This window comes from Lissotriton helveticus, chromosome 1_1 (assembly GCF_964261635.1).
Source record: "Lissotriton helveticus chromosome 1_1, aLisHel1.1, whole genome shotgun sequence".
NCBI classification, from domain to species: domain Eukaryota; kingdom Metazoa; phylum Chordata; class Amphibia; order Caudata; family Salamandridae; genus Lissotriton; species Lissotriton helveticus.
In genome coordinates, this window is record NC_136057.1 from 1,909,853,648 (window position 1) to 1,909,925,736 (window position 72,089).

At 41.6% G+C, this 72,089-nt stretch overlaps 1 protein-coding gene across 1 annotated transcript; it reads left to right on the forward strand.

Annotated features, from left to right (window-relative positions):
* Positions 1-11,772: 11,772 nt before the first annotated feature.
* Positions 11,773-41,176, forward strand: ARPC5 (actin related protein 2/3 complex subunit 5). Its single transcript, XM_078643031.1, has 4 exons — positions 11,773-12,123; positions 38,950-39,022; positions 39,831-40,007; positions 40,125-41,176. Exons 1-4 carry the CDS (start codon positions 11,981-11,983, stop codon positions 40,185-40,187), a joined length of 456 nt encoding a protein of 151 aa, XP_078499157.1. The 5' UTR covers positions 11,773-11,980; the 3' UTR covers positions 40,188-41,176.
* The last annotated feature ends 30,913 nt before the right edge of the window (positions 41,177-72,089 follow it).

Consider the following 72,089-nt stretch of genomic DNA (forward strand, 5'->3'; position numbering starts at 1 on the left):
CTCATTCTCTACCTCAAGAATCCTCCAATTCTTGTTAATCACATTTTTTATTTTGTAATTAAGTGTAGAATGATTTATTACGCATGTGATCTTATTCTGAGACTGAGGTCTTTTTCGATTGAGCAGGGCATCTCTGTCGTAATACTTCGCTATTTTCTGGGCTTGACGTACCAAACGATGTGGGTAACCTCTCTCGACTAATCTTTTTTTCAGAGCTATACTGTGGGTGTTATAATCGGTCAGGGAGGTACAATTTCGGCGAATGCGCAAAAATTCCCCAAAGGGTATAGAGTCTTTTTGACAATGGGGGTGAAAACTCCCAAATTGCAGGATGGTATTTTTAGCAGTTGGTTTACGGAAAAGGCTTACCTGTAAAATGCCATCCTTACCCTCAATCACAATATCAAGATATTCAACTTGGATACGACTGAAATTTGAAGTGAATTTTAGATTATTATCGCTTGCATTCAACCATAAAATAAATTCCTCCAGTTGTATTGTATCTCCATGCCAAATGAAAAAAATGTCATCGATAAAGCGACGCCATACCGAAACATTCTCAAAAAAGGGGGCAGCTGTGTTAAAAATATTTTTCCTTTCCCATTCCCCCATGTATGTGTTAGCCACACTTGGGGCACAAGATGCTCCCATACTTGTGCCCTTTATCTGCTTATAGAGATTACCTTCGAACTCAAAAAAATTATTAAGGAGAACCACCTCCAAACATTGAATAATAAAAGCTCCTCCTCCGACTCCTCCATCTGCTGGAGGGTGGCCACGGCATGCCTCCTGCCTGACTGTGGTGGTGGAGGTGTTGGTGATCTTCGCAGTGGGGACTGTGTGAGAGGGGATTGCGGACTTCCCTGGTGCTGTGGTGATGGCTGTGGTGGAGGAATAGATGGCTGTGATGTCGCAGAGCTTGTGGTCCCTGCAGGCATGCTGACATCTTAATTTTGCCTCCCCTCTGGCCTGGCTGACTTAGCTCGGCTGCTCTCTGCTGCACTGCCAGATGACTCGCCTGTAATGACACAAATGTAGATATACTCAATGCTCTGTCTGCAATGGAATTACATTAAACAACATGCCTACAGAGCACAGTGGTTGTCCTGACGTAGCCAATTACTTTACCATGCTATTGTGTTTGCTAGCCTGACTGTCCTATTCATGAGTTCCCTCTGACTACATCACCCATAATGCATTGCAGGTAACCAGTAAGACATGGGGTGGAGTGGGAGCCCCTTTGCCACTATGGGGATTGGGGTTGGGGAGGGGGTAGCACAGCATGCTGGGCATGCTTCTTACCTTGTTTTCTTGCTGCTCTGGCGGAGCTGTCTGCGTCTCCCACGCCACTCACACTCTCCGGCTGGATGGTGGACTCCACCATCAGTTCCAGTGGTGTTGGTGCTGGGGCTCGGTTTTTCCCTCCACCAGTTTTGCCAGCCTGCCTCTGTCTCTCTGCCATTCTCAGTTTTGCAGTCTTCCTGAGGTTGTACCACCTCTTCCTGATGTCCTCTATGGTGCACTGGGTCACACCTATGGCATTGATTTTGTCCCGAATGCCACTCCAGATTTGCCTCTTCTGTGACTCTGGCACTTGGTGGGACTGGGCTCCAAATAGCTTGTGGTGCTCTTGGCTGACATCCTGGATCAGGACCTCCAGCTCCTTGTCACTGAACTTGAGTTTTCTTTTTCTGTCGCCTCCCTCCTTCTCCCTGTCCTGGCTTGCCATTTCAATGCTTGTTATAGTTTTTCAGTCCTGCTTGTGGCTGGGTTACTGCTGGCTCCTCAACTCACCTGCCTGCCTGCCTGCCTCACTGTGAGCTCCAGGTCCTGTGCACCTGGCTGGGTGTGGCCACTTCCTGTTTGGGAGGTAATTGGGTGATTCAGGATTGGCTGATTCAACAAATTACGATTTTTTGAATTACCGAATCGGTATTTACCGATTCGGTAATGGATTCTGTAACACCGATTCGGTATTTGCATTTATTTAAAAAAAAAAGTTACCGATTCGTTCAGATTCGGTATTTAATACCGAATTTTAACGAATCGGTAAACTTTAACGAAATTTTATGTACATCGCATTTACCGATTCCTTAATATCGATTCGGTAAACTTCGGTATTAAGGATTCGGTATTCTCCATTTACCTACATATGGCCCACAGTGGTTATGAAAAATTGAGTGAAAAGGATATGAGCCATTTCATATACAGATTTGTTTATGGCTTAAGACCTGAAATTGGTGAAATGATAAGATCTGGAATAGTTGGCTGGCAATCGCTCTCAGTAGATGACATTTTGAGAAAAGCAAAATACTGTAGTGATGAATTAGATGCTAAACAAAAGAAGCTAAAAGAAAAAGCTATGTGGGCACAGGTGAAAGTGGCTGAACAACAAATAGCAACTCTAGAAAACAAAAATGTTAATCAGAATCAAGGGAAATTTAAAGGTAATTATAATAGGCCAAGATTGATGGGAAATATTGAAGAATTAAAGCAAAAACTCCCATGTTTTAATTGCGGCGAAATTGGACACTGGAAGCGCGAATGTAAGAATCCGCCCAGAAATTTTAAAAATGCATCATTAAATCCACAGATGCAGATAAATCTGCAGCAACAGCTACAGCGACAGGTAGTGAATCAGCAAAGTCAGATACCACAACCGCCACTTCCAAACTGTGTAAATGTGCAAAGATACAATACAGAAACAGGATTCTGCGGAGGTGAACAGGTAAACAGATCGCTAAGAGTGAATGTGTCAAACGTTTCTCAACAGTCTTGGTTGAAAGAAAATGGAGGGAGTGATTCTGAGGATTACTTATGACGGTGCCTGAGAGAGGAGGAAGAGTGTGTGCTTGGAGCCACTCTTGAGGTAGATCAGGCTGGTCCATTTGTAAATGGTAAAGTGAATGATGTAGAAATCACTTTTCTAGTGGACACTGGCGCTACCCGTTCTACTGTTAGATCAGTGGAAATAGAAAACCTGCCTCTCTCTGGTGAGAAGATCCAAGTAGTTGGTGTAGCTAATCAACAAATTAAAACAGATTTAACAGAACCAGTTTAAGTTGAAATTGGTCAATTTAAGGATATGCATAAATTTGTAGTTTGTAACAGCAGTCCTGTAAACTTGTTAGGAAGGGACATCCTGTGTAAGATGAACTGTAAAATATATTGCTCACTGGATGGTATTGAGCTCCAAACTCAAGAAGAAGATGGGCTTTATAAGTTAACAATGTTAATGGTTGAAGCAGAAGAAAGTAAATTATTTCCTGTATTTGATAAAAAATAATCTACCTGAAGAATTAAAAGAGACAGTCAATGCTAACATTTGGGATTTCCCTGGAGATGAAATGGGTTTGATGAAAAATGTAGACCCAGTAAAAATATCAGTAAAACAAGGAGTAGATTATCCAAACATTCCTCAGTATAAAATGAAAGCAGAAGTTATTGAAGGTGTCATTCCTGTAATTGATAAATTCATAAAACAAGGTGTTCTAAAAGAAATTGAGAGCAGTCCATGTAATTCACCGATTATGGGAATTAAAAAGCCAAATGGAACTTTCAGAATTGTTCAAGACCTGAGAAAGGTTAACAAAATAGTTTTTCCATGTTGCCCTGTTGTGCCAAACCCAGCGGTAATTCTTTATCAGATTCCGCATGATGCAGAATGGTATACAGTTATAGATCTTTGTAATGCATTCTTTACTGTTCCATTGCATCCAGAAAGCCAACAAATGTTTGCGTTCAGGTTCCAAGAGCGTATCCTAGCATGGTGTCGTATCCCTCAAGGGTATACTGAAAGTCCATCCATTTTTAATCAGTTGCTAAAGAAATCCTTGGAAAATCTAGATTTACCTGGAAAATCAACGTTAGTGCAGTATATTGATGATCTCCTTGTAGCTGCAAAAACTTGAGATAACTGTGTGACAGATACCATTACTCTTTTAAATCATCTGGCAGATGAGGGACATAAAGTGTCTCCTGCAAAATTACAGTTTTGCATACAAGAAGTAAAATATCTTGGTCACAGAATTGCAAAGGGAATTAGACAAGTGACAACTGAGAGAATGAAAATGATTCAGGCAATGCAACCTCCAAAAACATAGAGACAGGTCAGAATGTTTCTAGGAATGGTTGGTGATTGTCGCCAATGGATTAGTGGATTTTCAGTAATTGCAAAACCATTGCAGAGACTCACAAAAGCAGACATAAAAGATCCGATTAACCTAACAGAACTGAGTTAGAAGCTTTTGAGCAGTTAAAGAAAATTTTGTGTGAAGCTCCAGCATTGGGAATGCCAGACTATGAGAAGGAATTTGAGCTGTATTGCAGTGAAAGAGAAGGATGTGCTTTATCAGTTTTGATTCAAAGACATGGAAGATTGAGAAAGCCAATAGCATATTTCCCAGCTGTTCTTGATCCTGTTGCAAAAGCATTACCAGGCTGCTTAAAAGCAGTGGCTGCAACAAGTGTAAGCTTAGAACAAAGTGAAGGGATAATAATGGGATTCCCTGTAAAAGTATATGTACCCCATTCAGTTGAAATTCTTCTCACTAGAAGCAAAACAATGCATTTGACAAGTAACAGGCTAACAAAATATGAAAAGGTTATCCTTGGATCAGTTAACGTATCAATTGCAAGATGTGTGAATTTAAATCCTTCCACATTATTGCCTGATGGAACTGTAACAGAAATCAGAAATGAAAATGATATTGATCATGAATGCTTGGATGTTTTAGAATATTGCACTAAACCCAGGCAAGACATTAAAGATGTCCCATTAACTGAATCAGATTATGTTCTATTTGTTGGTGGTTCATGCTTAAGAACAGATGAAGGTGTTCTGAGTGCAGCATACTCTGTTTGCACAGTTGCAGATGTAATTGAAGCCTCCTGTCTCAAAGGAATTCGTTCAGCTCAAGTAGCAGAATTGATTGCTTTGATTTGTGCATGTGAAAAAGGAAAAGAGTTAAAAGTTACCATAGTGACTGATAGTCAGTATGGATATGGCGTAGTCCATGACTATGGCCAGCTCTGGTCTCAAAGAGGTTATTTAACTTCTGCGGGAACTCCTATCAGGAATGCAAAATTGATTAAAAGGTTAATTGATGGTATTCAGCTACCAGAGAAAATTGCAGTTGTAAAGTGCACAGCACACAAGAAAGGAGATGATTAGATGACAAAAGGAAATGCATATGCTGATGAAATTGCAACATTTTGTGCAAAGAATAATATGTCCATTAATCGGGAAAAAGACAATGAACATGTTTTGAACTCACTTATGCTAACATCTGTAGTTGAGACATGGCAAGGAGTAAAAGATTTACAAGATGAGGCAGATGATGAGGAGAAAGACACATGGTTAAAAGCAGGTTGCAGACAGAGAGAGGAAGATGAGATTTTGGTTTACAAAGATGACAGACCAGTAATGCCAGATAGCATGATTGCTGACATGGCTCGAATGTATCATGGTCCAGGACATATTGGAAGAGATTCAATGATCAGATTGTTTAGGCAGACATGGTACAATCCAAAGTTCAGATTAATTGCAGAATCTTTTTGTCAGAGATGCTTAATCTGTCAGCAGATTAATCCAAACAGAAAAACAGTTGTGAGCATGGGAATCATAGGACGGGAGGGTGGTCCTTTTACCAGATTACAGCTTGATTTCATTGACATGCCACCCCATAACAAGTTGAGATACGTTTTGGTGATAATCTGTCTGTTTTCAAGATGGGTGGAAGCATTCCCAACACGTCACAATGATTCAGTTACTGTGGCAAAATTACTTTTGAGAGAAATCATACCAAGGTATGGATTTCTAGTGACGGTCGAGACTGATCGTGGCACACATTTTGAAAACAGATTGCTAAAATTGATTTGTGAAGCACTAGACATAAAGCAAAAGCTTCACTGTGCATACAGACCAGAAGCATCAGGTGTTGTTGAGCAAGTGAATGGCACAATCAAAAACAGAATAGCAAAAATGTGTTTAGCTACAGGAATGAAGTGGACTGATGCACTTCCACTTGTTTTGATGTCATTGAGAAGTACTCCAGATAGAAAAACAGGTTTGAGCCCCCACGAAATTGTCATGGGCAGAGTTATGAGACAAGCATTTGTTCCAGTTGGTAAACTATTGAGCATTAATGATAGCGTCATATTGGAGTACTGCAAAAACCTATCTGACGTGGTGACTTCTGTGTTCCATCAGGTGGGAACTGGAGTGATAACAAAAGAGAAGGAACAAGCTCATGATCTGTTACCAGGAGACTGGGTGAGAACAAAAGTTCACCGAAGAAGAAATTGCCTAGTACCAAGGTGGCAGAAGGCAAGACAGGTGATACTTGTCACAACAAATGCAGTAAAGTGTAGAGGATTGAAGAGATGGATTCATGCTAGTCACACCATACGTGTGCCAGCTCCTGAGAATCCTGACAATGGTGACACTACAGCTGATTCAGATTCTGAAGAAGAACCTGAAAGAAATCCAGATTCTGAAGATCGACAAGAAAGTCGACATCTGGGAAATTCAAATGCGAATAAGGCATTTAATGAAGAAATTGAAGAGATTGTGATACAAGACTCTGAAAATGATGAAGATCTGCTAGATCAAGAAGCAGAAAAAGAAGCTGAACAAGAGGTGAGTCAAGATCAGGAGAGTATTGAAAAGCAGATTGGAAGCTCTGGAAGAAGGAACGAAAATTCTGAATCTGAGAAGTTGGAAGTAATTGAAGAAGAAGAAGAAGACGAAATTCCGAGTACCAGCTGTAAGGATGATGTTCCTAACAGAGTGAAACTGCTGAGTAAAGAAGTACCTGGATCTAAAATTGTCATCACAGAAAGTGAATCAGATGAAAGTGACGATGCATCCAAAGTGAAAAGTTCAAGGAAAAGAGCTTGGAGAGCAGAGTGTAATCTTACTGAACCAAAGAAGAAATTATTAAGAAAAGGAGATAATTGGCCAGATGAAAATGAGAGTCTAAAATTCAAATTAGTGAACAGATCAAAAGAGCAAGTTAATGAGGTCTCAAGTCAGAAGGGAGGAGACTCAGATAAGAAAAATCAAGCAGGAAAGAAAATAGAAGTGATAAATAATAGAGCAAAAAGAGTAATAAAGCCTAATCAAAAGTATAAGTCACCTGAATGGACTTATATTATTATCCCACCAGTAGTTGAAGTGAATAGTAGTAGCCAAGAAGATTTAGATGATACAAGTGATAATGATTGATTCTATTCTGACACAAGGTTGAAGAAATTGTGTTAGGTGACACAAGGTCGAATAAATTGTGTTAGCTGGAAAAAACATTAATGTAAGACATACGGTCGAAGAAAAGTGTTAGAAAATAGGGTTTTCTTAAAAAAAGTAAAAAAGAGGGGTGTATATTAATTTTTAAATGTTTGTTTTTGTTTTGAAAGGCTCTTGTTTCAAAGTAAAGATGCCTTCTACTAATAGCAATTCAAGATGTTCTATTTTAAGAAGATGTGTCTTCTATATGTGTAATCCTAATAATATTGGTTTGGTTGATTTTAGCTGTCATTTTTCTTTTTGGAATTGATAAAGAATTGTACAAGACTAATATGACTAGTAAAGTTGTGGTTAAACAAAATAACCATGATATAGTAGGCAAGACTAATAACATCATTGAGCATAAACCAGAGATTCACCAAGATAGATCTGTTGGAGATTTTTCTAGTAATACTTTTTCAAGACTTTTATCTGAATATGTCAAGGTGATGGGTGTGAAAGATTGTTACATTTGTGTGAAATTACCCACTTCTGTCTCTGAAGTGGTGACCTATAATATGCTTCCTCTTACTTATGGTATCACTTGTAGTGTAATAGCTAGTTTGTTTTATCAGACAGGTCGTTTAGAATACTATTACTCAAATTTTGATGAGATTTTTGCAAATTTAAAAGTTGATAAAAGCTTGAATAAACTGAAACATGCTAAACAGATGAGGGAATTTTTCTTAGTAACTAATGAACTTACTTATGAGTATGCTTTTAGAAATAATTTAACATGTAAATTGAGAACGGAAGAAAAATCTTTCTTAAACATGGTTGAAGAGAGAAGGGCAATTTATAAGCGAAATGAGATGCTGAAACAAACCAAATCTAAGTTTTGGCAGATTGAGGATGAAAAGCTCAATGGTAGAACTGAGAATGTTGCACTTCATATAGATAAACCTGTTAGTGGAAAGCTTTGTAATTCAAGAGATAACACATTGTTCAATAATTACTTTGTAGGTGCTAGTCAATGTGAAGATGCTTATCAAATCTTAGGGGGATGGGAATTTAAAGGAGGCAAAGACCCAATTTTTACTGGAATTTATGTTGTGTGTGGGAACAAAGCTTATTACAGTCTCCCAGATCACTGGTATGGGACTTGCTATGTTGGTTTAGTTTTCCCAAAGATGTTTCATGTAGATAGAAATATGAAGGGGTCATTTGAAATTGGCAATCACCTGAATAGATTCAAAAGGGAAAGCTTTTCAGAAATTTTGGGAGATATTTTTGGTGCAGTAATACCTATGGTGGGTATAACCCTGAATGCAGTTAAAATCAGAAAAATGTCTACAATTGTTGATAGATTGTCAACTGATACTGCTAGTGGATTTCAATTAGTAAATACAGAAATTATTGCCATGAGAACAATGGTAATGCAGAACCGTCTTGCATTAGACATTCTGCTAGCTAAGGAGGGAGGAGTTTGTGGAATTTTACATGTCCAGAATTACTGTACATACCTACCTGACAAGAGCCAAAATATAGAGATGTATATCAAGAATATAACCGAATTACATGCAGAGGTAGAACCTTTAGAAGATGAAAAATGTTCAGAACGTTTGAGCAAAAGATTTGCAGCAATCAGAAACTGGTTTTTAGAGATTGGTAGTTCAATTTTAGGTAAAATACTGTGTCCTTTAATAGTCATAGTCATAGTGATATTTTTGTTAAAAATTAGTTGCATGTTACACAAGAGAAAGAAATATCTAAGGGAAAAGAAAAGAATTTACAAACTCAGAAAAGAAAAAGAAAAAGAAATAGAATTAGAAGAGTTTCGTAGATCTCAATATGAGAGTTGCAGACAAACAGCTGAATCAAAAGTTTAGAAATACTAATATTAGGAAAGTTCAAAACATGTTCAAGGGATGAAAAATGTATTAATTTTTGGGTGTTGTTTGGTGATTTTGAAATCACCAGATGAGGGAGTTGATGGAGCGAAGTAATGAAAATTGTTTTGTTTAAACTCGCAAAGTTAAACTTCCATAATATATGTAACAGTATTAACAGACATGTGGTGAAATTATTAATCAACTTAGTTTAAAAATGCATTCATTCAGAAAACACGTGGGATTAACTTATGTGCTCTACGTTGCAGATGCGAGGGTAAATAATAAACTAACTAACCTTGTCTATTGTCTTTGTCAGTATTAAATGCGGCTGTTTAACTAATGGCATGTGCTTATTTTGTGTGCTCATGACAAAAGCTTGTGGAGAACCCTTGTGATCTAAAAGAAGAAGGTAGATATAAATGCTTCTTTGTGTGCTTCAGCTAGTTAACATAAATGAACGGGTTATTAATTAGCAAAGGGGGTGGGTAACAGAATGGGTCTCAATTCTCTAATTAATTGATGTCTTGTGTTTGTTTGAATAATAGTTTCCGAGTGAGGCCTAAGGCATGCTAAGGAATGGCGTTACGAATCTTGTCCAGAGTGGAGTCTTGCACATATTCAGAAGTGAAAACTTTTGCCACGTTGACATTTTTGTCAGAAAATGCAGTTTAATAAGTTGTGCTGAACGTGCTCAGAGAGAATGGCTCAAGGACAGGAAACCAGCAAGATTGCCAAGGCAAGGAAGTTGTGAACTGTAACTCGAGAGAAATGTTTCTCTTTTGAGGAAGCCAAATGACACAAAAGCAAAGGACAATAGGGCTTAAGAAAAGCCTGATCTTGGTGTTGAAACGGAGATGACTTAATGTGGACTGACATAAGACAGCCAATGTAAAGTCTGGATTTGCTTAGAGAAATATAAAATGTAGACAGTTTAGCTAGATAGAAAGGTATAAAACCTGACCCCATGGGCAGGAGGGTGTCTTCTAGCTTTCCGATTCCTGATTGACGTGACATGCTGTCGGACTTCTGGCTCACGTAAGGACATCAGACTTAAATTGATTTTTCCTTTCTAGGTGGAGTGAGAATAGTCAGGGAATTAGTTTGAGGGAATAGAAACTGTTATTTTGCTTTAATTCATGCTTACTGATTTTGATAAATGTTTAAAACCATGGTGAGAAAAGATAAACTTCAGCTGTATATAATTATGTAAATAGTTTGTGAATAGTTCTGATTAATTAGGTCATATGATTCAGTCGCCCAAAATGTGTCTCGTTGGTTTATGAACCTTTGTAAGTGATTTATGATTAATGGTAAGTATTGTGGTGTTGGGTAGCGTTGGTGAGACAGCTTTTCATTAGGGACGCTGGATCACTCTCAAGGAAACAATTCTCTGCTCAACTACCAATGCTCCTTAGTTTATCTGCATGTCACAGTATCTCTGATGTTAGAGTTTTGGATTTAGAAGGTCGGATATTTTTTCCTGAAGGAGTGCCTTTTATGATTACAGCTCGCAATAAAACTTTTTCCAAGTCTATTAATTACAATGACTTTCCATTGAATGACAAACTGTGTGTAGTGAAATGTCTCAAGGTATATATGAAGAATGTACCCGACCTTTTAGACCGGTCGGTTGTTCACGATTGCTGATTGCTTTGCAGAAACCTTTTAAGCCTGTTACCTCTGCTACAAGTGCCAGGTGGCTCAAATATGTAATGTCAGAGGCAGGCATTGACACAGAATGATTTGAAGTACATTCTGTGAGAGGTGTTATGGCCTCAAAATCTTTTATGTTGGGTACCAGTATACATGATATAATGAGAGTAGCTGATTGGTCGTCTAGGTCTACATTCAAGCAATTCTATTATAAATTTGTGCCCGATGTTGCTTCTGTGGTTCTAGACAATCATTAAACAAGCATAATCCGAAGCCTCCGGTCCTGTTATAGAATAAAAAATTTGCTAGCATTCGCACCAAGAATTTTCAATTCTATTAAGGACACAGAGGGAAGGATTATGCCACACAGATTGCATTTATTGATGATATTTGCGAATGCTAGCAAATGTTTTATTTTCTATTTAACCCTCAACCAAGAGCTGCCGACTTTGGAGCTGGGGAATGAGGTTCTATTCTTGGGGTCGGCTCAACATCCTGTGATTCTGTGCAAATCATTTGATGTCCCGTGCATACATACCAAAAATGAATGTGTCCTTGTGTAAGTTAACAGGAGCTAATGTAAAGCGCTCCAATACCTTCGGGTCGAAATGGCACTATATATACCAGCAACAAAAAAAGCCTATTTTCCAAAGTCCTCGATTCTCTACCTCGAAACTCCGTAAAATAGTATTAAAAAGGTGAAACGTGGTATTTCGAAGTAATTCTGAAAGGAAATTACGTTTTATTCCACCGTCTGTACATACCAAAAAGAAAGCTTTCCGTGCACATATGGTTTCTACTTTACACCTCGAACGACTCCTCTGCGCACGCGTTAAACTGCCACAAAGCAGTAGTACACGCACGTGACATGCACAAGCCGGTTCTTGTCAGAGGGCGCCGCCGCGCATGGGCGATGGGCGACTCCGTGCCTTGCTGCCTTGCTACGCCGCTCCAAATAAGGACAGGGAGCCTTGGGGCGGCGCATGCGTGAATGAAACTCTGCCCCGCCCGTGATACTCGCTTGCCGGAATGCGGAAGTGAGTGGCTCCTGTCCGCGCGAGCCAGAGGGACCCACTGTGGCTGCCACGTTCGCCTCGTCGCCTTGCAGTGCCTCTAAGTTCTGATTTCGGTTCGGACCGCACTCACTTTCGGAGCCGGTGCTGCTCGTTTCTGCCGCCGCCCTCTCCCGTGCCACCTATTGCTTCCGGAAATGTCTAAGAATACAGTATCCTCTGCTCGATTCCGGAAGGTGGATGTTGATGAATATGATGAGAATAAGTTCGTGGACGAGGAGGAGGCTGGAGAGGGCCAAGGAGGACCGGACGAGGGCGAGGTGGACACAGCAATCCGGGGATATCCTTCCAACAGTACCTGTGTCTGGGTCGAGGGGGCGTTATAATCATGCCACTGTGATGGATGGGGCCCTAAGTATACCACTGCATGGGGACGGGGTAGCGTTGGGTGCCCATCTTTTACCATTTCTGATAAATATGTCTATGTATATACTTATGCCAGTGGAGTGGATCATGTAGAAAAATCATTAGCGGGCCCTGGAGATAACCAGCTGCTGGGCACATATAAAGTGTTCTAAAGTCTCTTCTTATGTCGCATTGCAAAGATTGTGGATTCTCTCTGTCCCAGGAGTATTATATGGTGGCCAGAGCGTTTGCAGACAGTGGTCACTGTGTCTGCATTTGATTGTAGTCTGCTCTTCTGACTTTTTCAGATATTCTGCAAGTTTGAGGTTTCTTGTAAGTATGTAAGCTCGAGGTGCCCAAGCTCTGTGTGCCGGTACGCTGTGCCTTTCTTTGACATCTTTTTAGCTTCCAGGGGGAATTTTTCCTTCTGTTCTTCCCTTAGTACAGTACGATTCAGCTGTAAAGCTGTTGGAGGATGCCAGCAATGTGATGAAGGTGTCTAGTCTTTAGGTTGTTTTATTGGCCCTGACCTGTACCATATGATATTTGGGGCACTCTCCTTAATGGACATTGAGCAACAGCGGGCGCATGATTTTAGTACCCGACATTGTAGAGTTTTTATGTGTCTTTTTTTCCCCCCTTTTTCAATACTCCGTGTTTAATGCTGGATCTCAGATTCTGCTCTCTTGGAGTAATATTGCAGACCTAAGGTCAACCTGTAGTGATTAGGACGGGGAGAATGGCCACTGTTTAAACGAGCTATACTGAGTTCTCTCACTGTTCAAATAGGAGGGCCTACACAATTAAAACCTTTTCCTAAAAGGGTATCCCTTGGTATCTATATAGTCCAAACAAAAAGAAAGGGAAATGAGAATATAGAAAAAGAATGGAAGGTGGAGATTGGATTCGGCCTTTAACTGAAGCCTGTATGATTGCTGCATATGCAGTGTTATGCCGATCACATTCTGCACTGGCATTGTGAATAACTACGATTTAAATAAGGGCAAGATGGGTGAGGGTGACCGAGATGTGAGTTAGGGGTAAAGGGTGGAAATATTTACAGGGAGGTAGGATGAAAACCGATATATATGATGGAACGTGGTTATGAAGTACCTTCTTGGGTTGCAGTCTGTTTAATTATTCTTCATCATTGGCTCTGATGGTAATAGGGCTCAGTGGCGCGTCAAGATTCCAGCCTGTACTACTTGGCATCATTTCCATTTACTAGGCTGTGACACATGTCATGCTTTCAATTAAGATCTTTTGATGAGGTTGTGCATGCAAAGGCAATACTTTTTGCATATGTTTCTGTTAGACCTTCTTTAATTGAAATAAAGCCATTCATAGACTGCAAGAGATTGCCTCGTCATCTTGGGTCCCTGATTAATTTTGCTGCGTTTATTACGTCTAGCTAGAAATGTCCAGACTTTCCCCCTTAAAACCGCTGTTGTTTTATGATAATGATTGTTTGGGTCTTGTCTCTGTTGTGGTTGTTGGAGCTGCCCAGGACCTCTTTTACCTACACATGTCCCTGCCTCTTCTTTAATTTTTTTAAATGTATTTGGGCCTAGTTCTATGCTATGTCAACAAAATGGTTTGTTGCGCCATACTGCATAGAATAAAGGTGCTATGCTATTTCCTCGAAATGAGAATATTCACAATCAGCCTGTACGGTGCATGTAGCAGTAGATTTTTCTTTCGGAAACAGTTTGAAAGCCTTCCGATTGATATGGTGTCTCCACTTTGATCTTAGTTCTGTAACTATGACATTACCTACTTTGGCTTGGGATATTTGGTTTAAATTGGTGTAGGTTGGATTAGTTAATTAGATGGCATATCGAAGAATGCCTTTGGCCACCCTGTCAGCTTTGCTGGGTAGCTCCTACACATGGAGTTTCCAGCTAAGGGTGTTGGAGATGGTTTTACTCAGATGTTTGAAGGTGCTTGTTTTCGTGATCGGTTATCCTTCTAGAAGCAGAGACTGTTTTCGACTTCCCTCATGCTTTGAGCCTCATACCGCAATTCTTGATTGATTTTCAGCTTGTTCCTTATGCAGTACAGTTCCATGGCTATCATATGAGATTGGAAGGCACTTTGTGTCTAGGTTAGAAAGACCGTTGTTGGCATAAAGGAGTAGTATTTTTACATCTTTCATTTTGAGGCACGTCTGGTGTGGCAGTTTGCATAAACGAAATGTATTCTATTATAATAACAGGCGTCCATGTAACACCCTGCAATTGGTCGGAAATTTGTTTCTTCTTTCATTGCTCGTGCCAATTTTAACTTGAGCATTTGAGTTGGAGTAGAAATTCGTCACAGTTTTAATAACCGTTCAATTATCTGAAAACTGTTTAGTTTTTTAGCGGACCGAAACGGATTATAAATATATTTTACAAAGGAGTTGTATGCAGTTGAGGGGAAAGCAATTTACAAAACATTAGACAAAAGTATAAATTACGCAAATTTGAGTACAGTAATGCGCTTTTTCTTTTCCGAACACATCAGGTGCATTTTCAAGACTATGTGAAATTCAAGTGAGGAAGGAATAAACTCTGATGTCAGTGGGCAGGAAGTTCCAATAACGGAGACCCAAGCGATGGACAGACTGGAACCTGGATGTTGCATGGGACGCTTTGGTTATTGGTAGGAGAGTCAGATTGGCAAAAAAAGAGATTACTGGTTGGAGTGTATTGTGTGGAAGTGTCCGCCAGGTAGCCAGACAAGGTTTAAGTTGATATATATTCTGTAGAGTGCCTAGGTTTGTTGCTACAATCATCTGTACACATGTGGGGGACATTACCTGTTGCCCCCCCCCCCCAGGTGCATCACTCACCGTATCATATATATTTCTCCACACTCTCCTTTATGAAAAGCAAAGGGTCGCACCACAGCAAAATCCTTGTAAATTTCCGAGTTTTATTTCATTTAAACAAACCAACACCAACACGTTTCGTTCTATCTTAGAACTTGATCACGGTGCTGCCCTCACAGTATTTCCTGTATTTAACAGTTCATTACCTCATATGGTCATGTGATTAGTCACTAGGGCATTGTGGTTCATTTAGTTTAACTCATTTTTCCTATAACTCGTGCAAATTAACAGTGCTAATCAAAGAGTGCAAATTAAGCCTATATATATATATATATATATATATATATATATATATATATATATATATATATATATATATATATATATATATATATTACCTACTGGCGATAGCCAGTAGGTATATATAGTTAGGAAAAAAATCCTATGGGATTTTTGAACATTCTATGTCGAATAACTTTGGCGTTTGAGGACAGAATTGGCTGAAATTTTCAGGAAAATGGAACATTTTGTTTCTGAGCAGCCCCTGAAAATTTGGGGGGGTTTCGTCAAGGGGGGGCCGAGAAAAAAGGGGGGTCCCAAAATGTGTTTTTCCCATGCAATTTTCCATAGGGCGGTTGGCCTCACTTTTAGCCTGAACGGCTGAATGGATTTACACCAAACTTGGCAAAATTGTAGGGACTGGTAGCCCGATGTGCCTTTGCTATGTCTCAAGATATAGGCTCCAGTGGTTTTTACGAAAATTAACTTTGAAAAATATATATTGGGCTACATTGGGCTATATATATGTTGGAGCCCAAATGTAGCCCAATGTAGCCCAAAGATGGTCACCAGAGACAAAAAAAAACAAATGTAGCCCAAATATCAGCCAGATGTAGCCCAACTATAGCCCAATGACCGAATGTCCCAGAGTGTTCTAAAGAACAACTAGAGTGCTAACAGTCCTACTTATTACAAAGGTATGGCACACCTGAAGCCATCTTGATTGGAATAAAGTGGTAACTCTTAAAACATTTAATTTAAAAAGGAACAAAATGAGGGGGTTCATTTTGCCATAGAAAGTATGATTAGCGAATATATGACGAAATCCCGCATACCATCAGTCCGCAAAAAAAATCCTGCATGTACTATTAGGCCGCAAATTAAAATAACGAAAACTTTTAGAACGAATATGCCTTTAGCATACACTAAACAACTAAACTACCCTAAACCCTAAAACACTACCCCCAGCATGACCCTACACTACACAAACAGTACAACACTACCCTAAACCCTAAAACACTACCCCCAGCATGACCCTACACTACACAAACACTACAACACTACCCTAAACCACTACCCCCAGCATGACCCTACACTACGCAAACACTACAACACTACCCTAAACCCTAAAACACTACCCCCAGCATGACCCTACACTACGCAAACACTACAACACTACCCAAAACCCTAAAACACTACACCCCAGCATGACCCTACACTACGCAAACACTACAACACTACCCTAAACCCTAATACACTACCCCCAGCATGACCCTACACTACGCAAACACTACAACACTACCCTAAACCCTAAAACACTACACCCCAGCATGACCCTACACTACGCAAACACTACAACACTACCCTAAACCCTAATACACTACCCCCAGCATGACCCTACACTACGCAAACACTACAACACTACCCAAAACCCTAAAACACTACACCCCAGCATGACCCTACACTACGCAAACACTACAACACTACCCTAAACCCTAAAACACTACCCCCAGCATGACCCTACACTACGCAAACACTACAACACTACCCTAAAACACTACCCCCAGCATGACCCTACACTACGCAAACACTACAACACTACCCAAAACCCTAAAACACTACCCCCAGCATGACCCTACACTACGCAAACACTACAACACTACCCAAAACCCTAAAACACTACCCCCCAGCATGACCCTACACTACGCAAACACTACAACACTACCCAAAACCCTAAAACACTACCCCCAGCATGACCCTACACTACGCAAACACTACAACACTACCCAAAACCCTAAAACACTACCCCCAGCATGACCCTACGCAAACACTACAACACTACCCAAAACCCTAAAACACTACACCCCAGCATGACCCTACACTACGCAAACACTACAACACTACCCAAAACCCTAAAACACTACACCCCAGCATGACCCTACACTACGCAAACACTACAACACTACCCAAAACCCTAAAACACTACCCCCAGCATGACCCTACACTATGCAAACACTACAACACTACCCAAAACCCTAAAACACTACCCCCAGCATGACCCTACACTACGCAAACACTACAACACTATCCTAAACCCTAAAACACTACGCCCAGCATGACCCTACACTACGCAAACACTACAACACTACCCTAAACCCTAAAACACTAGCCCCAGCATGACCCTACACTACGCAAACACTACAACACAACCCTAAACCCTAAAACACTACCCCCAGCATGACCCTACAATACGCAAACACTACAACACTACCCTAAACCCTAAAACACTACCCCCAGCATGACCCTACACTACGCAAACACTACAACACAACCCTAAAACACTACCCCCAGCATGACCCTACACTAAACAACCACCACAACTCTACACTAACACAACACTACACTACACAACACTACACTACACTACACAATCACTAACCCACGAAAAAATTAACACAAACCCACTTACCTCTCTCGTCATCGTGGTTTTCACAACGCAAATGCATTTACCATACATGCCTTTAAAACGTAATTCTTTGTAAAGGCATGCGCGATACATGCACATGCGTTTTGAAAAAATGCGGGATAATGGTATGCGAGGTCAATGACCTTGCGGGATAATGGTATGCGGACTGAAAGTCTGCGGGATAAAAAATGCGCGAAAATGGCTGCAAACCATGATTAGCAGCAGACTTCCCTGGTGAGCACTAGCTTTACTACAGTGATCTAATGAGCAACTAGAGTGCTAACATTCAGAATTTATGGCAAATGTGTGACACATCTGAATGCCTTCTTGATAGAACCAAAGTAAACAAGCATTGAAAATGCAATAGATCTCGCCCTCGTTTAAGTTAAAGCCATTCTGTTTGTAATGAGGTGGCTTTTTAGCTTTGCTTTTATTAGTGTTTTTAAAACTTTCATGTAAATAACATGCATATGTATGCATATATGTATATGTATGCATGCATTTATATTTATATAGATATGCAGATTATATATGTTTATATATGTATATTACCTACTGGCGATAGCCAGTGGGTATATATAGTTAGGATTTTTTCTCTATGGGATTTCTGAAAGTTCTATGTCTAATAACTTTGGCGTTTGTGGACGGAATTGGCTGAAATTTTCAGGACAATGGCACATTTTGTTTCTGAGCAGCCCCTGAAAATTTGGGGGGGTTTCGTCAAGGGGGGGGCCCAGAAAAAAGGGGGGTCCCAAAACGCGTTTTTCACATTCATTTTTCCATAGGGCGGTTGGACTCACTTTTAGCTCGAACGGCTGAATAGATTTACATGAAACTTGGCAAAATTGTAGATATGGTTTGCCCGACGTGCCTTTGCTATGTCTCAATATATGTGCTCCAGTGGATTTTGAGAAATTAACGTTTAAAAAAATATATATATCTGTGACAGCGCTCCGGTTAGCGCCCCGGTTCGCGTACCTGACGCGTAACGGAACTTCGCGAAGCGAAGCTGATTGGCTCTCCGGTGTCTGTCAACATTCTAAACAGTCCGGAGCGGCCGCCATCTTGTCTCTCGGTAGGATCGAGAGACAAGATGTGGTGAAAAACGAAGGGGGAAATGAAGGGAAGGGGGCAAGGTAGACCCCTCCTGACCCCCTAGGATTGATGAGGGGGATATTAAAGTGCCCCGCGGGGCAAAAAATAAAAACAACATTTTTTTTTGCAATTTTACGCCGTAGAGGCGTGTCCCGGTACGCGAACCGGGCAGCTCACCGGGCAGCTCACCGGGCAGCTAACCGGCAGCGTAGCTGTCAACATTGTAAACAGTCCGGAGCGGCCGCCATCTTGTCTCTCGGTAGGTTCGAGAGACAAGATGTGGTGAAAAAAGAAGGGGGAAATGAAGGAAAGGGGGCAAGCTAAACCCCTCCTGACCCCCTAGTATTGATGAGGGGGATATTAAAGTCCCCCGCGATTTTTCGCGGTAGAGGCGCTTCCCGGTACGGCAGCGTAACGGGAGTCCGCCATCTTGTGTTTTTGGAGCGTCCGGTTCGCGTACCGGGTAGCGTCCCGGTAAGCGTAACAAGGGGAAAACCAAGAGAAACAGTAAGAAAAAAATGAAGGGAATAGATTTCCAGCAAACTTGGCAAAATTGTAGGGACTGTTTGTTTGATGTGCCTTTGCAAGGCCTCAAGATATGTGCACGTGTGGATTTTGTCTAAATAAGGTTAAAAAAAAAATATATATCTGTAAGCGTGCTCCGGCACGCTTACGTTACGGGTTTTGTTTGCGCTGCAGAGCCGATACGTCACGGTTATGCGACGCGTCATGAGGCGTCTCATGTAGCTACGTGATACGTCACGTAATAAAGAATATATTTTACAGCTATTGATATTAGCTTTTAAAAAACCAATGAAATTCACTGAAAAAACCATAGGTTATAGATAGGGCTCCCGGTTTTATGGTATTTATTTTTTTGCCATTTCCGTCTGTATTTATCCATATTTATTTTTTGGCCATTTTTTCTGTATTTATCCACATTTATTTTTGCCACAATAAAAGACGATGCTACAGCTAGTATTTTTCCACATTTATTTAAATTGACAATGCACACATGCGCTCACTTAAACTGGCGATTTGTCGTGGCTTTAGCAGTGCTTTGAATGGTCCGGTACTGAGTAATTTGAATAGGAGAGTAACTGTGCTTCTCAGTTCTGCTATAAAACACTTTAGGTTAGAGTACAAGCACTTATCAGGAGCAAACATGTGCCAGTGCTTCTGTATTTCCATCTAAAGCCAGCTAGAAATCTGCCTTCAAATGTCTATGGTTTTCACACAGAAAGTAAGTACATATATTGGTGGTGGTGTGTTTGTGTGTAGATAGACAGACAGATATATCCCAAGCTACACACCACGTCCTTTTGATACATCGGCTCCTTCTCTGCTCATAGCTGCCAAGGTTTCACATTGCTATATGTGACATTTTCATAATTTCAGTGTAATTATGAGTGACATTTCAACGACTATGAGTGACAAATTCTCACAAGAAAAATCAAGCAATGAAGATTTGAGGAACATATAAATATCAGAAATTACACCCATTTGAGCAACGAGAAACTCTAAGAAGAGCTTAAAACTGCTACAAAGCACCTGAAATGGAAGGGCATCAACCAGAGATACACTGCTGACTCGATTTTTCAGTAACTGAGGGCAGGCAGACACTGCTGCTGCTCAGAAGATGACCTGATCATTCATGACCACGCGCTAGCCTAAAAAGCACATTTTATAGCATGGGCCAGCTTGGTATTGAAACTACCAGAACCCCATCACTTCTGCATCTCTCCCACCCCGAGAAAAATACCAGCCTTCTGTTCTCATTCTAACATTTTACAAAGGCCCAGATATGATTCTCACAGCCATCCACGTCACCAGTGGAAAGCAAAGTAATTTTTTGTGCCAGAACAACTAAGCATGTGGGAATAACACGAGGTGAAATTAGTGGCAGCTGCAGCCACATTCAGCGCCCCCTTCAGGCGACATCGCAGACTGGCCCTTTTCAGGGTACCACACTGTGCACCTCTGAGCGGGGGCTGGTTTATTCTACAGCTTATGGTTGTGCAATGTATTGCAGAATGTATATAGCGCTTCATACCACTGATGAGGCCTGAAAGCGCTCCGATTCACATCTGCTTCATTGGCGTGCAGGGTTGGTAGGCTGCTGCTGGGTATAGTTTGGCCAGTAAGGGGGTCTCTGGTGCAGGGTATGACGTTCAGCCTTGTTGGTGAGGTGAATGTCCTCTGTACTGTTCTATGTTTCTAAATCAACACAAGCCGACATTTCTATTTCCAGTGCTGCCACAGATGCCCGGCTCCGTACAAATGCACCCCGCGTGACCTTGGAGCTGTTGGCTAGAAATGAAGGCCGATGCAGTCTGTGATTGTTCGGTTTCCCTTAGGTCCAAAGTTCTGTCCTTGGTAGGTGCGTAAATTAATATTATTTACAGGGCACCGCCCTGGAAACAAGAATCCCCACTTGGCAGTAAAAGGCAGAAGATCTCTGGTGGATGCATGCCCGCCTCTGCCAACGTGTGCCAGGTCTGCGTGTGCACTCACTCGCCGAGCAGGGCACCGAGGAAGTCGTTTTCTCTGAACAATTAAATCAAAAATCTAATTTGGACCTCCACACAGTCAAAACGAGCTGCTTCCTTCCATGACATCTTTACTCACATTTAGGAGATTAATTAGCCCTGGAGCCAAGTGAAATATTCAGGTTCGAATACTGTCTGCAAACACCAAACCAGTTCAGAGACTGCTGCCAATTTTTTATTCGTGAAAACCTTCCTTCCCAGACTGTGTGAGAGCGGGGGATGTTGTAACATTCAGGTGACAAATAGCTCAGTGGGTTCAGCCATGACTACTGTCGAAATCTCACCCTAATCCGCACCTCGGGCGTTTTGATCCCTGCAGTTCATGCTGCTCAGGCCGATAAAATTATGGATCAGAGCATAAGGCTCTTCGAATAGCACAATACATAACTTTAGACGTGCAGGCTACAAGAGGCCACCTCTTGCTAGCCAGAGGGGGCGAATGGCATGCGTTTGAAACAATCTTGTTTTCACACTGCCAGGACCGACAGACAATATAAAGTAGTGACAGATGAGAACACGCATCTTTTTTTCTCTGGCTGCAGCACTGTGAATTGAAGGGCTTAAAATGTGCACTGTATGGAGCCTGGCACAGGAGGAGTCAGGGGCGTTGGGGGAGGCCACGGCATGGGGTGAAACAACAATAAAGCCTAATTAACAAGTAAATGGTCTTTCAAAAGACCTGTGAAGTACTAGGGTGCGGCTGTGTGCGCGCCCGGGAAGGAATTTCCAGAAGCAGGAAGGGGGCTTAGCTGGATTCGAGCACGGCAGTGTGGCAACATTTTTTAGTATTTTTCCGTTTCTACATATAAATACAGACAAAGGAAATATAGATTTCCGTCTGTATTTATATGTAAATATCCGTAAAAACGGAAAACCGGGAGCCCTAGTTATAGACCATATATAGTTAGGAATTTGCATTTACAAAACCTTGAAAATTCACTGAAAAAACCATAGGTTAGAGACCATATATAGTTAACTGGACATTTTATTGACATAAAACCAATGAAATTCCATATATAGTTAGTTGCACTAACTATATATCGTGCACCCGCAATCCACTGCTGATGATGTCACATATTACATCATTCATGACATGGTCAGTGACATCACTGATGACATCACTGATGACATCTCAAATGACATCACTGATGACATCATGACACACCAATACCAGTTACTACATACGCACTCACTGATTCCTACGTCTACACACACATTCACTCATTCACCCATACAATCACTCATACATACAGTCACTCATTATTGCAACACTATCATATGCACTCATACACCTATGCAGACACTCACACACTGCCACTCATCCATGGAGTTACTCACACACCTAGTCAGTCCTGTAAAGAATCAATCACACTTCCATTTCCTCATCTATACAGTTAAACACAGAACACCATACTTCAGTGACATCACTGATGACATCACTGATGACATCTCAAATGACATCACTGATGACATCTCAAATGACATCACTGATGACATCATGACACACCAATACCAGTTACTACATACGCACTCACTGATTCCTACGTCTACACACACATTCACTCATTCACCCATACAATCACTCATACATACAGTCACTCATTATTACAACACTATCATATGCACTCATACACCTAGTCAGTCCTGTGAAGAATTAATCACACTTCGATTTCCTCATCTATACAGTTAAACACAGAACACCATACTTTTTCACACATATACTAACACATACTTACTCTCTTATACAATCACTGATACAAGTACACATTGATATGCACAGTCACACACCTCCCAGCCAGCCACACACACACTCAGTCTTCCATACATCCACTCATTCTTCAATATGTAAAACATATTTAAACTTTACAAAAACACACAGACACTAGATGATGTCATCAGTAATGTCATTTGAGATGTCATCAGTGATGTCATCAGTGATGTCATTTGAGATGTCATCAGTGATGTCATCAGTGATGTCACTGACCATGTCATGAATGATGTAATATGTGACATCATCAGCAGTGGATTGCGGGTGCGCGATATATAGTTAGTGCAACTAACTATATATGGAATTTCATTGGTTTTATGTCAATAAAATGTCCAGCTAACTATATATGGTCTCTAACCTATGGTTTTTTCAGTGAATTTTCAAGGTTTTGTAAATGCAAATTCCTAACTATATATGGTCTATAACTTATGGTTTTTTCAGTGAATATATATATATATATATATATATACAGACACACACACACTTCTTGCCGCCGGTGTTAACTTTATAAAATATGCAGACCATACACAAATATTATTCAAACTGAGCTCCCACTTTAAAGATGCTCCTATTGTTCAGAACTGCCTCAGTAGCTCATCACTGAATGATCCTGCACCGGTTCAAATTGAATATAGATAGGACCAAAACCTCAATTACTGGATACACTCAGTCCACTTGGCAACTTACCTTTAACTTCTTAACTTTTGCCCAACCCCAAAACCATCAAGAATGGTTAAAAGTTTATGAATAAAAATTGATGTTTCACTCTAAGTGGACTGCCTGGACGCTTTGATCATTCCCTCTTGTTCTTTTCACCTAAAACAGCTTCAAGTTTTTGCACAGCTAATAAAAGCCATTACAAAATGTGATAATACATTATAAAACAAATAGCTCAGTTGTGAATACAAAACATATCTTAAAAACATGATTCAGAACAATTTTAAAACTATTGTTATAGATTCAGGACACCGATATAAAAAACATGTTTACATACGATAAAAAAACAATGTAGAAAAATGGTTTGGAAACAATTATAAAATCTATTACAAAAGCTGTAGTTGATTTTTAAATGAATTAATAGTAATACATATTTGATAAAGAAAATTCTACATAAAAGAAAATAATTCATGTGTTCATGGGAAAAAAGTATAAATTGGAAGTATTAAAGTGCATGCAATCAAACTTCAAGTACCAATGCATATATGGAAAAAGGGATGAGAGGTGGCAATTATTCTCCGCAAGTGTCTTGCAAATTAGCAGCTCTTAACAACTTTTCTGTTTTATGTAGTAATTTAATCAAATTACAAATGGCCTGTGGTGGAGCGTCATCGAGCAGGAAGTCTACTGCCGCTTTAATTGTGTGAGAACCTTGTGAAATTCATAACTGGCAAACAAATTTCCTGCGGTCGTTGATTAAAGCCAGACAAGTACAGAGAAGATGGGATAGGTTCTCTTGGGATTGAGTACACAGCCGACACATAGTTGATACTGGACCTATCAACCATGGGGCTAAAAGGTCGAGTGATGTAAAATTTCCCATATTAACAAGACAGAACTTAATTTTGTAGTGCTCAGCAAAAGTATATGTTAAGTATTTTTGAATACCTCTTCTGTCGTAGCTTCTTTGTATCAGATGCGCATGCTTTCGAGCCGTAAGGATCCAACTATCTTGTACAGCTGATGCCTTTTTGTTAATCAGTTTGGCACTTTTTAAAATTCTGATGTGGAAGATTAAAATTCCATAATCTTCTAGTTGTTTTAAGTTTCAGGGCTTCATGAAGGGAAATTGCCCATGAATTTTGAGCTACTGTATGGTTCATTGATGATACTTTTTTCCAAATTTAAACTTTTCAGTGTTCCTTCTTTGGCAGCACGTATAGCATGTAAATATTTAAGAGTGCCAGCCTTTTTGGCTAAAACTTGGTGGCACAATGCAAATTCTAATCTAATTTGAGCAGCTGCGGAATGATTTGGGAGTGTAAATGGCGATCTATAGACTTGGCTCTGAGATTTGTTCAAAAAGGAGCCCAGTTCCCCGGGAATAGCTTCCGAACCGTATTCTAAAGTAAGGAATTAGCTTGGCTTTGACTATTTTGAGGAAGGGATTTAAGGATGGTTGTTTAGTATGTTTCAGAATGGATTGGAATGCAAATAGTAGTGACACTCACTTTGGTTTAAGGGAGTTCTCGTGAGTTTAATGCCCACCCTTATCATCTAACTAACAGCAGAGGTACTTGTATCTAGAAGCGGTAGACAGATGGTGATTGTTGAAGTACCATGTACCTAGTTTCTTCTTTTACCGTCCAAAGATCACAACGTTGTTTTTCTCTAAATTTACTGTCGTACCGTTTATATTGCTGTGTGAAGATAAAACATCAAGTAGTGTTTGGAGACCCTTGGCTGTTTGGCTCAGAAGAACTGCGTCATCGGCGTAGAGAAGGGAGGAAATGTGAGTTTTACCCAATTTAGGCGCGTCACTAACAACAGTGTTGAAAGTGGTAGCCAAGTCGCTCATCAATAAATTAAAAAGAGTTTGAGCCAAAACACATCCTTGTTTCACCCTTTGGTCTACTCTAATTTTATTGGCGACCGTTAGTTTGTTGTCGAGTTTGACTCTGGCCCAAGTTTCAGAATAGAGCAATTGAATGCCTCGAAGTAATGGATCAGTGATTATCAGTTTTTAAGTTTCATCCAAAGAAGATCCCTTTGGATATGGTCAAAAACCTTGCTGAAATCTATAAAACAGCTATAAAGGAGTTGATTTTTCTGCATCTGATTTAATATTAACATCCTGATTGCTACAAGATTAGCCGTAATTCCTAACATGGGTCTAAAGCTTCAAAATATCCTCCTTTTTATCACAGGAAAGTAGACGTCTCACAATGTTGACAGTAATTATGGAGGGAGTGGATTATTGCTATAGCCTTTACCTGAATATAAATCCTCATTAATCCAACGTCTGCAAGTCATCCAAAAACAAGCTGTCTGTCTAATAGTTGGAGTTCCTCTTTTCAGCCTTACCAGGCAATCCAGCAATCCTTGTATGTGCTTCCCATCCAACATTGAATCATTTTTAAAACGCACTTTGTAGTCCATCGTGCCATCTCTGGAAACACACCATTGTTTATTTCTAAACATCTAGTACACAAACGGAGTCGCTGTTCCTTGTAGAGGATGAAAGAAGAAAAAACTTTTGTCGTGTGCTATGTCGTGTACTACTCTATCTGTGGGGGACAGTGTGTCCTCACCATAATACCCTCACACACCCCGAAGGATGCCATGCTTCGTTATTTGGGCTTTGCTCGTCGTCGGGCCGGCGCTGCAATGCCCTACGGGTCCCCCAAAGGGTCTCTTTATTGGAGATCTTTTGATGAGAAGCCGTATGGGTGCGTGGGTGTGAGTGGCAGTGAAGTCTAAAGTGGTGTGTTAAAAAATGACTAGAGGGAGAGTGGATACTATTTATTAGGGTGATCCCTCTGTCGTTTCTAAAATAAAGTGTGTGGCGCTGCTGTAGGGGATATTCTGTCCCTCTGTTGCTGGGTATATGTCCCTAATGGACATATATAACGGTCAACATGTTTCGCGCTGTATGTGGCCTCAAAAGGAGATCCAAAGCCCTTCTTCAGGACCAAAGGAAGGTCAATTTTGGTGTCAGTGGCGGCCTGAACTAACCAGTGCCACCAAGTTTTTAGAAAGGAGTAGGGTTTCCCGTGGTATCAGTCAGGACCTCATGGGATCAGTGAGGGCACTCATGCAGTTTCTCCCATAGTAGCGGGGCCGATCCACCTGCATGCCTCTCCCTGTCTCTGCATGGAGGCAGGGTTTTAAGAAAAGCTAATCTGGGGGTTGCTTTTCAGGGTTTATGGCTCTACATCAGATACCACACATACTCTGTTTGTACACTTGACTCCCAAAGGGAGATTGTTTAATCAGTCCAGGCTTACTGAAAGAACCTGTACAAGGATTGAGAATTAGACGCAGTATGAAAAGTCAGAACTGTAGCATTTACAAACAAAATGTCTGTGTCTGGAGTCAATGGAGATCAGTATAGCAGCAACAGAAAGTAGCACCTGGTTACCTGCAATTGGTATTAGCAGCAGCCACAAGGCCTAATCAGTACATGTATTGTCTATGAAATAAATTCTAGTGTGCTGTTTGTACCTATTACAAGGTTGTGATTCATAATGAAAATAAGTTATTTGAAAATAACCAAACAGCCACAGGGCCATTTACAGGGCGCCCACAATAACCAGACACTAAAGATGTCTGTCTTTTAGTCTAGTATGAAGTATGCTCAATTTAAACCCACACAAACCTCGAGAAAAGTATGTTTTGATCCTAAAGTTTCTGCTACAACATGTCTAAAATTGATATCTTAGTAATGCGATGTAGTGTCTTTTAAATGACTACTTTGAAAATCAATTAGATTAAAACTTAATTATTAAACGAAAGCATTTTACTTCAGTAATTGACCGTTTGGCGGCTATTCTCCGTAGCAGAAAGAAAACTGCAATAACTAAATGTACGGTTTCGAGAAAGTTATATAGCGTGCAGCTAATTATTCAGAGGCTGAGTGTTATTTGGCAAATCTTTTTTTCTAGTTCAAAGAAATACATTCGGCAGTGGTGTTCTGAGGAATAATGACATCGTATTTTACAGTACGAAAATGACTGACGATTTCGGTATTAACCAACAGGTTTTATGGGTCGAATATTACTTTACATTTTTGTCTGCCTGGATTTAGAAATCAAAAAGATCTACATTTATGTGAGGTTGAAAATGTGGCAGTTTATATATTGTCTTTACTTGTCTGTTTTTCAGGGAACCTTCCTCCCGTGTCTCACACCGTGACAGTTAGTGCCTACAGCTCCTACTCAGAAACTGTTAGTTTGTCACAGCAGGAACCACAGTAGAGAACGGAGGATTCAGCACATGCTCATGAGGATACATTGAGAACTTAAATGTTCAGACACACTGTAATGGCTGGGTTAACTTTCTCATTCCTCCCTTGGTTCCTGCTGCTAAACACTGAAAGGTTGAGGTGAACCTCCTACCCAAACTGTGTGCGAGACAGAGGACCCTTTGGAACGCATGGGAAAAGCAGAGCATCCTTGGGAATGTCCACTGAGATGCCTCAGCCCCACCTTACTCTCTACCTGGTTTCATTCTCTTCACTGGTTAATATTGTTTTACTGGCCTTGGTACCAGGACTATCAAGGTGATAACTGATTACACCTTTACACTTGCTATGGATCCGCATCTTCAGCTCAGGAATGCTTTCCTAGTTAGTAGCCACATATCACATGACCAAAAGCACTACCCAGGTCATTAATGCCATATTAGTGCCTCAGTGCCTGGTCATGTTTGACACCAAATTTGCATTTGAATCCAGCGCTGAAGAAACTACACTGACTCGCATCACATGAATGATGTCCAATAAGGGATGTATGCAGATTGAACTTGAGGTCAGGATGCTTGGCGTGTCCCAGAAATTTGATTCACTAATGTAACCAGCAAAACACCCTGTCACATCGTGATCCAATATAGCAACCATTTCATTTTCGGAATGGGGCGAGGAACCCAAGAAACATGTTTCTAGCAACACGTGCAGTTTGCCTCCTTAGAAAATCAGATCCCTTCACAAGCACTCTCCGAATGTTAGCTAGTCGTTCGTGGCATAGTTTCCTCCATATCTCACTTCCTTTTCATTATACTTTCTGTCAGTCTCAGTAGTCTCATATGATGTATGGATCAGAGTTATTCAAATAAACTTTATTTTCTGGCGGATACATATGGTGATGTTGTAGACGCTGTTGTACTGACTGACTTCCTTGTATGGACATTGAAATTCCTTGGTCTCTCATTACCATCTCAACTGTAGGCCCTGCTCTTTTTAGGTTTCGCCTGGCGTTTACTGCGCAAGCAGTATCGCGCAGGCGAAAACTTTTGTAAACAAGTATGGAGCTTTCTCCCGCCTCTGTCTTCCATTGGCTAGCTCCATAAATGGAGGCTAGCCATTGGAAGACAGATCTGTCCGTCATTGCCGGAGCAGATTCGTGGGCGTTTCGCGATTTTTACTCATCCCGGCCCTTTAACGTCGTCATTGCGGTGGTGGGCGTGTGCAATTATTTTTTTTTGGGTCTCGTCATGTTTTCTTCATTTCCACCGTGTCTTTTGCAGGGGTGGGCAGTGCACTGAGGCTGCTGATCAGGTAAGCTTTTGTTTTTATCCCGTTCCCGACCCCCCCCTCCCGCTCTCCATATGCCCGTTCCCGCCCCTGCCCCCCCCTCCCGCTCTCTGTGTGCCCGTTCCCGCACCACTTGTAAATGCTTGTTTAATCCCTACGACCTCGGGTCCAGCCGCCACCCTTGCTCACACCCTCCTCTCACCTCCCCACCCTGAGTGCATCCACAGCGCCCGTCTTCTGACCCTGCTCTCAGTAACGTCCTTCTGCCCTGCTCCCCCCACTGCGCGCCTGCTGCCTCCGCTCCCCGCCGCCCCACATTTCATCTGAATGAGTCACTTATTCACTGGAAGAGGAGCCTGCAGGTAGACGGCAGCGCTTGCCCCCCTCAGACCCATTCTTTCCCGGCTTCCGGGCATCCGTCCGATAATCAGTGGCGCAGCTGCGGGCAGGGTCCGGGCGTCGGGGTTATTATATCACACATATGTATCGGATCATCTGTGCCATTCTAGGAGCCGAGGCGGATTTATGTCTCAATGAGCAGAGTTTAAAACTGCTATGTTTCGCTTGGTAAATGTGGCCAGCGGTGGGAACGGACAGACCGGAAGCCCGTCAAGTCCCGCCTCTCTCGCTGGGTCCTTTTGACTTGCTCCATCCCTCTATTTGTGTTTCTCTGTGGTACGCTGTTTTGGGAATGGACTCTTGCCTGGTTAGTTCTCCACGTTAAATAGGAAAAAAATATGGGATAATGAAGTCTACCCTAGGAAGACCTAAATTCCACCTCGGATGTTCCCCGTGTACCGACCTATAACCCCGGGAACCCCGGGGGATCCATGGGAAATTCCCCAAATGCCAGAAGACTCCTCATTCAAATTACGGAACACGCCCCTTCATCAGTAATCAGACGATGCATGTTTTCACACTGGCTGTTTTGCTGTGTATCTAACTACTGCACGGATGTTTGTGTCTATCCGTGCACCACCCACCTTCTTCCCCACCAATAATTCTGTCAGGCATGACAATCGTCTGAGTAATTTATGGCCAATAGTAATTTTTATTATCTCTAATGATTGGCGGGTGCAGGGTCCGAGGGAGCTCTCCCCAACTAAGGGAATCATTAGCTACCTGTGGGTGGTCTCTGAGAGGCCAGGGGCACGCGGACTAGACAAGACACGCCCAGCAGAAATAAGCCCCCCAAAAGCACTGTCTCGTGGCATGTGGACTCGCACAGCGAGCATAGCAACGGCGTCTCCTTCTCGACTGTTGGCGGAGAGAGAATGTGTGTTTTGCTGTTGTCTCGGAGACCCAGCGCCAACAGCTGTCTTAATCGGCTCCCAGACCTTCTATTTCCCCTCCCATCCAGGAGAAGGACTTTCAAATGTACGTCTACTAAAAGGACTGGTTTAAAAGAGGGTCAAAATACAGATTTCTTCAGCAATCACCCAAAATACACACTGTTTAGTTTGTGCCGGCGGGTTTACTTAAGGTTTTTGTTCTCATTTCTGCGCGGTTCGTGCTTTGCATTAACTGCAGGAGTGTGCACAGCGCTGCTGTCTGTCCCGTTACAGGGACCCATCAGGCTCCAGGGGCTAGGGTGCTTTACTACGTAAACATGCATCCGTTTAAAGGGAGAGGCGTTAATGTTTTGTGGGAGGGGCTGTTTGCATATTGATAAATCTTCAGAAATATACACGCGCCTCTTTCTGCACCCTTCCACGCCGTAACTTCCTTTGCGGCACCCAGTAAGCTGGTGTCCCTTCTGACAGGATCTACCCAGGTGGAGTTGGGGGTTTACCAATGTTTTGCCTGGTGGGGCGGAGTAAAACTCGTCATCTCCCCCGCACTCCTTTCCGCCTCTCTTGTAAGCTTACACTTCGCCAACAGTTTATTCTTACCCCAGTGGCCTCTGTTAATTAATCTCGTCCCCTCCCTTTACTGTCCTCTCTTCTCTCCCTGGTGATCTCATCCTTTCCTGCCTGTCTTCACTCCGTCCCCATCCTCTGCCCGCCGTTGGCTCTCTTCTCTCGTCCTCTTTCCTATCTGTCCCTCGCGTCTTCTTCACCCATAAGACTCCCTCCCCAGCTCCTCCCCTATTCATCAGTCCCGTTCACACTTTTTTAAATGTCCCCCTACCTTCCCTCTCTTCTGCCCTCACTCACCCCTCTGCCCCAGCCGCCCCCTCTCGCGTTTCCCCTCTATTTCCTCGTTGGTTCCTCGCTCTGCCTTTCCCTTTCTTTCTTCTCCTCGCACCCTGACCAGCTCAACCTCCTCCATTCGCCGTCCCTCCTGCCCGCTCACTGTTGTCCTCACACACCCCTCTCCATTTAGGATGCCCCCTCCTTTCCTTTCTCCCTCCCATCCTCTCACATCCTCCATTGATACATTGTACTCGCCCTATCTTTCTTTTGCTTTCCTCTTCCAAATCTACCTCTTGTATTTAAAATGTATATTGCCTGTCCACCTCCTGCCCCTTTCCTGTACCCCCTAACTATCGCCCTCTCTCCCTTTCGTTTTCACCCTTCCAGACTCTCTTGCCCCGTTCTCTCTCTGTCCCCCATTTCTCTCTGTCCCCCATTTCTCTCTCTGTCCCCCATTTCTCTCTCTGTCACCCATTTCTCTCTCTGTCACCCATTTCTCTCTCTGTCACCCATTTCTCTCTCTGTCACCCATTTCTCTTTCTGCCCCCATTTCTCTCTCCTATTTCCCATTTCTCTCTCCATGTACCCCCCTTCTCTCTCTTTCCCCCCCTTCTCTCTATCTCATGTTCCCGTGACCCATGGCGTTGGCTGCAGGTGGGTTGGCACAACTCCTGTCAGAGAAGTGTCTCAATCCTGCTGTGGTTAGGGGCACTTGCCCCTGCTTGGTCCATGGTGAGGTGCTTTTTTACACAGAAAAAGGTGTCTCAGTTAAACCGTAGTTTGAGAGTATTTTTAGTTATTGTGTTTTCTTATTGTACAAAATGAATCATGGTGGAACCGGGAATCTTATGCCAGAGCATCCCGGAAAACCCAAAAAGTGAAAGTGAAAAAAACATTTTGGAGAAAAATCACGTGATGTCACAGAAATCGCTTAATCTCTTAGTGGTGTTTAATGTAAGTGCATTTACAAACCCCATCCCTCCCACAACAGCTTCAGCACTCAACCGACGCACGCCACGACTGAACCACCGCCCCCCACCACTACCCTCGGCGCCTGGACCCCGATCAGCACCGAAGACACCATCCGCACGATCAACACCATCCACTCCGGATCTCCGACCGACCCTTGCCCTCACCACGTCTTCAACAAGGCCGACGCTGTCCTCGCACCCCACCTGCGGGACATCATCAACTCCTCCTTCGACACAGCCACCTTCCCGGAGAACTGGAAGCACGCTGAACTCGGCGCCCTACTAAAGAAGCCATCAGCCGACCCCTCCGACCTCAAGAACTACCGACCCATCTCTCTGCTCCCGTTCCCCCGCTAAAGCTAAAGTCATCGAGAAGACCGTCAACAAGCAGCTGGCCGCCTTCCTCGAGACGAACGGATCCCTCGACCTCTCGCAGTCTGGCTTCAGGGCCAACCACAGCACCGAGACCGCCCTGATCGCAGCCACCAATGACATCCGAGCTCTGCTCGACAACGGAGAAACAGCGGCCCTCATCCTCCTAGACCTCTCCGCGGTCTTCGACACCGTCTGCCACCGTACCCTAGTACAGCGCCTCAGCAACGTCGGAATCCGGGAGAAGGCGCTGCAGTGGACCATCTCCTTCCTCGCCGGAAGGACACAGAGTCCGCCTCCCCCCGTTCAGATCAGAAGCCACCGAAGTCATCTACGGCGTTCCACAAGGCTCCTCGCTCAGCCCAACCCTCTTCAACGTCTACATGAGTCCCTCTCGCAGCCATCGCACGACAGCACAACCTCAACATCATCCCCTACGCCGACGACACCCAGCTGATCCTCTCCCTCACCAACGACCCCGCCACCGCCAGAGCCAACCTACACGAAGGGATGAAGGAGGTAGCCGACTGGATGACGAACAGCCGCCTGAAACTGAACTCAGACAAGACGGAAGTCCTCATCCTGGGATCCTCCCCCTCTGCCTGGGACGACTCCTGGTGGCCTCCCGCCCTCGGCAGCGCACCCAAACCAACAGACCACGCACGCAACCTGGGCTTCATCCTGGACTCATCCCTCTCCATGACCAGTCAAGTCAACGCCGTCTCCTCGTCGTGCTTCAACATCCTACGCATGCTACGCAAGATCTTCCGGTGGATCCCCACCGAGACCAGGAAGACGGTCACCCAGGCCCTCGTCACCAGCCGACTGGACTACGGCAACTCCCTCTACGCCGGAATCACCGCCAAACTCCAGAAGAGACTCCAGCGGACCCAGAATGCCTCAGCAAGACTCATCCTGGACATCCCCCGTCGCAACCACATCTCCGGACACCTGCGGGACCTGCACTGGCTCCCGGTCAACAAGAGAATCACCTTCCGTCTCCTCACCCACGCACACAAAGCCCTGCACAACCAAGGACCAGGATACCTCAACAGCCGCCTCAATTTCTACGCTCCCAAACGCCAGCTTCGATCAACCGGCCACGCCCTCGCCGCCGTTCCCCGCATCCGAAGAGCTACCACAGGGGGAAGGTCCTTCTCCTACCTCGCCGCCAAGACCTGGAACTCCCTCCCGACCCACCTCCGCCTGACCCAGGACCACCTCGCCTTCAGGAAACAGCTCAAGACCTGGCTGTTCGAGCAGTAGCGGACCCCCCCCTCCCCAAACGCCTTGAGACCCTCCGGGTGAGTAGCGCGCTATACAAATGCTTTGATTGATAAGGTGTCTGAAATGACTCAGACCTGGCAGATTCTCTTGATGAACGAAACAAGCCTTACAGCTTCATATGATGCTGTTGTTGCTGGTCTTCCGGGTTTCGTGCACACGAACAGGAAGTTTACCGTCGGAACTTCGTAGAATGCATCTTCACCGCCCTTAACCGATTCCCCCTGAAGAAGTGCACCTTTGCACGAAATGCATCGGGGAGCATCTAATTATTGGAGTTCATTCACTTATATGACTTCTTGACCTAATTTTGAAAAACAACAGCATCATATGAATGAAATATGACTGAATTGCTGAACTAACTTTATCATTACCATGGATACACATGCTTTTGAAATGAATTAAACAACTACTATGATTACAGTTACCTTTGGAAAGTCTATAATTTGAAATACGCACTTTCGTGCCCACCAGAGTTCCCAGGAATTGTCCTTACTCGCTGTAAGGCTTGTTTCGTTCCTTAATTTAATGCACCTTTTGGACCCAGAAGGTGACTTCCTGTGCACCTATTACAAGAATACAGTATTTACCTTTGAATGACATTATTCACCTCGGAGTGCAGCGGTTGATTAACTTTTATAGATTCTCTTGATGCCCATGAGCAACAGTAAAGAGCATGTTCACCGCTGAAGAGAGTGACCACTTCACCATTCATCCCTTTGTGCCTGCAGACAGAGCTGAATACTTCACCTTTCACCACTTTGCATCTGCAAACGGAGCTGACCACTTCACCCGCTGAGCATCATTTGCACAAGCGTCATTGACACCCCATACTACCGATTTTTTTTTTTTCTTTTTTTTTAATTATTTTTTTTATTACATATGGTACCCACAATCACTTCAAGTACGAATGTTGTGATCTGTAGTCTGTCACCTGCTATACATTCCACCATACAGTTTAAGATTTTTTTGTATTTGTATTCATCCATTTACACCCTTTTACGTTAAAATAGCTATAGCTTTACTGTATAGTTGCTATAAAAGCTTATAATATGGTATAGTGTGCACTTTAAAAAAAAATCACTCCATTGCAAACAAAAAAGCATGAATAAAAAACATTGCCATTTACAATGCCAGTAGCTCCAACTCCAACAAATGTGAGACCTATTGCAATGTAAATAACAATGCCATTTATTTATAGGTAAAAAAAAAAGAAATGTCATGAGCAATGCCAATAGCTCTAACTTTTCCAAAGGCGAAACCATTGCATTGTAAATGCTTGTTTAGGTTTCGACCTGGCGAAAAGCTGCGCAAGCAGCGTTTCGCGCAGGCAAAATCTTATGTCTTACACTGTGTGGCTGGGAATCCGCCCCTCTGTTCCATTGGCTAGCTCCATAAATGGAGGCTAGCCATTGGAACAGAGATCTGTCCGTCAATTGCGGAGCAGATTCGGAGGCGTTCCGGCCATTTTTACTCATCCTGCCCCTTCTGACAATGTCATGCGGCCGTGGGCGGGGTTTATTTTTTTTTGTCCTCCATGTTTGTTTTGGCCATTCCGCGGCCGACCGCCGCCGGAGGAAGTCCAGGTCCAGGTGAGTGCTGGTCGTTCCCGCCGCCCCCCCCCCCCCCCCCCCCCCCCCCCCCCGCTGTCCGTGCTCCGCCCTCCCTCCCGCTGTCCGTGCTACGCCCCCCCCCCCCTCCCGCTGTCCGTGACCGACCATCTGTTCTACTGAATCGTTTTAAAATATCAGGGTCACTTTATCAAACGACGAAAAAAATCAAATTATTAAAAGAGGAGTTTCAAATCTTTGGTTTTGATGCGGAAAAGAGTAATTTTATGGAAACGTGAACACCAACACGAAAATAAGCAACACATTGCATGAATATTATAAACACATCGCGAGACCCCAGAGGAAGTTAATATCTCACTAAACAGCTGTCGGGCGCTTGCCTGAGTCACACTTTGCTTAGCTGCTCCGCTGCTCACAGCAGGCTTTCTCAGGGACGGTATTTATATATTTTGCTTGAACTGTATAATGTCTGCATGTGAATCAACTCGTGCGCTGATCAGCGGACCTTTGCTTTTTGTTGCTGTGAGTGGTACCTGTGCTGGTGTGTTAGCTTTAATGAGCGTTTGGGGAAGGCGTGGAGCAGGCTGGGGTTCAAATGGCAAAGTGCCTGCAGAGAGTGGGGGAGGCGTGGGCTTCTTAGCTTGTTCTGTTGTCGGTGTTTTCTTGCCCGAAGTCTGAATAGTTTGTTGTTTGGCGTCCCTCATGGCCAGCATGGCTGATTCAGTTGACAGTATTGTGCAAATGATCTTTTTGTTTAGTTTATCTGGGAAAACATGTTTTTGTTCATGATTTGACCGAATTAAAAGGTATCTTTCAAGCAGAAAGGATTGTAAACAACATTGCTAAGCCTCCCGCCTCAATTAAGTTTAGCCCCAGAGCCGCGTGCACAGCAGGGTCACTCCGAAACACCCACGAACCCCGGGACACCTGCCCCAGAGCCGCTGCAGACATGGAGAGCGGCGCCTAGCCCCAGCCTGCCCCGGAACCCGCCCAGAGCAGGGGAGACGAGAGTCAGGAGGGAGCCTGCGGCCAAGGTAGGACTCTCGGGCACAGCGGGGGCATGGTGGAGTCACAGCACTCTGTGTGTGTGTGAGGGTCAGCGGAGACTCGGGTCTGAAGTGTGGACAGGCGTTCTATACAGGACAATCGCCGAGGATGCTGTCCGTGCTTGATGCGCTCTGGGAGGACCGGGATGTCCGCTTCGATATTTCTCCACAGTAAGGGACAAACAGACTGCTCAGACATTGCCCCGTCTGAAAGCTTATGTACATCTAGCCAAACCTTAATGTAGCACATTGCATGGTGCCAGGTTTACACCGTCGCACAGTGCCTTTAAATTGCTCCAACTCGCCGTGTTTACTATCTCCCTTAGCAAAGAATGAGTGTATGAATTATCGTTTAGTGTACAAATAGAGTGGCTCCAGTGCCACTGCACCCGCTGCACCACCGGCAGCTATGCGACCGGATCAGCAGCTTGAGAAACGCTGTCTCGAGATACCTGCTCTCTCCTGCCCCTCACCCTCCGCTCTCCCTTCACTTCTCTCAGACTGAGTCCCCTTAATACCCCTTCTAGTACCCCTCTCCCCACTCGCTCGTCCTGTGCCACTCTCTCTTTCCCTCATGCCCCCCCCCCCTTTCGATGGCTCTCATTCCGCCAATCACTCTCTCTCCTTCATGTCCCCCTCTTTCGAAGTCTGTTTCGGCACATCTTTCTCTCGTCCTCTTTCGATCGTCTCTCTTCCCTCATTTCCATCTAAATCCTCCCTGCACTCTAGTTCGCCCTGCTGGCCCCCACCCACCTCATCCACACACATAGCCACCCAAAAGACATACAGATATACACGAGGCATCCGCACATACAGATACGCCCAAAAGACAGCCACACACAGAGATACACGGCCACACTCACCCGCCAGTCTATTTGACAGTGTAATTGAATTAGACACCACCTTCTCTTGTCGTTTTCGGGGGGACTTACGCCATGTGTGCACCAGCAGAACCTGTAAAATTGACTCGATTATCATAGAGAGACGCGAGTCAGAAAATAAATGAGACGTTTGACTAGCTAATGGGGCACATAGGTTACCACTCAGATCTATAGGTGTATGCGCCTATATAGCTATATATACTCGGTGTAAGTCTCAGCCTCCCCTCTCTGTATGTCTGAATAATCCATACATGTATTGAGATTTGAATACTTGCTGCAGAAGTTACATCCATGCCATGTCATTTCCAGTTGCACACAACGCGACAGACACAACATATCTGCAGATGGGCTGGCTGTCTTTGCGCCAACGGCTTACTAAAGTTTCAAACTATTTGAAAGTTTATTCTCCCAGTACGTCCTGTCTGTTAGCTTAGATCTGCTACACAATTACAACGGCTTTGTTTGTTTTATTTATATAAAAGCAAACCATTCTTGACTGGATAAAATGCGTACCACGACCGCCTGCGATAATAACGCTCGTCATTTACAGCGCTGTTGTGTTATAGAACTCGTCTGCAAGTAATTGCTGTCTGCTGAGCTCGTCCAGTAGGGTACCATAGGTCTCACATTTGCGAGAGATTAAGCTATTGCCAATGTAAATGACAATGCCATTTATTTATCTGTTTTCAAAACCAACACATAAATAAAAATGTTGTCATTTACAATACCAATAGCTCTAACTTTTCAAAAGGCGAAACCGTTGCATTGTAAATGCTTGTTTTCAATGGCAGAGAGATTACCAATAAATGCTTCGTTTTTTGCTTTCCTATCTTGATGGGCGTGTTTTACTGCAAATGTCACTGTGCTTACAAGGTGCACCGATCTCTATCCCATGTTTTATACTGGAGTTTTGTTGCATGCTCCATATTATTGTGAGGCTGCTTCCTCACATATTTACTTTTGCATTTACATTTTTATGTAATTTCTATAGCGCTGATTTAGTTAAGCACGTTGCCCATAAAAATAAGAGAGCAAAGACCAACAACATTAGGGGAAATGAAAGCAGAAGACAGTTGGTCCGAATTCCTCTTCCTTTAGCTATTGTTACAGAGATTTAATTGCCGTTTGTTGCACCCTGGATGGAAACTGTTGAATCTGTCTCGGACTGCCTTCATTTGTTTACGGACTGCTTTTTGGGTTTTTTCTCATCTCCTCCATTTTGCTATATATAACCTTTGCATACAATTGTTAGTTCGTCATTTACTCCTGTTTTTCTGCCATACATTTCTGCCAATCCCCGACAATTCTTTTAGTGTGTTGCACTTTTCCTTAACTCCATAGTACAGGTAACATGATGGGAGCCCTGCAGGCTGCCCTGAAGAACCCTCCAATTAACACCAAGAACCAGTCTGCAAAGGTGAGGTCAGGGGGGCGGCAGAACACCCCTCGATAATTCTGTGTATAACTAAATATTACTTTTGTCAATTTGTGAAGATTCCAAGGGAGCAACGGCATTTGCATGTGATTCACTTCATGAAGGACATTTTGCCCCTTGTTGCACTTTGGGATATGGCCATATTTATTGTTTCATATACATTTCTATTTGTGTTGGATTTTTCTATAGCTTGATTTGTAGCTACCCGAGTCATTTTACATCACTACTGCCTTATGATACAGCTGGATTACTATTTACCAGCATCTGTCGAGGTCGCAGATTGAATAGCCTCCAGCACTTGCCTTTTATCAACTGAAAGTTTCTTCAGTTAATCTAAACATTTGGGTTAACAGATGATCTTTCTTGCCATTAAACAGATGATCATTGTGTCTCAACTCTATTCACAGCTCTGGTGGTGATTCCATTTGTTCAGGTTGATCTTGGCACAATTACTTTAATTATCTTAGTTTTGAGAGTCAAACAGTCTGGTTAACCGGAGTCTGACCTCCCTTTACCTCTAGCAGTGATTGTTGCCAACATGGGACGATGCGAACAGACATGGAAGCTTATTTGGAGGCTAAAGGTTATGTTGACCTGATCTGTGAACTCCCTTGCCGTTCATCCTGAATACCCCCGAGATTCCTTTTTTAGAGTGAGGTAAACCGAATTTAGTGAGCATCTTGAACTTCTGAAAAGCCACCTGTTGACAACTTTATGCATTTAAAAGTTTGTGACTAAAGGACATGATGAAGCTTGTAAACCCCTGGACCCTTTGCTTCCTTGCCTGTAGGATCGTGCTGAAGGTGTTGTGTTGAAAGTACTAATCTCCTTCAAAGCCAATGACATAGAAAAGGCTGTTCAGTCACTGGACAAGAACGGGGTGGATCTGCTCATGAAATACATCTACAAAGGGTTTGAGAGCCCCTCTGATAACAGCAGTGCGGTTTTGCTGCAGTGGCATGAAAAGGTAAGTCGGATCTGATATTGGCTTTTTCCTAATTATGCGGAAGAGTCAGAATCCACATAGCCTGTGGTTCGGATCTGTGGAGTTGTGGGTTTTTGACCGCTGATTCTTTCTCTGCAGGCCTTGGCAGCCGGAGGCGTAGGGTCCATCGTCCGAGTCTTGACGGCCAGGAAGACTGTGTAACGGCATCAAGATATTGCGGCTGTGCATAGATGTGGGAATTGCTGGTACAAAGACCAAACAAGAATCTGATTCCACAGTCGCCCTGTGGGCGTTGTCTACCTTCTCTCTATTCCTTTTTTAGAATCCATGAACACAACATCTGCCACCTCTACTTCTGTTTTTTTGTTATGCTTTGATAAAGGTATTATGGACTGAGAGTTTAATTATACTAACACAAGTGTTAGTTACTCTCGATTCAGGGCTCCTGCTTTTGTCTGTGTTTGTTAGTGAGCTCATTGTCTGGACGTCCAAGGGCAAATGCTTACAATTCTTACTGCCTAGCTTCATTTGATTGCAAGATGGAAAATCTTGCAAAATCCAGGGCAACTTGGATATCGTGCAAATTAGTGAAAACCTCGTTCAAAGTCCTTTGTCAATGGGCTAGATCAAAGGTACTGATTTGCTTCACTGTGTAATGTATGTATGCACAGTGGTGGGATATGGGGGTGGCCTAGTTGAAACTTATGTCAACAAATAGGTTGAGGTGGTATGGAAAGAGCTTATCATATTGCTGTGAATGAGGGAGTGCTAGTGTTGCTAATGGGGCTGCTAGAAATGGAACAGGCCTAAAAAGCAAGAATATTCTAATCTGTCATTATAATTTATCATATTGAATGTGTCACACTTTGAGTGATTGTAGCTCAGGTCACCCCCGTGGCAGTGGTAACCAGAAATCATGACTGAATGTGTTCTCAATTCGTCAAAGGAGTTTGAATCAACTGGATAGCATTGTTGGTCATTTAAAATTATGGCATTTGAAGGTCCGTAGTTCCGCTCTGGGCCCCCATGTACATGGGACACAATTCCCAGCCAGGTAGAATGTGTCAAATCTTATTTAATATTTCCTGTTAAATTTGATAAGGGCCTAACTAAAAAAAAATACAGTGTTTTGATACGTAAGCCTTTCTTTTTTTATTCGTAATTTGCGAAAATATAAACTCTAAAAAGTCCATTTGGTGTCTGGTTGTGTTGATTTGAGTACATCAGCAGTGAAATGCCTGTTAAGAAGAGTTACCTTTTGACTACACATATTTTCCAATAGAGCATCACTTGGAACCACTGAGATTATGCAACAGTGGAAGACCAAAATATGCATCAGTGTTGCCTGAATTATGCAGCATATTCTGAGGTGTAATAATTTCGCTATTTTTATTTTTAACCCGCACTGGCACAGAAGGGATCCCAACATTGTACGGAATATAAATGTTTCTTAAGGAATAAAGCTTTGTACATTTAGCAGACTTATTTCAAAATGCTATCACCAACAAAGAAAACCTTTGTTTTGCATAAAAGCAAAAAAAATACTAACTCTCAGACTAAAATAGTTTGAATGAAACGTACAGTTTTGCATTCATCAGACTCCTAGTCTAACTGTTTGCACGTCTGGTGATAACACGTTGACCTAATTTATTCTGTACATCTCATATAGGTTTTAAAACTGGGCTTACAGTTCGTGTTTATTATAGATCTCAGACTTCAAAAAGATAAGTAATATGTCTGAGATGTATCATTTTTTTCTTTTCTTTGTGAGGGCGCTGCTAAATACTGCGGTTTCGGGCAGTTCTTGTTGTGGTCCATGCATTTATACAGGTTATTAAACAGATTTCCTCGACGTAGAAAGAATTATTTTCACCCTGATTGAATAATCGTTCATTATGGAAGATTTTTTTAAGCTGCAGACGAAATCTCCTCTTTGACCCATCAGTTTGTGGTATTGATACTATCTGATCAACATTGTCACCTACTAAGTCCCTGATTAATACCCAAATATCGCAATCTGCAGAGTGTGCTGAAACAGAAAGGCACTGTGAAAGCAACCAGGATTGCCGCTTTTGAGGGCAGATGTCTGTCCTGCAAGTGAGCCTGGTTGGAGATCCTTGAAATGCATACTTTTCTAAGATGGTCTTCGCAGGGATACAGTAGCTTCAGAATTGTGCAGCACTACCCGTCAGAAGTTTTGTTCCACAGGAGCCAACGTTCTACATGACTCTCTAGAAGATGCCACCGTGACATTATTTTTTCTGGCTGGGAGAACAGTTTAAAGACATTTAACACTCCGGTACGAAACTGCACATCTAATTAAAAAAATATGATGCAATTGGTGTATTCAAATTGTAGGTGTTAAGTGAAAAATATAGAACTTTGTTATTGTTTTTAATTAGTTCACCCACGTCATTTCAGAAGGCAACTGCAGTGAGAAGTTCCAGATTTTAGTACAATCCACCGTCTTAGGTGTACAAGAAGTAAGAAATTGCCTTGGGTGCGTACTCATTTTGTAGCGTGTGCATCTAAATGTAGCTGATAGAAAAGATTTGAGGCTTTCCCCTTGGGTGTATAGTTATATATTTTTGAAAACTTGCAGCCATACAAAAAACTTTAATTCGAGTCAAGGCACCCTGACAAACTGAATCTTCTCCCTTACCTCATATCTCCCACTTCTATTGGCCACAGTAGTTGTACCAACATAGTACCAAACAGAACAGAGAAATTCTTGTTTTCTGATGTCCGTGTGGCCCACTGGTTACTAATGTTTCTAGTGTTTCTGTGGCCCACTGGTGACTGACGCTGTTTTCTAATGTGTGTGCGGCCCTCTGATGACGGACCTTTTTGTGTTTCTGTGGCCCACTGGTGACTGATAGTGACCACATCAATATCACATCAATTGCCTGTGAGAGCAACAGTGTTAAACAGAACAGTTTACTGACCCTATTTGAATGGAGAATGGGCCTATCAGGACCTGTGCTGCAGTGATTTACTTCATTTCTCCTCATCAGAACCCAAAGAGTCAAGGTGAATCAATCCCTTTCTCAGCCCTCCGTGGTCACTCTGAGGGTGGCACAGAGTTCCGCCCATTCTTTTCAATTTATTCCTGGAACCTCTTGCAGATGCCTTGAATTCTACCAGCATTCTTTATCACATGTATGGTGATGACACTCAATTGTATTTGAAAATCTCCGTAGAAGACATCATTTCCGTCAACTCTACTTTGCAGAACACTCAAAGCTGGCTCACTGGCAACCACCTCAAGCTCAACACTACTAAAACGGAATTCCTCCTCATTGCTCTTCCTAACCACACACCCAAGATTGACCTTTGGATGAAGCATCTAACAGCCCTCAACTGTTCTCCTCAGATTATTGACTCCGCTAGATCCTTGGGAATTACACTAGACAAACTCCTGAATATGCAGAATCATTTCAGTAATGCCACCAAAAGAGCGAATTACCAGATGAGCATTCTAAGGAAACATACAGCTAGATTCATCAAGCCGAAAACGGCTCGCAAAGGGACAGATTCTGAGAATCTGGCCCTTTGCAAGTGCAATTTTTGCATTTGGGATTCATCATCCCAAATGCAAAAATCGCTAATTGCGAAATCGCATATTTGCGAGGAATTGCATTTAAGGAATCTCTATTTGAGATTCCTTAAATGAAATTCATTAACCATTTTCTATTCGCGAATTCGCTATTTCTGGCCGCTATTTACCACGAAGTCAGACTTCGTGGTAAATAGCGAAAACTCAGAAAAATGCACTTTAGTGCATTTTTCTGAGTGGTATGTTACACACACACACATGTCCTTTGCACATGTGTGTGCGCAACATCTGGCTACATTTGCTTTTCGGGGGTGCTACAGGGTGTCCTTTGGACACCCCTGAAATCGCATCCTTATTTGCGATTAGCAATTTGCTAATCGCAAATAAGGAAGATGTAGGAATCTCAATATTTTTTGCAATTCCTACATGAATCCCGTTTTGCAAGTCCTTAATAGCGATTCCTTAATAATCGCTATTAAGGACTTGCAAAACGGGACAATGATGAATCTAGCTGATAAACTCTTCCACCCACAGGATGATTTAAGCTGGTGGTCCAAGCTCTTGTGTTGCCCAGGTTTGACTACGGAAGCACCACTCTATGCGGCATACCTAGATACAAACTGGCCCCACTAAGGGCCTCCCTTAACGCTGCTGTGAGACTTCTATCTGGAACAAAAAGAAATAATCACCTATCCCTGTCTCTAAAAGCACTGAACTGGCTTCCAAATAAGGAAGAATACAACTAAAGATTGCATGCATGACTCATAAAGCCGTGCATTTTAGGACCCCCAGATATTTGCCACAAAAGCTAGAATTATCAGGGGGATGCAGATCTTAACGGAGTGCGAGCTCCCTGTTACTGAGAACACAGATTGTCCACACAAAGAATACATGCTACAGACCCTTCTTGGGTATTGCCCCGAAGATATGGAACTCCCTGCCTCCAGGTGTCTGCCTAATCTCCTTTACCTGCTCCTTCAAAAAAGAAGTGAAAACACTTCTGATGAACACGTTTTTGCCCTAAGATAATCACCTTATTATGCTCTATTGATAACACCTTATGCTTTAATGATTGCATACCTGCCTACTATTCTTGTATGGTGTGTGATTACTACATCGATAATTCTCTACAGATGTCAAAAATACTATTCGTCTTTCATATATGTGATGAGTTTCTGGTTTTCACAACTATTTCCTGTTTTCCTCTCATGTAAAAAGTGCTCTCATACCCTCTAGGATCATGTTCGCGCTATATAAAACTTTATAAATTAAAAAATAATAAAAGGTTGAAACCCAGAGAGCATTACAAGCATACGTAACCCTGACAGACACAGAGCAAGACGATGGTATGGCTGAGAGGGGCCTGGTCATCCTTGGGTCTCAGGGTTCAAGTGATTGAATTGATTCAGGTGCAGCACACAAAGCATGTCAAAAGACTAGTCTGGACTTGGGAACGGGAAACCACCATGTTTTTTTCCTCTAATTTCTTTTCTCTTGCACTCAGGTGCTTAATCACTGGATGGGTGGAGACTGCAGGTGATTCTATGTCAGGGCCCAAAGGCAATGTAACACACTACAGGCAGGTCATGGGCACAAGCAATCCTAGCTCCACGTACAGAATCCGTACAGCCATGTAGCAGGAGCAGTGCAAGTTTGTTTTTCACACACACTCATCCACCGCTGCTGCTACAATCTACCTTCCCTGGCAGTAGGGGTTCAGAGTCTACAGATTTTACACAGTCAACAAATGGATACTTGAAATATTATCTAGATCATTATGTAAGTGCACTATAATACATTTCCGATCTTATTTTTCAAGATAAGCGTTCTTTTGTGAAGTTACACTCCATTAAAAATACAAATTATTTTATTGGAAAATAAGGCAAATGTTGGCACAGCAATCATGTCTGACATTGTAAAGGACTTGTTAGTAGGGAAAGATACTCAGTAAGTATGCTTAGAGGTAAAGTTCTGTGGTCATGGATGGAGGTGGGTGTTTAACAGAATGAGTATGGTGCCTTACATACTTATGTAAAGTGCAAATAGCATGTCTATTGGATTCTACATAGTAGGAGTAACATCAAGGCTGGTCATGTTCCTTTAGATACTTGGAGGAAATGGTCTCTGTATGTTGCTTACCGTACTAAAGCTATATATATATGCGCGCTCCACTCTGCCATAAATTCCGGGTCACTCGTCGGCGGGTGCTTCGTACGCGATAGCACTCGCGTTCAATATCAGGCTCAAAACTCAGTTTTATCCGAAAACAAAGTGCAGCACTCAGGGGGGGTAAGGGCAAGATTTTCTTTATTCCGCCGCTTTCAGCAAAAACAAATGCGTTTCGGACGTAAGTCCTTCGTCAGTGTCTACACGAAGCCTCGTGAGACGACCACTTTTAACTACGTGTGGAAACATTTGGCTACGTCATTGCTATATGGCAACAACAAAGAAGATGGTGTTGAGATCACGTAAATGCGCTAGTGAGAGTGGCGCCCATCTTTAAAATTGAACTTGTTTCTATGAATAATCCAAAGTAATCTTGCCGTATATCGGCAGGTGGCCGCACAACTGGTATAAGAGGTAATATTGCCGTGTATCGGCAAGTCACCAGTATAAGTCTGATGAAATCATCTGCTCGTAAACCGGTGTCCCAAATTAAGGCCGTATATCGGCAAGTTACCAGTTAGTCACATTGAGCATGTCGCGATCTCATCATTCCAAATTCATACAATACAACCAAATGAGCCTCACTGAGAATCTCTCGGTCTATATTGATTCATTCCTCTCACAATCAGTTGTGCAGCTGAAATCATATGTAAGAGACACGAAAGACTTCATAGAACAGATCAGTACAATCGAATGGGACACCACCTATGTACTTATAACTCTTGATACCACAAGCCTCTACACTTCTATCCGACATGTGCAGGGTGTGGAGGCAACTAAATACTTTTTGGACAAAAGAGCGATTAAGTACATTGAACATGGGGTGATGCTACTTGAACTTTTAGAATTCTGCCTGACACACACAATTTTTATGTTCCAGGATGATTATTACAAACAAATCTCCGGGACTGCGATGGGCACCTGCTTCGCCCCCAGCTACACGAATTTATTCGTAGGCTGGTGGGAGGAGCAGGTGGCCCTTGCAGGTGATAATACCAAATGGGCAGAACACATAGTTGTGTGGCGTCGTTATATAGACGACCTTTTTCTTGTATGGAGGGGCTCCTTCAAAGAGGCAGAAGAGTTCATCAGAGATCTGAATAGGAATAACTTGAATTTGAAGTTCACTAGTGAGATGAGTAGGAAGGAAGTTCATTATTTGGACTTGAGGGTCTTCATAAATGAGGGGGCACTAGAAACATCACTTTACAGAAAGCCCATGTCGGGCAATAGCATCTTGCATGCCAAGAGTAGTCCCCCGTCACCTCTAATTCGCAGTATACCATACGGCGAACTACTCAGACTCCGACGCAATTGTTCGAGAGAGTCTGATTTTGTTCTCGCAGCGAAGTAATCTATGAAGAGATTCACAATTAGATGGTATGACCCTTATCTTTTAGACCAGACCTTCAACAGAGTTTTAAAAATCCCAAGAGCAAGCCTGTTGAGCAAGAAAGATAATAAAATGCAGTCGGACATAAGTAACAAATTTAGAATGATAACCACATTCTCCGACAATGCTAATTATCTGAGAAGGATTTTGACAAAAAACTGGCACATATTGCGATTAGATCCCACTATAGGGAAGGATGTTCCACCTCGTCCCTTAGTAACGTTTCGCAAGTTAAAATCTTTGAAACATAGACTTGTACAAAGTCATGTTATGCCCCCTAAACCCAAAAACAGTGGCACCTTGAGAGATATGGAAGGTTTCTTCCCCTGCAGCAAATGCAAAGCCTGCGAAAATAGCAGACGTGTTCTATCATATAACGTTCCAGGTCTGAAACATCCTAGGAAGATCAAAAAGTTTATCACATGTCAAACCCCTTTTGTTGTGTATTGTCTGACCTGTCCTTGCGGTCTGAAATATATTGGTAGCACGATTAATAACGTGAAAATGCGTATCCTTGAGCATCAACGTGCTATCACCAATAAGGACACAACATATCCGGTGGCCCGGCACTTTGCCAAGGAACATCACAGCAATAGGAATCTATTACAATATTTTGGCATTGACCACGTTCCAGCTAATCCAAGGGGAGGTGATAGACTAATGAGGTTGCGCAGACTGGAGTCACGCTATATTCTTGATTTGCAGACAAAGAGTCCATTGGGCTTGAATATGGGGGAAGAACTCATGGTACACCTAATTTGATAAAAAGTAGCACATTGTCCTATATATCTGTAAAGAGAACCTAGACATCATTGAAATGTAGTAATTGTGTTTTTGCCGTTTCTTCACATAATGCGACTGCAATACTGTACCGACAATGTCATTTTTATAAGGGGTATGAGGCTCATTTGGTTGTATTGTATGAATTTGGAATGATGAGATCGCGACATGCTCAATGTGACTTTAACTGGTAACTTGCCGATATACGGCCTTAATTTGGGACACCGGTTTATGAGCAGATGATTTCATCAGACTTATACTGGTGACTTGCCGATACACGGCAATATTACATCTTATACCAGTTGTGCGGCCACCTGCCGATATACGGCAAGATTACTTTGGATTATTCATAGAAACAAGTTCCATTTTAAAGATGGCCGTCACTCTCACTAGCGCATTTACGCGATCTCAACACCATCTTCTTTGTTGTTGCCATATAGCAATGACGTAGCCAAATGTTTCCACACGTAGTTAAAAGTGGTCGTCTCACGAGGCTTCATGTAGACACTGACGAAGGACTTGCGTCCGAAACGCGTTTGTTTTTGCTGAAAGCGGCGGAATAAAGAAAATCTTGCCCTTACCCCCCTGAGTGCTGCACTTTGTTTTCGGATAAAACGGAGTTTTGAGCCTGATATATATATATATATGTGTGTGTGTGTTTAAATGGTACTTATGTGCTGATTCAAGGTCAGATGTGCCAGACAATGAGACTTTATATTGCCAGGCATGTTTGCAAGTCCATTGAATTTTGTACTTCATTCTAAGGCACAAAAACCTTCTTGGACCTCCTGCATTTTCATAGCTGACAAAAATGGAAAGAAGACATGGTCCTGCGGAGGTTCTTCGTTGATTGAGGTAAGGCTCTGGGACATTCCTCAGTCTCCCTTTTAAAGTGAAACAACCCCAGTAGCTGAAGGGTCTGCAAACCCCTGGCATCTTTCTTCCCTAGAGGTGTCACTGCAGAAACATTTGTGTAGTAGCTGGGTGGGTATGCTTCCTCTTTTGTTCCTTTTGTTTCACATCATGTGTTAGTGCAAAATCAACTCTACCTCACCTTCCTACTAATTTTCCAGGTCAAAAGATTGTGGCTGTGTGAAACCTCCCAAACACCACAAAATAACAAGCATTTGCAATGCAATAGGCCTTGCATTTCCGATACTTACAGCTAATGGCTTTGTCAACAGAAAACCGGGCGCCATGCTGAAATATTAAGTGCGGTGCCCGTGTTGTAAAGATGAAGGCGGGCGCTGTGCTGAGACGTAAAGCACGGCGCCCGTGTACATCAGTTATGTGCATGGCAGCCGTGAAGCGAATAAAAGAAAAAAGCAACCCAATCTGGTCTTTCAATGCAACCCCGCCAGGTGTTCCTGTACGACGCTCATTGCTACTGGCAGGCAGGCTGTGTGTGAGAGCTGCAGGCATGTTGTAGGATAACAAACAAACAAAAGAGGGAGGGAGGAGTGTGAGCGAGGAGGCTTCAGATGGCCAACCAAAAAAAAGCAATTTGTGATTTCTGCTGGGAATTTAGAAAGGCAGGCCAACTAACTAATCGGTAGCACTGGGTGTGTTGAATGCCCATATCCTAAACACAGTATTTCTTGAGGAGATAGCGCAAGTGCTGCCTAGGTGACACTAGACAAAATTAACCCAAACAAAAGGGGCTTTAGAATTCACATGTTTGTCTCCATCGCAATATATACTGGCTAGAATCTTCAGGACAGTATGCCAGGATACTCTTCACCAGAAACAGAGGCCCACAACTGGATGCTTGATTCATCTGCTGAGTTCAAGGGCTGGAGAGTCTGACTGTTACATACCTGGGGATCCAGAGCTGTGTTAGAAGTGCTGTTTATTCTGTCCTTTAAGGAGGAAGCTGACTGTTGTGAAGGGTGTGGTTGGGGGCAGGGAGGGGGTGAAAGAAATTACCCTTCCAGAAGGAAATGCGGTCCAGAAAAGGTGATTTCAACCTAGTGTCCTGCTGACTGAGGAAACTGCAGAGGGAATTTGGAAGCACAGTTGCTTGTAAAGACACTATTTTGGATCCAACTGTAAGTTTGCCCCAGCACATGGAGTTAAAAAGGCCCCACCTATTGCAGTTGGGTTCTGACCCCTGAACCCCTTCCCAGATGCACTATCACTGTTCCTCCTGTCTTCTCATCACATCTTGGAAACCTGAGTCTGTAGCCTTTTTGAACCATTGGAGGCTGTAACCCTAGCACCTCTTTCTCTTCTTATTCGAATCCTGAACATTTAGCATTTACCTCCTGCTTAACTTCTATCTCATATATTTTGTGTGTTTTTTCTTTTACCGGTTTACAAAAAAATACAAACGTTTTAGTTCAGTTTTGTACTACGGCTATCCCCATGGGTCTAAGGGGGCATGGGAAATCTAGCTTTCATGAGCATCACAAAATACAGTTTTCAATTGCCTGTAACACAAATCATCTCAATACAGTTCATAGACATACTACCCCATACGATCGGGACACATTATTATGACAATTTTCTTCAAATAGGGAAGATGCCTCCACTACCACAACACATAAGATGGTGGACTGTGCTTCCAAAACATTTATACTGTTACACATGCACATGGTGCTCCTTATACGGTTATTCTAGAGATTTTACAATGCAAGGGGAGCATGAGGTGTCTTCTGCATTGTGAGTTGTGTTTAAGAACATACAGGAGGATGCTTTTCCAGCTATGGGGGAGGGTGCTGGACAGTGAGAACGTTTGCCCTTTATAGGATCTTGAGTAGAGCAAGGAAATACCTAAAGGAGGGAGCTTCCATGAGCCACAAATGTCCTACCAAGCATATATTAAAAAGTCCTTTAGAGTAAAACGTAACTCAAATGGACATCTGAGATGCACCCTAATTAATGCCTGATCTTCAGTAAAACATGCCATTGAGAACATTGAGCTACTATGTCTGGGGAAGTTGTAAGTCTTGTTCCTTACAAAAACTTGTTTTTCTGACTCTTCAGCTCCCCAAATCGCTGCGCTACGTCCTCTTGGTTACTCTGTACTCCATTGTTCATGTCACTCTTAACGGGGTGGGGGGAGGTGCCTGTATTAGAGAATAGTGAATATTCCATCAGCGAACTTACACTTGAGGAGTTTCCTCTAGCAGTGGTACTAGGTTTTTCAGTTCCGTCTCCTGCGTCCACTTTGTTGTGTGGTGTAGTTTGCTGCTGCCCACCTGGTCCTACGTAATCCTTTATCAATTCCTTTATTATTTTTATATTCCCTTTGTCCCTCGCTCACACCAATTTGTGTGGGCAACTTCAATATACATAAATAGATTCTTTGCTTCCCCTTTATGCTACTTCCATTTCCATTGGTTTACCGAGTATTAACAACCAAGTAATCATTGCAGGAGATGATAAAGCTTAGCTGGGAAATGAGTTGTCAGAAGATTATTCTTATCTAGATAATTAATATAAGGGTCTTTCCAGTTACTGCTGAAAATTGTGATAAACAGGGAGTTTGTCTTTCTAATTGTGTCCTGGAGCGAAACCTTGTAGATGTATATGGGTTGATAGGTAGTCGAACCACGAGAAACTCAACATTCATCGGTCTGGGTTGCTTATCTGTTGTCGTTTATATTTTTATTTCTAGTGATTTATTGAATACATATGTTAATTCCTGTCTGAAATTAATGTTCTTTAGTGACTATAATCCTCTCCTTTGTCTTTAAAGTTATTTAGATGTGACATTGGGGATTTTAACTTGCTGCACAAGTTAATTGAGGTGACAAAAGCTGGTCGTAGATTAAAATGGGATCAGACCAACCCTCCTGAAATTTTAAAAGCGTTATAACTGGATCTATCTTATAATACGGATGTCTTACTGCTTGATTTAATCAACCAGATAACTAGTAGCATCAACTCTTTTTTTTTTTATTAACGGAGTCATGTTTCTATGATTGTTAGAACTGGATGGAGTGGTGCACTACCGAAGTTCAGTAATGTTCAATAAGGAAGCAAGATCAGTTTCTATATAAGATCATCCTTTATTTAAATTCATCAAAAGTTGTGCAAACACGGAGCATCAGCCAACGCGTTTCGTTCAAGAGGTGAACTTCATCAGGGCAAAAATATGAGGTGAAATGTCACAATCACGGTGGAGAAAAAGGGATACAGTGTCATCCCAAATCCCATCGAATCATAGCATAATTCTGTGGGCCTCCATAATAAGGGCCAGTGTTACCAGGCCACTCTACTACAGCCTCCAGTTCTGCTGACGTATCGCTCAGTTTCTGTGATTGTGTCCATTGGCAGAAGATGATTTAAAGATTCATGTTCAAAGGCTAATAGGAACTATTTAATGGGCACGTTCAAAGGCTAATAGGAACTTGAGAGAAGCCCTTTTAAGGGTACTGCGAGACAGATGGGAGTTTGCAGCCTTTAGACTGCATTATAAAGAAGCCTTGAGAGCCAGGAAACATGAATTGAAAGACAAAATGTGATGGGGAGTTCTCCTGGCTAAGAAATAAAAAAAAATACAGGCTCTTTTTGTAAGCTTATTATTACTAACTTTTACATTTTTAATAAGAGCACTGTTGACTTATCAATTATTCAAGATGACTGGATCAAGCATTTCTCCAATACATATGATGAAGTGGCCATGAATACAATTAATGGTATACTTCTTCTGAACCCAACCCATTCTAGAACAAAAATGATCTCGGAGATTGAAGACACAACTATTAATAGTCCTGTGATGAATGCCCCTGTCCCAGATGGGTCCCAATGGATCTATTTAAAAGTAATATTGAGCTGTGCGCTCCAATTGTAATGTGCGGGTGTATAGAGATGCATGAATTCTGGCACTCTGCAGATGCAAGAAAACAAGTTGTGTAGATGACGTTTTTCTGTACCTCAGTCTTGCTCACATTGTTATGAAGAGCTTGGGATCCTTTATTTGGTGGATGTAATCCATATTACGCCCTTCTTATGAATTTCTATCTGGTGTAACCCCTGTGCCACTTTAAACAGACACATCATTAAAGATCTATTATCTATCGATGGGTACAGTAAGTCAAGATGACTTAGATATTTTAACTATCTCTGCATACAGTTGGATGGAGCAAATTTGTTTGAGTCTCTTGAACTCGGCACCAAAAGGTAGAAGTTATGGGCCAAGACTGCTTTTTACCAGTTATTGTCAGAAGAGAAAATCTCCGAGCTGACTGAACCTACAGTCAGATCGCATATTTTGTTTTAAAAAACTCCGGAAACAGAAACACCTCTGCCGACCCAAATGACCTTAACAACTTACGCTCTATCTCTAACCTTCCTTTCCTCTCTAAAGCCCTGGAAAAATGTGTCCTATCACAACTAGAGAACCATATCCTCGCCTTCAATCTCCTTGATGTTTTTCAATCTGGATTTAGAAAAGGCTGTAGTACAGAAACTGCTATGTTAAATATCACAGACGACATTCATCGCTTCCTTGACAAAGGTGAATCCTCACTACTAATCCCCCTTGACCTCTCGGCGGCATTTGATACTGTACATCATCCCACCCTTCTCAACACTCACAGTTCGATTTGGCTTGGAAGGCACTGTACACAAGTGGTTCTGCTCATTCCTTCAAAACAGATCACAGCAAATCAAGCTTAGCCACTTCCTTTCTAAACCTCAACCTGTCTCCCTCGGTGTCCCTCAATGATCTATCCTATCCCCAACCCTCTTCAATCTCTTCATGGAACCACTCCCCATCATTCTCAAGCAAGCTAAAATAAGTTACCACCTCTACGCCGACGATACCCTATTATACTACAAGATCAAATCCCACAACGACATCCTTCACCTCAATGACACCCTGACTAGAGTACAAGCCTGGTTCCATCTCAAACTGAACCCCAAAAAAACTGAAATCATTCTTTTCACCCCCAAAAACAACACCCTTCCCATCCAAATCTGGGTCGATGATATCAAAGCTCTCAATTGCTCCCTCTCCACCTCTAATTCTGTTAAATCCCTAGGCATCAGCATCGACCAGAATCTCAATCTCATCCCCCACATTAAAAACGCAGCCAAAAGTGCTCTTTTCACCCTTCTCCACCTCAAGAAAATCAAACCTTTCATTCCAGAAGAGAAAATCTCTGAGCTGACTGAACCTACAGTCAGATCGCATATTTTGTTTTAAAAAACTCCGGAAACAGAAACACCTCTGCCGACCCAAATGACCCTAACAACTTACGCTCTATCTCTAACCTTCTTTTCCTCTCTAAAGCCCTGGAAAAATGTGTCCTATCACAACTAGAGAACCATATCCTCGCCTTCAATCTCCTTGATGTTTTTCAATCTGGATTTAGAAAAGGCTGTAGTACAGAAACTGCTATGTTAAATATCACAGACGACATTCATCGCTTCCTTGACAAAGGTGAATCCTCACTACTAATCTTCCTTGACCTCTCGGCGGCATTTGATACTGTACATCATCCCACCCTTCTCAACACTCACAGTTCGATTTGGCTTGGAAGGCACTGTACACAAGTGGTTCTGCTCATTCCTTCAAAACAGATCACAGCAAATCAAGCTTAGCCACTTCCTTTCTAAACCTCAACCTGTCTCCCTCGGTGTCCCTCAATGATCTATCCTATCCCCAACCCTCTTCAATCTCTTCATGGAACCACTCCCCATCATTCTCAAGCAAGCTAAAATAAGTTACCACCTCTACGCCGACGATACCCAATTATACTACAAGATCAAATCCCACAACGACATCCTTCACCTCAATGACACCCTGACTAGAGTACAAGCCTGGTTCCATCTCAAACTGAACCCCAAAAAACTGAAATCATTCTTTTCACCCCCAAAAACAACACCCTTCCCATCCAAATCTGGGTCGATGATATCAAAGCTCTCAATTGCTCCCTCTCCACCTCTAATTCTGTTAAATCCCTAGGCATCAGCATCGACCAGAATCTCAATCTCATCCCCCACATTAAAAACGCAACCAAAAGTGCTCTTTTCACCCTTCTCCACCTCAAGAAAATCAAACCTTTCATTCCAGCTGATGATTTCAAAATCATTGTCCAATCGCTTGTCCTCTCCAGGATTGACTATGGTAATGCACTCTTGCCGGCACCCCTAAAACCCATCTTGCACCGATTAAATCTGTCCTCAATCTAGCTGCCAGACTTATCTCTGACTGCAAAAGATTTGACAACATATCCCCCGTCCTCAAAAATCTTAATTGGTTCCCAATTGAAGGAAGATCCGCTTATAAAACTGCCTGTATCACCTATAAAGCTCTTCACAAAAACACCCCCTCCTACCTTGCAACCAAACAAAAAAAAGCAGGTTGCTCCAGGTCCATGAGAAGCACCAACTCCCTTCTCCTGATCCCACCCAAGACTAAAATGTTAAAAAACACAATCCCGTGCATTCTCTGGTAATGCTCCTACCATCTGGAACTCTCTCCCCAAAGACCTTCGCTGCAACCCCTCTTACTCCCTTTTCAAAAAAGAACTCAAAGTACTTCTCCACAACAAATATTGGGGTATCTAACAATACTGTCACTGAGCATGTCCACTCTTTTCTCCTCTCGAATCCCCCCCCACCACGTCTGAATGCAACACTATATCCCTTGTGAACTGTTTCGCCTATCTGTAATTTACCTTCCTTTTATTCCCCCCTTGTAAAATAAGTATTGCAATACTGTATCCCGTTGCTAATTCTGCACATAATGTTATTCTCTTATGTTGACTACCTCTGTTGTAAAGCGCTCTGATACGCCAGGGTCCAGCAGCGCTATATAAAACCCTTGAAATAAATAAATAAATAAACTATATCTTCTTAAACCCTGGGACCCACATTCGTTGATGCGGTTTAGATTAGAGCTCGTGCAATATTATTTATTATTCCCTTTGGGCAGAAGTTATGGTGATACTTCGTTGCAGGGGCAAAAGCAAATATCTCTACAATACAGCATGCAATTCATGTTTTTTTGCAAATTTTATGTGTTACTGGGTACGAAGTCCTTAAAAGTGCTAATTTTGCATAATTTAGCTCCTGCGCTTTTATATTTGCAAATGCTTGCTTCTCCCTTAGTAAGGTTTGCCATGAGTCAATATTTATCTACTGTCATCGGAATCCAGAAGAGCCTTTATGTAAATCATGATGAATTGTATTTTTTATAATGCACTATATCCTTTTTTAGGTCTTGGCTAGAAGCGCGCAAAACGCGTTCTCGCCAGAGAACTATAGCTGTCGGCTCAGCCGACAACGAGTGGAGACAAGAGCTGGCCACGCGCACCATTGAGAAGCATGGCAGAGTCGGATTCCGACGCGCTTTGGGATTGGGTCGTCCGCGTGAGCTGTCTACGTTACAAGTTCACGCTCGTGAACCAATCCGAAGGCACGCGTCTGAATCCGCCTCTGCCATGATGGTGCCCTGTCCGCTCTTGTTATTAATGTCCGGGGTTGGTTACAAAGGAGCCCTGGCCTGCGTCACCGGGACCCAGTGCTCTGTCCTGGTTTTCCTGACTCATGATCCGGGCACTCGCTGGCACGGTGCTCCGTGGCGCGCGCCTCTCTGCTGCCATTGTCAGATGATGGAACGCGACCCTCCCTCGGCGCGCGCTCTTGTTTTCTGCTCGCGGGGCCGGGCTCGGCCTCCGCGTCTCTCTGCTCCACGGAGCCCTATTGTATTTCGCTGCCAGTACATGCCTCCTGAGGCGGGATGGCTGCTGTGCGCACGGTCTTTGTGGCGCTCGCTGCATGCCTGTACTGTAAACAGACTTCAGATTACCTCCTGTGACTCGCCTCGAGCCGCTTGTTTTGGATTGTCAGCGGAAGGTCCCGGCTCCGCCTCCCGCGCGCAGCTCCCTCACCCCCAGCATTGGAAGCCTCCTCGTGTCCTGAAATCTCTGCGATCCCTGTGGGGATTACAGCCCCACCTCCTGTCCAGTGTCCACTGAGACCCTGCGGGAGAGCCCTCCATTGCAGCCGAGGGCAAGGTCAGTCCAGGATACACAGGAGCCCCTCCCCCTCTGGAGCCTGGCACGGGCACGGGCGAGAAAGCTCACCTCTCAGGCGCTAGCCAGGAGCCCCATGCTGCTCTTGTGAAAGTACGGAACACGGAAGCAGCCATGAAGCGATCGTCCTATTCCGGTAAGATCGCGGTGTTTTCTGAAGGCAGAGGGGCAAAGTTAAGGGTTTCGGAGCGGCCGGGGTGGACATCGATATAGCTGTCACTTCACTCTCTTTTTGTCACCCGCTTAAAAAATAAAAATAATCCTGTACAACAGCATGCATCCGTAAACTTCTAATAGGGCAACCTCTTTGCAAAACATACTTTCTCAATCTACTCTGAAGGGGTAAGCCTCTTAAACAGTTCCACGCCAACTGGCTGAGAGTTACATTACATTTAAAACCAGACACTGCATGTTGCATGTGATCCAGCGGCCTATAGGAAATATGTCATAAACTACGCTACCTAACTTCACCACACACTCTAAAAAATCACTACTTAAAAACATGGACCCATTAACAAAACCTGACATATTTTGACCAACTGAATCATGTGGCCTAATTAAACTTATATACAACTTATATACATTTATATACATCCGCGGTAAAAATTGACATTATTTAAACAAATCCTTACTATTTAATTGGCCACCATTGGCGATGGCATCTAGCTATTGATAACCTGCACTCCCGAAATGAAAAGACCAGCTTGTTTTCAAAAGTAAGATTTTATTAGCTATTTTTTTGAATTATAAGAATATAGTTTTATTTAAGCATTTTATTAGAATTGTCATAAGCATATTTGTAAGCATCATATAGAATTCAGATTATTTGCAAAGAATTATAAGTTTAGCATTTTCTAGAACCTAAGTCCCTAAATAAGCTAAATAAATGGAGATAAAGTAAAGTCTTTTGGGTTTCTTACGTGCTCCAAGCAAAGTCCGACAGCACGACACCCTCATCCAAAGGTTAGAAAGCAGCAGCGTGACCCATCCACGGGGCATGGATCTTTATACCTTTCTGCGCTAAGCTAATCTAAGTAAAAGTAAAACTTTCCGCAAAAGTCGATGTCCCATTGGCTCATGAGTGACAAGTGACATGTCACCCCATAATTTCAAAACATCAGTTCCGTCACTTTCTTAGACTCCATTGTCTCTACTGTACGTGATCCGAGGCTTCCTTTGCTTGCAACAATTTTGCCATAGTTTTTCACTAGTTTCATTTCACTTCCTCGGATGCCAAGTTATCAAATGTTCTTTCTGCCGGTTCCTGGCCTTGGCCACGTCCGACCAGAATAATGTCAGAGCCTCATCGCAGTTCAACAAATGTTACTTCGATGGAAAACTTTAGAAAGGACATCTCAGGCTTCGTGCAGAAATTAAATTCATCTTTTTAGTAAACTCGAGTGTACTAGGCCCAAAGCAGTCAACTTAATTTCTCTAATGTATAAACAAACACAAGAAAATAATTAATGAAAGAAATATTATTCATTCTGTTTCCACCCTTTGTTTGCTAATTATTTAACCCACCCGTTAGTATAATATTACCTAGCACAAAGCAAACAAATAAAGCAGCATTTTATATCTACCAGTCTTCATTAATCCATGAAATTCTTTATGCACCTTTAGAGAGTAGAATGACATCACATAGACAAGGAAAGCAAAATAAGCGCATGCCACTTTTTAAATTCAGCTGCAGTTAGTTATGACGTGACAGAACGACAAAATTAATTTATTATTTTTCACGAACAAAAAGATGTAACAGATTTGCACATTTATGAGCACATGTGTTAGTTTTCCCACGTGTAAAAGTTTAATCTAAGTTGATTTAGTACAAATACATCACAAATGATTAATAGGATTATTTTATTTTATGGAAGTATAACTTCACGAGTTGGAATAAAAAGTTATTCTCTATCTCGCTCCATCAACTCCCTCATCTGGTGATTAACAAATCACCACACCACACCCAAAATTTAGAATTTTTTTATCTGAAATAGAAAATGATTCAAATTCACTTGAGTTAGTATTCTAAAAATTTGTTTCTGCAAAATCTCTGCAATTATCATAACGAGCCCTATGTAATTCTTGTAATTCTATTTCATTTTCTTCCTTTTTTATTTTATAAATTCTCTTCTTTTCCTTCATTTGTTTCTTTCTCTTGTGTAATAAACAACCAATTTTCGATAGAACTATTATAAATATTATCACAATCAAAGGTGTTAAAATCTTGCCAAGAACTGAACCACCTATTTCTTGAAACCATGTTTTTATAGCTTGAAACCTTTTTGAAAGTCGCTCTGAGAAATCATCCTCTTCTAATGGAACTATCTCTGAATGTATTTCTGTAATATTCTTAATGTACATATCAATATTCTTACTTTCGTCTGGTATGTAGGTACAACAATGTTGCACATGTAGAATGCCACAAACTCCTCCCTCTTTTGCTAGAAGTATATCCAAAGCAAGGCGATCTTGCATCTTCATAGTTCTAATTGCAATGACTTCAACATTCACTAATTGGAAACCATCTGCTGTATCAGTGGACAATCTATCAACAATTGTGGATAATTTTCTAATTTTCCCTGCATTCAAGGTTATACCCACTATGGGTATCACTGCTTCAAAAATATCTCCTAAAATTTCTGTGAAACTTTCTCTTCTATATCTATTTACATGATTATTAATTTTGAACAATCCTTCTGAATTTCTGTCAACATGAAATATTTTTGGAAAAACAATTCCAACAAAACAAGTCCCATACCAGTGATCTGGGAGATTATAATAAGCTTTGTCACCACAAATAAAATACATTCCAGGAAAAATTGGATCCTTGCCACCTTTGAATCCCCAACCACCCATAATCTGATAAGTGTCTTCACAATTACTAGCACCCACAAAATAATTATCAAAAAGTGTATTATCTCTTCTAATACAAAGCTTACCACTAACTGGTTTATCTATGTGAATTGCAACATTATCAAAAGTTTTACCATTAAGCTTCTCATCTTCTTTTTGCCAGAACCTAGATTTAGTCTGCTTAACTAATTCGTTTCTTTTATAAATTGCTCTTCTCTCCTCAACAAGGTTCGGGAAATTCTTGCCTTCAGTACTTAGTTTACAGGTTAGATTATTCTTGTAAGCATACTCAGTGAGTTCGTTAGTTACTAAGAAAAATTCCCTCATCTGTTTGGCTTTCTTATGTTTATTCAAAACACTCTCAATTTTTAAATTCGCAAAAATTTCGTCAAAATTTGAATAATAGTATTCTAAACGTCCAGTCTGATAGAACAAACTAGCTAACACACTACATGTTATACCATATGTAAGAGGAAGCATATTATATGTTACTCCCTCAGAAACAGAAGCAGGTAATTTTACACAAACATAGCAATCTTTGGCATCCATTACTTTAACATATTCTCCTAAAAGCCTTGTGAATGTATTGCTTGAAAAATCACTAATAGATTTGTCCTGATGAATTTCAGGTTTGTGATCAATAACTTTGCTTGTTACACTATGTTTGTTTTGACTAATTGAAGCTTTGCTTGTCATATTGACTTTGTGTAAATTTTTGTTGATTTCAAAAGGAATAACAACAGCTAAAACTAACCAGAGCAGAATTAACACGAGCACACACACCAGAGTCATCTTACAGCATCTCTTGAATATAGAACACTTTGAAGTACTCCGTTCCATAACGTAAGGCATTTTTTTTTTCAAAAAACTTTATCTTAGAAGATAAAAGAAACAAAATTTATTTTAAAATATTAATTTCTAAATTGTACACCCCCCTTTTAAAATATATATATATTTTTTTTAACTTAGCCCTAACAATGTATCTTCGACCTTATGTCACAAACAATTTCACAACTAAACAAGTTTTCTTCGACCTTGTGTCACCTAACAAAATTTCTTCGGCCTTTTGCCAAATAATAAAAAGAAAAAACCCAATTTAATAAATCAGTACTTCAATCATTGTCATTAATTTCTTCAATTTCATCTTCCTGGCTGCTACTATTAATCTCAATAACAGGAGGAATTATCAGATAAGTCCATTCAGGAGACCTATATTTCTGATTAGGCTTCACAACTCTCTTAGTTTTTCTAGACACTACTTCTATTTTCCTCCCTTTCTCAGCTTTCTTTTCAGGCTCCTTTTGACTAGTGATTTCATCCACCTGCTCCTTCGAATTTTTAATTAGCCTGACTCTCAATTTTCCACTTCCGCTTGGCCACAAATCACCTTTTTTCAAGATCTTTCTTTTCGGTTCTGAAACATTTGTTTCTGACTTCCAAGATCTTTTCTTTACTTTTCCATCTTCATCATTCACATCACTTTCTCCAGAGTCACTGTCAGAAATTTCGATTCTTGACACAGGACCTTTTCTACTCGGCAGTTTCTCTCCGTTAGGAACTATACTTTGTCTTCCATCACTGGTACTTGGTAATTCGTTCTCCTCCTCCTCTTCAATTACCTTCAACTTCCCAGTTTCTGGTTTCTTGTTCCCTCTTCCAGAGCTTATCCTCTGCTTTTCAATACTCTCCTGGTCAGAAATTTCAATTGATTCAGCTTCTCTTTCTTCAAATTTTTCAATAGTCTCTACTCCATTCACTTTCTTGACAGACTCTTCTGCTAAATTTCTTTTAATCAGATCTTCATCACTTTCAGAGTCTATTTCGATGATTCCCAAATCTTCTTTATTCAAGTCTTTATTCACTTGCAGATTTTCCAGATGTCGACCTCTCTGTCGATCTTCAGAATGTGGATTTATTTCACCTTCTATTTCGGAATCAGAATCATCTGTAGAATCACTCTCTTCATCAGAGTTTTCAGGAGTAGGAATTGGAATAGTGTGGCTTGGATGTATCCACCTCTTCAATCCTTTACATTTTACTGCATTTGTAGTGACTAGAATTATTTGCCTAGGTTTTTGCCACCTAGGAACCAAACAATTTCTTCTTCGATGAACTTTTGTCCTGACCCAATCTCCAGGTTTCAAATCATGAGTCTGTACTTTTTCATCAGATTGTGCTTCAGTTCCCACCTGATTAGACACAGAAGTCACTACGTCAGACAGTCTCTTACAATATTCCAAAATAGCACTGTCATTAATGCTCAACAATTTGCCAACTGGAACAAAAGCTTGCCTCATGACCCTACCCATTAAAATCTCATGAGGACTCAGACCTGTCTTCTTATCAGGTGTACTCCTTAATGACATTAGAACTAGTGGAAGAGCATCAGTCCACTTTACACCTGTATCTAGACACATTTTTCCAATCCTGTTCTTAATTGTTCCATTAAATTGCTCAACAACTCCAGATGCCTCTGGTCTGTATGCACAGTGTATTTTCTGCTCAATATTTAATGCTTCACAAATTAACTTCATAAGTTTGTTATCAAAATGGCTCCCTCCATCACTTTCAATAGTGACAGGAAAACCGTACCTTGGAATGATTTCTCTAAGTAACAGTTTTGCAACTGTAATTGAATCACAATGTCGAGTAGGAAAAGCTTCTACCCATCTTGAAAATAAACAAACAATCACAAGAACATATTTCAAACAGTTGTGTAAGGGCATCTCAATGAAATCCATTTGCAATCTGGTGAAAGGACCACCTTCTCGACCTATAATTCCTGTACCCACTATTGACTTTCTGTTTGGGTTCATTTGCTGGCAAGATAAACCCCTCTGACAAAAAGATTCAGCAATAGTTCTAAATTTGGTATTAAACCAAGTTTCTTTAAAAAGTCTGATCATGGAATCTCTTCCAATATGGCCAGGACCATGATATAATCTGGCCATGTCAGCAATCAAACAATTTGGTAAAACTGCTCTGCCATCTTTGTAAGTCCATACTCCATCCTCATCACGTGGTCTACATTCTGCTCTTAACCACAAATCTTTTTCCTCATCATCAGCTTCATTTTGCAAATCCCTGATTTCCTGCCATGTTTCCACTACTGATGTTAGCATCAATGAATTTGAATCACATTCTTTGCTTTTTTCCCCGATTGTATGCACGACAATTTTTGGCACAATACTTTGCAGTTTCGTCTGCATAAGCATTGCCTTTAGAGATAAAATCTACACCTTTTGTATGTGCTGCACACTTAACTACAGCAATTTCTTTAGGTAACTGTATTGCGTCAATTAATTTTTTTAATAAACACTGCATTTTTAATTGGTGACCCTGCTGAAGTTAAATAGCCCCTCTGAGACCAAAGCTGTCCATAATCATGCACAACTCCGTACCCATACTGGCTGTCAGTTATTATGGTAACTCTCAAATCCTTTGAAATTTCGCAGGCACGAATTAAAGCAAATAATTCAGCCACCTGTGCTGAACGAATTCCTTCAAGACATGATGCTTCTTCAACATCAGCAACTGTACAAACTGAATAAGCTGCTTTTAAAATACCTCCTTCTGACCTCAAACAAGAACCATCTACAAAGTAAACAAAATCTGATTCAGGCAAAGGAACATCTTTAATGTCCTGCCTAGGCTTGGTGCAATATTCCATAACATCCAAGCACTCATGTTCCACATCATTTTCATCAATAATTTCAGAATCAGGTAACAATGTGGAAGGATTAAGATTCACGCATCTTGCAATAGAAACATTATCTGCTCCCAGAATAATTTTTTCATAATTGGTCAACCTACTATTAGTTAAATGCTGAGTTTTACCTCTTGTCAGTAATATTTCAACTGAATGAGGCACGAAAACTTTCACAGGAAATCCCATTATGATTCCTTCACTTTGTTCAAGACTGATACTTGTTGCAGCAACTGCTTTTAAACAACCTGGTAAAGCTTTAGCAACTGGATCAAGAACTGCAGAGAAATATGCAATGGGCTTCTTTAAATTCCCATGTCTTTGTATTAACACAGACAAAGCACATCCCTCTCTCTCACTGCAATATAATTCAAATCCTTTTTCATAATTTGGCATGCCTAAAGCTGGAGCTTCACACAAGCTTCTTTTTAGATTTTCAAAAGACTCAAATTTAGCTTCATTTAAAACAATTGGGTCTTTTACATCTGATTTTGTCAATCTCTGTAGCGGTTTCGCAATTACAGAAAATCCACTTATCCATTGTCGACAGTAACCAACCATTCCCAGAAACATTCTGACTTGTCTTTGTGTTCTTGGAGGTTGCATTGCTTGAATCATTTTAATTCTCTCAACTGTCACTTGTCTCTTTCCCTTTGCAATTCTGTGACCAAGATATTTTACTTCCTGTTTACAAAACTGCAACTTAGCTGGAGATACCTTATGTCCCTCATCTGCTAGATGATTTAACAGTATAATTGTGTCTGTCACACAATTTTCTCTTGTTTTAGCAGCTATCAACAAATCGTCAATATACTGCACCAACGTTGACCTGCCAGGTAAATCTAGATCTTCCAAAGATCTTTTTAACAGCTCATTAAAGATAGAAGGACTCTCTGTATACCCTTGAGGAATTCTACACCATGCGAGGGTCCTACTCTGGAATCTGAAAGCGAAAATTTCTTGACTCTCAGGATGTAATGGTACAGTAAAGAACGCATTGCAGAGATCAATAACAGTATACCATTCTGCATCATGTGGAATCTGGTATAAAATGACTGCAGGATTTGGAACCACAGGACAACATGGTACGACAATCTGATTAATTTTTCTCAAATCCTGAACAATCCTATATGTTCCATTTGATTTCTTGATTCCCATAATCGGTGAATTACAAGGACTACTCTCAATTTCTTTTAAAACACCTTGTTTAATGAATTTTTCAATCACAGGAATAACTCCTTCAACTGTCTCTGCTTTCATCTTATACTGAGGGATATTTGGAAAGTCTATTCCCTGCTTTAAAGATATTTTGACTGGATCGACATGTTTCATCAGACCCATCTCATTTCCAGTCAAATCCCAAATTTCAGCTTTTACTGTTTCTTTAAGCTCTTCTGGTAAATTATCTTTTTCAAAAGTAGGAAACAATTTTGATTCTTCTGTTTCTACCAACATCATAGTCATTCGATACAAACCATCTTCCTCCATTGTTTGTAGTTCAACTCCCTCAGGAGAACAATATATTCTACAATTAATTTTGCACAATATATCCCTCCCCAACAAATTCACAGGACTGCTGTTACAAACCACAAATCTGTGTTTGTCTTTGAAATTTCCAATTTCAACTGGTACTGGATCAGTTAGATCCGTTCTGATTTGTTGATTACTTACACCGACTACTTGGATGGTTTCCCCAGAGAGAGGTAGGTTTTCAATTTCCACTGATCTAACTAGAACGGGTAGCACCAGTGTCCACTAAGAAAGTGATGTCTACATCATTAACTTTCCCATTTACAAATGGACCGGACTGGTCAACCTCGAGTGGCTCCAATAACACACTCTTCCCCCTCTCTCGGGCACCGTCAGAAGTAATCATCAGAATCACTTTCTTGTTGTTCAGTTAACAAAAACTGTCCAGAAGCATTTTGCACAATTTGCCTATGGTTTCTTATTACCTGATCATCTCCTTGAAATCCCACATTTGGATTATATTTTTGGCTTCCCCCACAATTAGGGAAAGGAGGTTGCGGAATTTGATTTTGCTGGTGATTCAATTGGTTTTGCAGCTGTCGCTGAAGACTCAAATCATTTAGATTTTGTTGCAACTGTAGCTGTCGCTGCAGATCAACATCACTCTGCATCTGTGGATTTAACAATGGACTCTTTAAATTTCTAGGTGGTTTCTTACACTCGTCTCTCCAATGTCCAATTTCTCCACAATTGAAACAAGGTAATTTCTGTTTTAATTCTTCAACTTTAGGATTAAATTTTCTGTTAATATTAAATTTAAAATTTCCTTGACCTTGATTTGAATTTTGAGTTTGAATAAAAGTAGTATTTTTATTTCCAAGACTAGCAATTTGTTGCTCAGCCACTTTCACTTGAGCCCACATTGCTTTCTCCTTAAGCTTTTTCTGTTTCACTTCTAACTCATCACTGCAGTATTTAGCTTTTCTTAAAATGTCATCAACTGAAAGTGATTGCCAACCCACAATATTATTTCTGATCATTTCTCCAACCTCTGGTCTAAGACCATAAACAAATCTATATATAAAATGACTCATATCCTTTTCATCCAATTTCTCATAGCCACTGTATTGTTTAAAAACTAACAATAACCTCTCATAAAATGAATGTACTGATTCTTTCGGTTCTTGATTAGTTCTATCTATTTTGACCCAATCAACCTCTTTTGGTGGAATTTTTTGTTTTAACCATAAAATCACTCTTTCATAAAAATCCATTACTATTGGAGCTGGAGCACCTATTTCTTTAATTCGTTCAGGTTCCTCTTTTGGCCAACTTATAGAAATTTTACATTCTGTCCAAAGATCTGATGGAACAACAATGTCAAAGAATCCATCCAGATCAATCCACAGAACTTTTGAGACTTTTATAAATCTGTCTACCTGACGATACCACTCGACAGGTTTTTCTCTTAATCTAGGAAAGTCATTTGTAAACAACAGAATGTCTTGTCTTGACCAAGGGACATGAACATACCCTCCACCTGCAATCTCTCTCATTGGAAACTGTTTTGACAATTTTTCTAATTTCTCATCTTCCTTCTTTCTTGTCCATTTAACTCTCCACTTACTCAACTCTCCCAATTTTTTGATGTAAACAATTAATTCTTTTATATGCATTATTCTTCCCATTGAATTCAAGTGTTCAATATCCTTTTCTGAAAAATCTAATCTATAATGTTTTCCAAAATTCTTTTGCCTGTTCAAATCAATTTCAAGTTCTGCTGCTAGTTCTTCCAATTGATCGTATTTATTTTTTGTTTTCCACTGAATACTCTTGCAGATGAACAGGAGTTCATCATCACGATAACATTTTAAACTGTCAGGACCAATTGTACCAATAATTAAGTCCTCCAGATTAGCTTTTAATTTTGCAACATCAAGTTTAGAATTTTGTTTTCTAGCATCAGAAGATTCAGCATCAGATTCTGCACCCATCGGTGTTTTGGAAAAAGAACCTTCATTAAAAGTCAGATCAGGCATTCTTGTTTTTCCCGAATTAACTTCAGATATATCTGAGTAAAGTTTTTCAGCAACCCCTTGAATTTCAGCATTTAGAGGAATAGTTAAACCTGTTTTGTTAATTTCATTTCGTTCCAAAACAGGCTGAACAGGACCAATCGTTACTGAAACTGTCACAGCTTCCATGCTTTTTGTCATTTGTCGAATTAATTCTTCTTTTGATCGGAAATATTCAGAAGTATTTTCAACTTCTTCATTTTTAACTTCCCTCATATAGTTTTTTGGAGCTTCCCTTTCTCTTGGAATTAGCGAAAAATGTTTACCTCCAATACAGACATCAGCATTCGTCCTAATTTCAAATTTTTCTGGGGTTTCAAAAGATTCAGAATTATTTGGATATAATTTAGAACATTCACTAATCGGAGGTGCACTCGGTGTAGTTTCTGTAGAAACCATCGGAGTAGACCATGATTCCGGAGGTCTCAAAGGCTCATTTCTTTTGTTAGAAGTGAAAATTTCTTCTAAAACTGCATCTTCAGTCTCACTTTCTAATGGAGCATTATTTTTCTTTTCAGTTCTTTTTTCACTAGGAGATCCTAAAACCATTTCTCTAATTAAATAAAGTCCATCGCTCATGCTTCCCTGTCTCCACATTCGCATTCTATCTTCATGAGTTTCTCTTCTATAGCTTGGTGTTTTAGGAGGTCTTTTAATACCACTTGCTTCTCTTTGTAGTTGAAACATTTCCTCCCCCCATTCAACTAAAGCTTCAAATTGAGTAGGTCTCGGCTTTGGTACAAGAGCATTCATCTTTTCTCTTAAATTTCTTAAAATCTTTACATTAAAAGAACCATCGTACGGCCAAGTTAAAACACCATCATCTTTTGTGTAGTGTTTCCAAATATCAAACCATAAAACAGTATGATAACCATATTCACCTTCCATATACGCTGCAGGTGTTTTATATTTATGAAGTAATTTACCACCTCGCGTTTCTATTTGCTTGTCCGGTGAAATAAAATTTTTAAGTTTCTGAAATAACGTAGGCTTTTTCTCAACATGTTTAAAATGATCGTTTGCCACCAAACACAGCGTCCGCTGTGTGTATGCAACTCCACTCCAATCAATTAATCCAAATAATTACCATTAGACAGCGCGTTTTGCTGAGGAAAAATGTATTCCATATTCAGTTCCAGCATGTAGTACACGGCTAGTATAGAACCAACCCAACGCGTTTCGGCGATACCTCTCGCCTTGCTCACGGGTAACTCGTGTGTTACAAACAACTGATTAAATAAAGTTAAACCAAAGTGCATACGTGGTCAGAACCGGTCATGAACATAGAAAAAGGACACAGTTGATTTACTGTGGTGGCCATCTTTGCATGGTGATTGTGTATGACAACCAGTTAGTTTTAAATGTTGACACAATGCTTCTTGTGGACATTAATACTTCACATAATGAAAACCGCATCAAATTTACATGCCCAGTGGCTAATTAAACACAGTATTTACATATGTACATATGATCGGTTTTTTGCATCAATAAATGAAAATAAAAATAAAAAAGCGGACCTTAAATTATGATTTCCTTCTTTGCATGATGTAAGCACAAGACGCTCTTAAGTTTCAGCTATACAAGGTTTTTCATGTACCATGCAACAGTCAATGGTGCACTAATAGAACAATGAAATAAAAATAATAATAATGTATATACATGACCTGAAATTCAAGCCCAGTGGCCGATATAGGACTGCTTATGTCACCCAGTATATGGGTATTGTACTCGCAGAGCCTAGGTGAAATATATTTCTATACCCCAAGGTCTCCCAAAATAAAATTGCAAACGTTGAATAAACAAAAGCCAAGTGGCCAATTTTAACTCAGTTCATTTAGGATATATTTGCTTCCTTTGAGCCATGTGGGGTTTAAGGACACTGCTACGCTCATCTTTCCTCATCTCATCTTCCCAAGTGATAAACCATCTATTCTCTCCTGGTGACAAGTCCTCTGAAACCTGCAATATGGACAAAATACAGCCTGTCAGCTCATGCATATTAGATACCTTCAATCAATTACCATTGTATTCTAAACTATGTTCAAACAAGATCGGTTACAAGACCTCAGTGATACCAGTGTGATTAAAAGATTAAAATCATTGCAGGATTTAGGACACACAATATTGTTCATCTAGTAAACTAAAGTCAGTACTCAGAATTTGCAGAGAAAAGAGGTTGGAAACCCCCCTTGTCATTGGTAATTTACTCGCCCAGGTGCCATACCATCTCCTCCTCGGAGTTCAAACCTCCCGGGATCAGACAATCTAGGTCAACGATATATCTGTTCTCAAGCTGTCGTAGCTTGCGGATCTTGTCACCACCTCTTTTCATTGGTGGCAATTTGTCTATCACAAAGAATTTCAGGAGATTGCGGTTCCCTCCATGCAGCTCTTCAAAATGTCGAGCGACAGGAGAATTTTGTTCCTTGTTTTGAATTGCCCTCATGTGTTGTAAGATGCGGGTCTTGGCTGGGAACATAGTACTGCCTACGTATTTTTTATGACAAGGACATGTTAGTACATAGACACAGTATTCTGACAGGCAGGTGAGATGTTTTTCGATAGTTCTTTCTTTATCCTCAACTGGGAAGTATACTTTCTTGACATTAGAACTATACTTGCATGCTTTGCAGTTCATGCAAGTATAGAAGCCTTGAATTTTAGACGAGCTTGGTTTAATCATGCTCACCTCATTACGGCTTACTTTACTTCTTAAAGTGTCTGCTCTGCGATAGGTACTGCTAGGCCTTTCCTGGAGGATATCATTGAGGGTAGGTTCAGTTTTTAGTACATTCCAATGTTTCTGTAAGCTTTTTTGGATCTTCCATGATTTTGAGTGAAAAGTGGAAATAAATCTTATTGGCTCAATCTCATCCTTCTTTTTTCCTTTTACTGGATTCAGAAGGGACAGGTGACTGACCTTACTAGCTTTCTCAAATGCACAATCTATGACCTCCTGTTTGTATCCTCTTTCTGTAAAGCGCTTTTTCATGCATTCTCCTTCTTTAATGAAGTCGAGGTCTCTGCTACAATTCCTCCGAGCCCGGAGGAATTCCCCGTAAGGAATGCTTTTAATTAGCGTTTTGGGGTGGCTGCTTTCTGCATGGAGCAGGGTGTTACCTGCGGTCTTTTTGCGAAACAGTTTCATCACAAGTTTATCTGCTGCCACCTCCACAGATAGATCAAGGAAGACTGCGCCCTTATCACTGATGTTACCCTCTAGTGCCAGGTTCATTTCATTCCTATTTAGTTCTTTGATAAATAGCTCTGCACTGCTTTGTGGACCTTCCCAAATGATAAATAGGTCATCTATGTACCGCAGCCATACTCTCACATGGCTGCGATACAGATGATTGGTCCTGGCTACCTGCTGCTCCCAGCTCGCCATGAATAAATTAGCGAAGCTGGGAGCAAAACAAGTTCCCATCGCCGTGCCCTGACATTGACGGTAGTGCACATCATTGAACACAAAATAATTGTGCTCAAGACAGAACTCCATCATCGTGATGATCATATTTGTATGTTCAAGATAGGAGATGGATCTCCTCTTCAGGAACATACGACAAGCCTCAATACCATTGCAATGTCTGATTGATGTGTAGAGACTACACACGTCAAGTGTGATAAATAGATAGTTCTCCTTCCAGACACAGTCTTTCATCTTGTTGATAAAATCCCTGCTATCTTTGAGGTAGGATGGGGTGTCTTCCACAAAGGGGCGTAGGAAATGGTCGATATATCTGGATGTGTTTTCCAGCAGGGATCCAATTGAAGAAACAATTGGTCTTCCTGGAGGATTATAGACGCTGGTTGACCGCGCTGGATGTACATTACAAAAACGGAAACTACAGGAAGATAAGAGAAACATACTGGACAACCCGGAAGGGAACCGCCAACTTAGAGGACAGACGGTTTACTTTGGAATGTTGGCGTGATCCCGGGGTAAGTCCGTTCAAAATTTCTTTTTCATTTTTGGCAAAGCGCAAGTCTTACGAACAATGCTGCCTGCATAACAGACTTTCCGAGTGATGGATTGAGTGGCGGCAATTACGCAAAGCCAATTTCGTTTACCTGTCTCGTTTTTCGTTAACTTTGTGACAATTTCCAGCGTAACTGTTCTGTGTTCGACCTGCATTGGAATAAATCTGCAGGTAGGAGGCACGGGCACCCAATGCAACCAAGTATTACTGATATCCAAAACAGCGCGCAAACAGTACATTAACAAATAGCCAGCATACACGTGGGTACTTACCCAATATTCAACACGGCAGTATGGATGATGAGACAGAGTCCCGCAGGAGGCTCAGGGCACAAACAATGTTTGTAGTCACACCTACAGGACAATCCAGCAAAGAACCCCAATCTGCAACAGCGAATTTACACAACAAATATAACAAATTGGAAAAATTAATCCGCAAAGAGGTCTCAAAATGGTGGGAGGCCATAACCTTGGAAAAATACCAAGAGGAAAAAAGAATCCCTAGAGGCTTAAGGATTCTGATAGCACCCTCATATGAGGAACCAGACATGGAACTTGCAGAGGAATGGGCGGAAAACCTTATGGATTGTTCAAATAGAATGTTATCCATCCTAATAAAACATGCGTGGAAGGATAGACTTATATTACTTAAGAAGATAGCAGAGCTCAGAGAAGAAATCTCCAAGGAGGAGACACCAGAAAATATGACCAAAAGGATGGAAGAAATTAACAAAAGAATTGGCAAACACGAAGATGAAATAATCGCTAAAAAAGAACGAAAGTTCATAAGAGATCAAATTGATTATAACTCTGGAAGAGTATTTACGTTCAGCAAGAAATATGACCACATGGTGCGCAAAGGAATACAAGCGAATATTGACAAAACCCAGACGGGGGGTGAGTCAGGTGAGGAAGTGGTAGAGAGTGATGTGTCTGTAGAGGAACAGGCTTCAGGTTCGACAGAAAATTTAACAAAAGATACAACCAAGTCGACAAATTTTTGGATGGAATTCAAGCGTGTGAACCAGAATCAACAACAACAGAATTGGCAAATAGACCGGGGCCGAGGAAGGGCCCAAGGATTCAGAGGAAGAGGCAGAGGCAGAGGAAATCAAGGAAAAAGCGACAACAAGCC

What these genes read in the sequence shown, in the direction of transcription:
- ARPC5 (XM_078643031.1), top strand. Translation starts at nt 11,981, where the DNA reads ATGTCTAAGAATACAGTATCCTCTGCTCGATTCCGGAAGGTGGATGTT. An exon ending in CCAAGAACCAGTCTGCAAAG is followed by an intron (nt 39,023 to 39,830) that starts GTGAGGTCAGGG and finishes CCTTGCCTGTAG; the next exon opens with GATCGTGCTGAAGGTGTTGT. An exon ending in TGCTGCAGTGGCATGAAAAG is followed by an intron (nt 40,008 to 40,124) that starts GTAAGTCGGATC and finishes CTTTCTCTGCAG; the next exon opens with GCCTTGGCAGCCGGAGGCGT.